Source organism: Harmonia axyridis, chromosome 1 (genome assembly GCF_914767665.1).
Source record: "Harmonia axyridis chromosome 1, icHarAxyr1.1, whole genome shotgun sequence".
In the NCBI taxonomy this organism is placed as follows: Eukaryota; Metazoa; Arthropoda; class Insecta; order Coleoptera; family Coccinellidae; genus Harmonia; species Harmonia axyridis.
This window is the reverse complement of record NC_059501.1, coordinates 26,046,829-26,107,776: the sequence shown is the minus strand read 5'-3', so window position 1 is coordinate 26,107,776 and position 60,948 is coordinate 26,046,829. Positions and strand designations below refer to the sequence as shown.

Here is a 60,948-nt window from a genome sequence, read left to right as displayed (position 1 = left end):
TATCTTGGCAGATTGAAGAAAGCTTTTTGATTATATACAGTAGTATTTTATTGGGAACTCCTACTACAATCGCAGAGATATGTTAGCGATACCTGAAACTTAGCAAATTTGTATGAACTTTACATTAAACATATGGAAGAAATGAAAGTGGATACACCTATAAGATTTTTGCCTTGACTGTTTTTAAGTAGTCTTTTTTCACAGCTTCATCCACCATAGGGGAGGTCATATGGCTATATTGAACTTATCAAAATTTCATTTCACTTTACAGGAAAAATAATTTACACCAGTCCAATTGCTAATGATGACAATGAATAGTCTTTCGTTACTACTCTTCAGTTCGGAGCTGTGAGTTTGCAAATAAACTACTCAAAAACAAGAATTTATTTCAGAAGATTCATTTGAATATTTCAATCGCTCAGTTCACAGAGCTTACAAAGAAGAACTGAATAAAGAAAACCCTCAGTTGTGCTAACAATCGCTCTATCTCATTTGAAAAATGAGCCATAAAAACATATTACTTCTGAAAAATGAAAATTATATACGTATAATTTCTTATACTATGTACATATATACGTTTTTGACCATTCTGTCAGACTATTTTTATAAACATCTTGGCTTCAACAGTAAAAAAAAGTAACAGTCGTATTCAGAATCAGAATAAATATTCAAAGATATAGGTAACCTGATATTATAACTGTCGCGACCGGTAGCGGGAACTGGTGAAATATTTCTCTTTTCTATGAACTATTTCAAATACCTGATTAATTTTTCGATTTGGCAACGTAGCTGCCAATTTCATGTAGCAGATTCGGGGGTCTATTCTCCATGTGTACCCAGAATAATATAAATATATGAGTATTCACAACAAAAGAGTTAAGACTGAATTAGAAGAAATGGGACAAGATGATGATAGGATATCATTTGACTATGAGTGAGTATTTATCTCTGTTTTATTATTTTATTTATTTTAAAGGTTTGTTGTACAAACCTTTAAAATATTTCGAGAGTTAGGTATTTGAATGAACCCGCATTCTTATTTTTTTTGTTACATATGTATAGCCATAGTAGTTATAGTTCTTCATACTATGATACAACATTGGCAAAATTAGGAGAACGGAAAAAAATGAAAAACGAAAAAAAAGATCAACAAAGTTTATAGTTCATTTTCTCTTGAACACTTCGGTCGATTTTCAGCAATTATTTGATTCCCCAGAAACATACTTGTTTGAAATCCTTAGCTACTTGTTTGTTGTTATACAGGCTGATTCACCGGGATGGCCTTAATTAGACGTTCATGGAAAGCTGATCATAATTTTCACTATTTTGAGCTGATAATTTGTATATTGGCGTTTGAGACAATCTTTCTTCCTAAAATATTTTCAGTTCTCTACAACTTCCGGTTATACCGGAAACAGATTACTACTTCCTACCCATAGATCAATTAATCGTCATCGTAATCGTTTTATAACTAAGTGACCCGAGAGGCCGTTTCCTTCTATTTCATGTTTCCCTTCTTGTTCTGTTTTTTTTTTGTCTTACAGTATTAAATTTTTTCATATGATTATTCAATGTAAATCATGTTATTGTGTTTTACTCTACTCGGGGGATTAAGTTGAATAGCATTGCTAGAGTTCGCCCCTGAGTAGAATGCATCTATCCAATAAAGTCGTTCATTATTATTATTATTAATTGCAAATGTCACATCCAATATATTATTTCATCATTAGATAGCATTTTTGATGACAATTTCGGCAATACGCCATATTTTAGGCAGAAACTCAACGAAAAAGCTTTTTTCGCAAAAATTTTTTTTTTCAATTCTGCAAGTACGTAGTATTATAAGACTGCTTGCGGTTTGGACAAAAATGTATAGGGTGTTTATAAGATCATGAACTTGTACAATTCAAAGTCATCAAAACTAATGATTTTCAAATTAGAAACTATATTTTTTATTATTTCTATCGATTATAGGAACAAAAAAATTAGAGGGTTACTGAAGCAAGTTACAACAAGTACAACGGATCGAATAATGAACATAACATTGTAATAATGAACATTTCATTGGTTAAATGGAAATTGTTTCTTGATTCAATGAGAACAATTCATTAATATGATGAATGAGTTTTCATTGTATAAATATCCCTGTTCATAGGTTTTCTTCTATACTTTTTTTTAATCATTAATATCAGACCTCAAAACAGTTTCAAAAAGATGAACTTGAAGAGCTTTGCCATTCAAAACATGAATTTCATGTTCAACAAAGGTACCATATGAAGTGTTGTAATTTCGCTCATATTTAATATATCGCTATAAAAAATAAAGAGAGAAAATGTTCAGAAAAGATGGACCAACATTTGAGTTTACTTCGAATAAAACTTCATTTTTACTTTTTTTTGTTCACCCCTGCATTTAACAAAAACGGATTAAATGAAGATGGCATCTGAATAGTTTATGTTCCTGAGGCAGTGGCGTACGCAAAGGGGAGATAAGGAGGATATATCCATTGGAAGTCACAACGCTTCATAATTTAATTGTGTGAAAATTCAATGAACGAATTAATCAACCAGCTGCTATAGCAAAAGGCTTGTTCTAATCTGACTGTCGTCGGCATAATGATTCTTTATTTACGAGCTAAGAATTCCAAATTATTGATAAAAATAAACAATCCGATAAAAAATAATGAGATTTCAAAGTACAGCTCCGAACTTCTCGCATTGAAAATCAATATCAGAAAGTATCTGTGAATTCAAAGCACATCGGCAACGATTTTTTTTGCTTTATCCCCCCCCCAGGCTTATGTCGGGGTACGCCACTGTCTTGAGGAATGAAGCTACAATTCAAGAAAATAATAGCTAAAATCGGCCAAAGGGTTCAAGGGAAAATGAAATACAAACTTCGTTGAGATTTTATCTTTGCCCCCATTTTGTCGATATGTACCGGGTTTTTCACTATAATTTGACTCCCCCTTTAATTTTGTTACTAAAAGAGGTAAAAAAAATGTTTTCTACAAAATTTTCTCGAAATCGACTAGTGTTTTTCAAAATGATTTCACAACACAAAATATATACAGAGTTGGCAACATATTGATTGCAACTTCATTTTTTCAAATGGAACATCCTGTATATTTTTTCGTAATTTGACTAGCTCTTTTTCCCCTGATTTCGAATATGTAGCATATGTTTGGTCTATCTCTTTCAGATAGATAGATATATTCTCTATTTCAAATTTACTCTATCGAACAAATAATTAATTTTACTCTAGGAAAAACATGAAATGAAACAGTGACCTTAAGTAATTCACAACTACATGAAATAATCCCCTAAATTATACGGTTCTAGATTTGTTAAAAATGTCTTGGTTTTTGATTTGAAAAGTCTGTAATTTTGTATTATTTTAAAATCATTTGGCAAACTGTTGAAGATTTTATTGCACATATAGGATGGATTTCTTTCTGTTAGAGACAACTTATGCTGTGGATAATTTATATTGGCCGTTCTCGTATTGTATGTTGTATGTGAAATTAGTATTATTTCTAAGAAATTCTGCTTTGTTTTTGTGTAGGTAGAGAAGGCACTCATGCAGATATAGACCATAGAATGTAAGTAGCCCCAATGACCTGAACTTGCCCCTGCAGGAATCCCGGTACCCCATATTCAAAAATATTCTAAGTATACTTTTCTGACTTATGAATACTGATTGTACAGATGTACTCACACCCCAAAGTATTATATCATATCTTAATAAAGATTCATAGTTGGCATAATATAAATTTTTTTTTACATTTTCATTTATATATTCTTGTACCACTCTGAAGGCAAAGATCATCCTATTAAATTTTTTAACGGATCATTAATATGTGTATTCCACTTTAGAAATTCGTGATTTATTATTCCTAAGAATTTAGTATTCTCAACAGTGTTATTGACTCGGTTGTTAAGACTTACTTCTGCAGGTTTTTCTTTTGAATTGCTCGCTCTGAATACAATGACATTAGTTTTACTTGTGTTTATAACCAGACCATTTTTTGAAAACCAATTATCTACACAACTATATAATGTCTGCAAAATTTATAATTTCTGAATCTTCTACTTCATTTGTTACATCACTCAGCTCATTTATGTATAATTAGAAGATGCTAAGATGCTACCCTGGAAACCTCCAAATTCATTACTTAGCCATTCAGAAAAGTGAGTTTCATTACATTTTGTTCTTTCAACGCACTGCCATCTGTTGGACAGATAGGAGGCAAACCAGCTCAGGGCACTTCCCACTATTCCATATTGTTCTAATTTTTTAACCATATAGTCTCTATTAATGCAATCGAATGCCTTTGAGAGCTCTATAAATAGACCGGCAACAAGTTTATTTTCTTCAAAAAATTTCAAAATATTGGTTGTTAACTGAAAAGTCGCAGTTTGAGCTGATCTACCCCTTAAGTATCCATGCAGAGTGGGACTGAAAAGGTCACAATCATTAAAATACTTGATAAGACGAGAGGCCCTAGCAATTTCAAAGATCTTAGAAGAACTATTTGAGAGATTAATTGGTCTATCATTTTCCAATTTTCCTGGATCTCCAGACTTGAAAACTGGCACTATCATGGACATTTTCAGTTAATCAGGAAATATTCCAAGTCTAAAAGAGTTATTAAAAATATAACATAAAACCTCTTTTACATAAACTATACTAAGTTTTACAATGTTTATATACTAAGTTCACTATATTTATTTTCCAACTTATTTGATAAATCTGAAATTTCCGAAGGAAGAAAGGGTTTCAAGTACATCGAAGTATCAGTCTTAACATCACAATGAAAGTTGGACTTATGACAATGTTTTAATAGGTTTGGAACTATGGTTATTGAAAATTCATTATATTTTGAAATAGACTCTGGGGAACCATGTATTCGACATTCTGTCCCATCAGATATTTTTCCTTGAATTTGTTTACAAATGTTCCACATGCTTTTATTCTTATTGTCAGATGCCAGTATTCTGTTATTATAATATTCTTTTCTTGATTGAATTAAGATATCATCATATTTTTCTTTTTTATCGTAGCATTCCACTTGAAAACTGATTACTTAGCTTGTCAAGTGGTTCTTAAAATTTGAAACTCTGTGGCACTCAGAATAAGAAAAATAGGCCAAACATATGTTATATATTCGAAATCAGGGTAAAAAAAAGAGGTAGTCAAATATAGAAAAATATACAGGGTGTTTTATTTGAAAAAAATGAAGTCGCAATCAATATGTTGCCCACTCTGTATATATTTCGTTTTGTGAAATCATTTTGAAAAACACTAGTTGATTTCGTGAAACATTTGTAGAAAATATTTTTTTGTATCTCTTTTAGTAATAAAGTTAAAGGGGGGGTCAAATTATGGTGAAAACCCGGTACATATATTTTCAAAAAATACTATTATTTTTGAATAGTGATTCATCATTTTTTTTCTCACAATGTATACTCATTCAAAATATTCAAAAAATACAGGTATTAGTCGCTAATCAAAAAACTCATTGCTTCGCACGATACAAATTAATCTGGTACGATATTCATACAATTTTATCGAATGGAAAGATGGCAAAAATAATCCTCTTAAAATTACCCAAACATAAAATGTGAAAGTTTGCAGGTTACATGAAACTGAAACAAAAAATGTTGAAATTGTGTTCTCTTTTAACATCCTAAAAATTTCCTATTAACTCCTTTGATTCTAGTGTCCAGCATACAATTGACGGGCAGTATACTGAAGATATAAAGACCGAAGACGTAAAGACTGAAGATATAGATATTGTTGACCAGTACATTGATGAGAATGGAATAAGATCGTCGATTGGATATGAAACAGAAATGAAGAGAGATTATAGTTTCAATGAGAGAATTACTTTTGAAATTAAGCCATTGAGTAGTGAACATGACTCATCTAATAAATATCAAACTAGGAATTATAAGGATGCTGTTCCTTCGAATGAACAAGAACAAGAATGTCTAGTATGTGAGTTTACAACAAATGACGAGAGAAATCTAAAACAGCATTTTGATGTTGTTCATTTGAAAGAACGAAAACATAATTGTGAGTTTTGTGAGTATTCTGCTAAACATAAGCAAAGACTTGAAATTCATATAAAGGCTGTTCATTTGGATAAACGAGAACATATATGTCACCTGTGCAATTATGCTTCAGCTTATAGACAGAACATCCGAAAGCATATAGAAGTAGTTCATCTGAACAAACGAGAATATAAATGTGGATTTTGTGAGTATGTAGCTCAGCAGAAAGAACAACTTGAAAATCATATAAAGGCTGTTCATTTGGATAAACGAGAACATAAATGTCACCTGTGCAACTTCGCTTCAGCTTATAAACGGAGCCTCAAAGAGCATATAGTTGCAGTTCATTTGAATAAACGAGACCATAAATGTGTGTTTTGTGAGTATGCAGCTAACAAGAAGGAAAATCTTGAAAATCATATAAAGGCTGTTCATTTGGATAAACGAGAACATAAATGTCACCTGTGCAACTATGCTTCAGCTCATAAATTCAACATCGTGAAGCATATAGTTGGAGTTCATTCGAATAAACGAGAACATAAATGTGTGTTTTGTGAGTATGCTGCTAAACATAAGCTAAACCTCGAAATTCATATAAAGGCTGTTCATTTGGATATACGAGAACATAGATGTCACATGTGCAACTTTGCTTCAGCTTATAAACATAGCATCAAAAAGCATAAAGTAGCAGTTCATTCGAATAAACGAAAACATAAATGTGAGTTTTGTGAGTATACAGCTAACAACAAGGAATATCTTGAAAATCATATAAAGGCTGTTCATTTGGATAAACGAGAACATAAATGTCACCTGTGCAACTATGCTTCAGCTTATAAACAGAACATCAAAAAGCATATAGTTGCAGTTCATTTGAATAAACGAGAATATAAATGTAAGTTTTGTGACTTTGCAGCTAACCAGAAAGGAAACCTTGAAAATCATATAAAGGCTGTTCATTTGGATAAACTAGAACATAGATGTCACCTGTGCAACTTTGCTTCAGCTTATAAACAGAGCATCAAAAGGCATATAGATGAAGTTCATTTGAAGTATGAACGAAAAGGGAGGAGTCGATAAAGATATGAATGTTATTCGCTTCAATAAACTAGAATGTGTTAACATTTTTAACTCATATTCATAATCACACACATACTCGCATACGAGTATGATTCAGTTATAAAAGAAACCTAAAAAAGCATATAAATACTATTCATTTGAATGGAAAAAACATAAATATCACCTATACAAGTTCACTGTGTTTGGTAACAAAATTGTCTTGTGGAAAATGAGTAACTACCTCTAGTACCTGATGATATTGACGATTCAGAATTGAATAATTTGATCGTGACGACAGATGTATCTGATGTACCTCTTGACAATCAGAGTGTGAGTATCAATGCTTGCAGAACAGAATTAATCAATATTTATTTTATCAAATTAATTAGTGATATTCTTAAATCAACCTATTTCAAATATTGATTATTTTTTTAATTAATTCATGAAAAACAATTTCTTCATAATTATTCATAAGCAGTAATCCATAAGCAGAAATATTATTAAATAAACCTTTTGTAAATATTGATTTTTATTTTAATTAATTTGTGAACAACAATTTCTTCATAAGTAATTCATAAGTAGTAATGTTCCTAAATAAACAATATATTTTGAATATTGATTTTGATTTTAATTAAGTTGATCAGGTGCCATCTGTGCCTCACCCAGTTCTGCAGTCACAAAGACAAATCCAGGGTGGGACACCTTGGATTTGACTCTGTGACTGCAAAACGGGTCTCACTACTCCACTTTAATTTTAATTATCTGTGCATTAATCATAACTTTCGCTTCTCTATTTTTTTTTGTAGAAGGAATTCCTTCATCACTTTTTCTTCCTTTTTTTATGAGATTCAATCTTTTATCAAGTTGTGTAATATTTCTCCACAAACTCTGTTCGAATGAGAGCCTTCGAAATTGTAGTCTCCTTCTTTTTTTCATTTCATATTCAAAGTACTATACCAAAATTCAGTTCGGCGCAGCAGTAATGCTATGAAGTATCATAATAAAGATAAATAATTTAATTGGTAAGTGTAATGATTCCTGGGGTCACGAAGCACCAAAATGTGACGCAAGGAAATGTAGTCGACTCGCCGTAACAACCATTTTGGAAATGTGGTCTCCTTCTTGATAATGGTGTATCCCCTAAAAAAATGAATGATATTGATAAACAATTGATACTTTGAAATATATTTTTCCTACAACTGCTATGAAAAGTAGCGTATTCTCCACAGCTTACTCAATTCCAAAACTATGTATTGCTCATACTGTGGGAAATATTATTCCCCACGGCACTTTGCCCACACCTCGCTTGGTAGACCAATGAAATTGGGCATTTGAGTCGTTTCTATAGAAACGCAATAAATTAGCACATACTGTCAACGAAGGCCATTTTGATTTGAATCAAGTCCATTACTTAAATTATTGAAATTTGTGCAGTTGTAGGAAAAGTATAGTGTGCAACATGTGGAGAAAGTCCTTTTCTCGCTCGTGTGTTTGCGGCACTCGCCTTCCAGGCTCGTGCCACAAACTTCCACACTCGCGAGAAAAGTTGGACTTTCCCCACTTGTTGCACAATATACTATTGTTACCATCAATTTTTTTTTAAATCTTGATTTCCATGTGGCGGAGGAGTCTCTTTCTCTAAAATTCATTCAGTCTGAGACCGTATTCTCCACATGTGATCTTTCAAAACGTATACGTTCTTTCAGTGCTCTGAACACTGAATGAACGTATACGTTTTGAAAGATCACTTGTCAAGAATACGGTCCCTGTGCAAGCCCCGAGACTCTCAAAAGCTGAGATACAGGTGTCAGCAACTCTGATGACACATATTTTTGAAAAGTTTCATTGTTCTGAACGAAAATATATTAGTGGTCTTAGTTAACTCAAATATTAAGAAAAGTAAATTGTTTTGATCATGAACGAAATGACTTAGGTATAGTATATCCAAAGTCACTCGAACTAGGCCATATAAAAACAAATTCACTCACAATAGTATTCACTTCATCTAATATATAAAATTCTTCTGTCACGGGGTGCGTAATCGAACTCCTCCGAAACGGCTCGACCGATTTTCGTGATCCTTAGCGAGGATATTAGTCGAGGGGGAGAATCGGACAACATCTATTTTTCATCCCCCTAAATGTTAAGGGTGGTCCACCCCTTAATTTTTTTTTTTATTTTTCAGACAAAATTTTTTGTTTTCATTTTGTTATGATGCATCATACAAAAATACATGCAACCTTAATTTTCATCCCTCTACGATCAACCCGTATTTTTTATTTGGTAATTAAAAAGTTTTATTTTTTTTGCAAGAATTTTTTTTTATTTTGTCATGACTTTTAATGAAAAATCTCATATGACTCTCAATTTTTCACCACTCTACGTTCAACCCTTATTTTTTATTTGTTAATTATAAGCTTTGATTTTTTGGCAAAATTTGTTTTTTATTCTATCATGACTTTAAATGAAAAATCTCATATTACTCTCAATTTTCACCCCTCTACGATCAACCCCTATTTTTTTTTGAATTATACACTTTAATTTTTTGGCAAGAATTTTTTTTTTATTCTGTCGACTTAAAAAAAAAATCTGATTATACTCTCAATTTTTCATCCCTCTACGATTAACCACTTTTTTTTTATTTGTTAATTATAAACTTCAATTTTTTGGTAAGAATTATTTTTAATTTGTCATGACAGAATAAAAAATTTCATATCTCTCTCAATTTTCACTCTTATACGATCAACCCCTATTTTTAAATCCCGATTTTTATCGTTTTTAATCTATCCACAGATCCGCAATAAGGTTGCAAGATGGCAATCAAATATTATAATTGTAGTACGATAAATTCTTATTCAGACTTTATAATTTCAAGTTCCTTTTTTTTATTTTCTGTTGAATTTTGTTTCTAAAGATGCCGGCAATTAGACGTACAAACTTAAGTCGCAGAACCCGTAATGCTGCAAGTCAAAGAAATACAAAAGCAAGTCAAACTGATGAGCAACGAGAAACGCGGAATGAAGTTGAACGGAATCGATGGAACCGGAACCAACAAAATAGAAGTGTTGCGTTTAACCCCTATAGGGCTGCATTTAATTATAACAAAGAAATTGACTACAGTACACTGCATATCGTTGCTATTGGACCAATGAACGTTATTTGTCAATATTGCAAGGCATTTAAGTTTAAAAATGAAGCCCCTGCATTGTGTTGCTCGAACATAATAAAGAAATTAACTTAATTCAGATGAAAAGGTAACAGACATTTCTTGATTATAGGGCGGTACGAAGTTTGCCGGGTCAGCTAGTAATAATAATATAAAATTTTCTTCATGGTGTTTCCATACTCCTCCTACCTTACATTGGAGGCCTTATTGTTCATCAGTGCTGAGAAAATGTCATTGCATTCATAGTTTTTTATATCAGTGCCTGCCAGATCCTGGTTTTTGAATTTTTCTCCTTTATTTGGCCGCAACTTGTCTCCCCTCCCTCTTTCAAATTTCTTGAAATCGTATTAATATTTCTTTGGACCGCAATATCCCAAAGCTGTTCGGGGCATTTACCTCTGCTGTAATTTTTTCTCTAACTGCGTTTTCTCAGGTGGTATTTTGGCGAGAAGTTAAAGATCGAAATTCACTTAGGACTTAGGTGCGCCCTCACCCTGAGGATTATACATGTTTCATCCCGAGATCGCTTTTGGATTCTTCAGTTAGGCAATCCAGCGATCTCTGCCTAAGACACCCACCCACACCATCGTGGAGAGGTGACTCTGCTGCAACGCGGTGACCCTCATAAACCTGCCGGGGCCGTAGTATAGTGGCTCAACGCCCATAACGCCACCTCTCGGGAAGACAGAGTCACAACAGAATTATATTTGGTCCTACTTTTCCTTTTGCTGAACATTTAGAATAGATATAATACCTGGAGACTTTCGAATGTCGTCCAATTTTCTTCTTGAAATTGGTAGCTACAATGCAAGATTGAAAATAGATATTTGTTTTACTAGGCAGCAGAGTAGTAGATTGACAGCCTAGATAGTTCCTACTATGGACTATCAGCCGCGGCAGTCAATCTACTTTGCTGCCGAGTTGAACATATAATTTTTTTTTCGATTGTTCTTAATGATATATTTAGGATATTGTATTTGCGAATCATTACAATTCCCATAATTTTTCTATATTTCCTGTAGCGGTATATTAAAACGTAATTTGATAGAAATCGCAATCGTTGGAATGGTTGGTTGCTATGGAAATGTATATGTATGTATGTCCATAATAATTATAGTTTGAAAACAAAATTATTGACAATTTTGTGGAAAAATATCGGACATATTTATATTATGGGCAGTGATAGCGACTTAGCAGCACTTTATAATCCAGAAATAAGGGAGGTGGCAACGAGGGCGTAGATTTTTTTTTGTTGGGGGGGTAATCGAGAAAAAATTTTTTTGATGATATTATTTATTCATATCAATAATGTGAGAAAAAGATGTTTGACAACGAAGTTTGAACCAAATTACTCGAAATATTTTTTTTTACCAATTCGATTGTTCTTATCTTAGCAGTAATTCTCAGCTGTTCAAGGGTCAGGAACAAATAAATAAATAAATGAAATAAATACTTGGTGTTCCTGAATTGGAGTTACGAAGGAAAATGAGAGATTCCTTGGATGGTTTTAAAAATAAAATCGCTCATTAACATGAGTCCCTAAACGCTTTGTTTTCGAGATACAGGGTGTTTCTTGTAGTCCTACTTTTTTGTGATGCTTAACCAGTTTATCGAATCTTAATTTATCTTCGCTACAGAGTTGGTAAATAAATACCAAGGCTTATAATTAATTAATTTTTCACAGCTACCTAACTGGATTATTATAATAATTTGGATTTTTCTGGGAATTACTAATAGAGAGCTGTTCGATTTTTTTTTCGAAATCGATTGCAGATACGACAAAACTACAACAAACCAAAAAGTGTAGTACTGAACCAGCATTCCTTTTTAAACTTTTCTGAACTACCAGTGGTTCACAAAAAAATAATTCTGGCGAAAAGAAGCGGGTAGGTACCCTTCCAGAAAAAATTCACCCTGTAGATTTGCATTCAAAATTAGGTATCACATGATGAAAACTTTAAATTGGAATATCTATGCCAATTCAAGTTGAATATCTTGTGAAGGGAAAAACTTGAACTTTAATACCTGTATCTCAAAAACAGCGTTTGCGGACTTATTTTCTTGAAATGATCCGAGAAATCTGCCGTTTTCATTTGTACCATCAATTCACGAACACCCTGTAGATATAGTCAATTCAAAACTGATAAGTCTTTGATAACTACAGAATTGAAATTATGTGACAAGAATGATACAAACAACTGGTAAGTGTATACAGATGACGAATGCAAAAATCACAGATGAGATGGCAAATAAGGGGCGATGCCGAGAAAGCGGATAGATAAAGGAAAATAATAAACCTCGAACAAAGTACTCATCTCGAAGGCGATAATAAACTCATAAACCGTAAACGGGTCCGATTTTTTGACGACGTGTCGATTTCAAAGGAATGTAAAATGATTATTATTGGTTCATTTTATAGAGAAATTTTTGTTCTTCGTCCTTGCGAGATTTCTGAAAATTTATATTTTGAAAATCTTGGGTTGGTAATCACCTCCAGAACTCCCCATTTCTACGCTCTTGAGTGGCAAAAAATTTTGATTGTAAAAAACTGTGGAATGTTTTATCCCCATATAAAATAATAATTTTGCTGCCAAGGCAGGAAAATCAATACTTTGCTTTTTTTTGATTATTCGTTATTATTAGGGGAGTCTTATGTCCCGCAGGCCGCAGTAGACGCAGATGGTAGGGTGATGATTATATATCACTTTCATACAATTCGGAGTTGTTAGTTTTAAATGAACTTCTTAAGAAGAAAATGAAATATTTATCAATTCAATTGTGGAAACCTGTGAGAGATAACACGTTTCGGTGGAGCTCCAAGATTAGTCGATTTATTCAGTGTTTTATCGTAAGATAATTTGATTTTCTGTTCTATGAGATTTATAAACCTCCACAATTTTTGATAGTACATAATTTGTATTGATTCCTTTAGGCATTATCTGTTGATATTGCTTTAATTTGAATAATATTGTTTATTTTGAATCCTCGTTACCTCGGTTTTTATTTGATTCAGGCCTGACGCTCTGCATATTTTGCTTGAGATAATCTCGAGCACATTCTAAAGGGAGCCATACCCGATCTGACTTATTGTTTATTTTCACCTGTGTTTTTGATCCTCTGTTTTCTTTTATCCTATTCTCATCCTAGGGCCACCTTGTACGTTTATTTAAGTCTCACCGATCGGCCTCGGCTGAGTGAAGCGTGTATCCCTTGTTTTTTATCCTTTTTTTCATTATTCGGAGTTCGATCTTCCTAATAATGTCCAGCCAGCAAAGCAATAATCTCCGTCCGCTTCGGAGTAAGACAGGTGTGGCGGAGTCCCAAATCACGGGTTCATCGAATCAGTTGGACATGGTTTTGTCCAGATTGTCTATCCTCGACAGTATAGCTAGAGATATTGCTGAAATTAAGCAGGCACAGAAAAAGCTTTCAGATAAACTGAGCAGCTGTGTAAGAAGGGTAGAGGCACATGGCAAAATGTTAAAGCAGCATGCAACATCATTGCAGCAATTCAGTGGTGAGTTCAGTGTCCTTAAAGCTTCCCATTCCGTTTTGAGGGAGTCTCGGGGTTGAAGATTCAATTGGGATCGGTTGATGTCGTGGCGTTGGAGAAAGCTAGCCTTATATTGAAAAGTGAAGTGTTGACCTTGAAGGATATCGCTAGTTCTTCCATCTCGGCAGCGGCAACTGGAGCCGATGGCTCTTTATTGTACGTTAATCCAGTCGAATTACTGGATTGTGTTAAGCGAGCTAACAATCTCATTGTCCGAAATGTTCCTGAGTCAGTAGATGTTACAACAGATAAAGCTTTAATCCTTGATATTATTTCGAAGATCAGGAACGGCTCACTCTGCGATGTGATCGCGACCAGAAGACTCGGTAATTTGCGACAGGGGGCGCCCAGAGTAGAGTTTTCGAACCCGGCGGTACCTGCAAATATCCTACGTCATAGACGGGTCCTTGTTGCCTTTGAGAACTACAGGAGGATTTCAATAGATGATGATAAGACGCCACTTCAAATTAAGCAGCTTCAGGACCTTCGCAAGGAGCTTGAAAGAAAACGTTCTTCTGGGGAGACTGACCTGACTATTAAATACAGAAAGGGAATCCCTTCGATAATCAAAATACCGTCCTCAAAAATTGAAGTCTAATTTGATTACATTGCCACTCATTTATACGAATCTTGCTTCTCTGATCTCCAAATTCGATGAGTCATCTGTCCTCGCTTGTGATCGTGTTGAAATCAACTAACGCATGATTTTGTTGGAGCTGCGTCAGTGAACGTGTTCAAGAATGGGTTCGACATCGGGTGGACAAGAGTTCTTGAATAAAGTCAAATATATTTTCAAATATCGGATGTTTCAGTATGTGTTGTTTTTCCTGAATTGTTTTGGTGTTATTTTTTCACATTAGGTTTTATTTTGTTAAGAGTTTTATAGTTTTATACTCAACTCTGTATCCAATGTAATAATAATAATAATAATAATAATTTTTGAAAATTCATTTGAATATTGTACTCGCTTAGTTCGCGAGCTTACGAAGGAAAGAACTAAGCAAAGAAAACCTTCACAATCTTCACAAGTGTTGAAAACCGCTTCAGTTATCCACAAAAAGATCCATAATTGCATTTTACTCAATGGCGTAGAAATGGGCATCCTTCACAAGATAATTAATTTGAATTGACTATAGATATTCCAATTTAAAGTTTTCATCATGTTATATGCTAATTTTGAATGCAAATCCTCAGGATGATATTTTTTCAGGAAGGTTGCCTGATTCTTTTTTTCAGACAGGGCTATCGCTAGTCAAACTGCCGCCCTAGGCGTAGGCCCATTTTGCCGCCCTAGCAGAAGCTTACTCTGCAGAATGTTAAAAATTAATATTGGATAATCAGGGTCCAGCGCCTGCTCAAGCGTTTCTACCGCCCCGGCAAAAATACAAATCGGAAACCTTTCAGGTTTGGGATTTTGTACTGAGTATTTTAGGAAGGAAAAACTGTATATTAAGTGCTATTATTTTTTATGGATTTTATGGATAAGTGGAATGCAATAAACAATAAACGTGGTCAACTGAATTCTAATGAATGAATGATAAAATATATGAATTTAATTGAGGTTTCAGATCCTTCTGCTGAGTTTTGACTACATGTGACGCTAAAACAATGTTTTTTTCTTTGATATGATTGAATTAAATAACCGGATGATGCGAATGAACATATTTATTTTAAATACGAATAAATGTTACAGATATTCATGATGCAAAGATGTTTAAGATTAGTAAATTTGATATAAGAATTATTAGTCAAATCAAAAATCATTCTTTCAAATAAAAAAAATATTTAATTCGTTGTTCCAGTTATCCAGATTTCCCAGATAAAGTAGATAATGCCGCCTATTACTTGCCGCCCCTCTCAAGGGGGCCCTGCAGTTTCAGATTACTAGCTAAGTTTAGATTTCAGGAGAAGCTTGGAATTTTGTTTTTTTTTGTTTGAGATTATCGAGTAAAACAATCAGATGATGCGGATGAACCATTACTTAATTCCAATGCGCCCAGGCCCAGCACTTAATAATTTGATATAAAAATGAAAGATATTATAAAATAAAGGAATGTTGTATGAAATAATAAAACTTCTTATATTTCTCAAGAAGGATCAGTTGGAAGTGATGAAATGGAATTGTTTTCTTACATTTTGCATTACATTCTGAGAAATCAACATTCTGATTAGAGAATTGAAAAGAAAATAATGGCAAGAAAATTCGGCAACGTGAAGCGAACGCCGACAAGCCTGATGAGTGCATGTGGTTTTTTTTTAGCGTCAATAACTCGTAAACAGCACTATGAGGGGATCACGCCACATCTGGATATTTATGAGTCTAATGCTAATGTATACCTTTGATGGTTTTTGATGTTAATTAAATTTGTCGGTATTCCTTCCTGTTGTTGCTGACTTATCGTTTGGTACTTTGAATTTCTACAAAATGTAATTTTTGTTTATCAAGCTTGAAATGCCGCCCTTGATTTTTGCCGCCCTAGGCGACCGCCTATACCCCTTGCGACGGCTCTGCTTTCAGAACAATTTTTTGGTGAACCGCTGGTAGTTTAGAAAAATGTAGAAAGAAACTCTGGTCCAGTACTACACTTTTTGGTTTGTTATAGTTTCATCGTATCTGGTATCGATTTGGAGGAAAAAATTTCAACAGCTTTCAAGCAATCCTCAGGAAAATACAAATTATTATGAATATCCAGCTAGTAAGCTGTAATGAATGAATTGATTATAAGTTTTGGTACTTATTAACCCACTCTGTAGCGAAGATTAATAAAGATTTGATAAACTAATAACGGGTGTTTTTTTTTCGAGATATATAACTTTAAGTTGTCATTACTGTTCAAGATGGCGAACGATTTTACAGCTGTCAAGTGATTTATTCTCAGTTTTGTTTGGCAATACATCATGAATAGACTCACGCCTAAACAACGCTTGCAAATAGTGCAATTTCATTTCGAAAATAATGCTTCTGTACGGAATACGTTTTGCGCACTGCGTCCATTTTATTTTGTTTAGCGATGAAGCGCACTTCTGGTTGAATGGCTACGTCAACAAACAAAACTGCCGCATTTGGAGTGAAGCTAATCCTCCAGTGTATATCGAAACACCGTTACATCCAGAAAAACTGACTGTTTGGTGCGCTTTATGGGCTGGTGGAATCATTGGTCCGTACTTCTACAAAAACGATGATGGCCCGAACGTTACAGTCAATGGTGAACGATATAGGGCCATGATTACTGACTTTTTCATTCCTGAATTGAACAACAATGATGTCTCGAAGCTGTGGTTCCAACAAGACGGCGCAACATGTCATACAGCTCGTGACACAATCGATGTATTGAAAGATACGTTTGGTGACCGCCTAATTTCAAGTTTTGGACCTGTGAATTGGCCTCCAAGATCTTGGGATGTAACACCGCTAGACTACTTTCTGTGGGGCTATGTAAAGCCATTTGTGTATGCGGATAAGCCACAAACCCTCGACCATTTGGAAGACAACATTCGCCGTGTTATTGCCGATATACGGCCACAAATGTTGGAAAAAGTCATCGAAAATTGGACGTCCAGATTGGACTACATCCGAGCCAGCCGTGGCGGTCATATGCCAGAAATCATATTTGAAATATAATGCCACAAGATTATCTTGCGGATAAATAAAATTCATGTCAATCGAATAATTCATCGTTGTTTTATTGCAATTTAAAGTTCTATAGCTCTGAAAAAAATACCCTTTATAAGCATCACTAAAAAGTACGACACATTAGAAACAACCTGTATCGAAAACAAAGCGTTTGCGGGCTCATATTCATGGGACTTTTTATTCTTAAAATTATCCAAGGAATCTCTTATTTTCCCTCCGCAACTCTGATCTAGGAACATCCAATATAAGATAAGAACAACCGATTCGATAAGAATCTCAATAATTACTTCAAAATTGAAGATTAAGGATTAGCCAAACATATTTTAGGTGTAAGAATTGAGCAGGAATCTGATCGAATAAGGTTAGATCAGGAAAGTTATATTAATCAAGTGTTAAAAAGATTTAGTATGACCGATTGCAAAGGAATCTCAACTCCCATTGAATGTAATTTAAATGTTGAATCAAGTTCGCAAGAACTTGAAAATATTTTCCGTGTCAGTAGTTAATAGGCAAGTTAATATACAGGGTGTCCCATAAGTGGCACGTCACTGTGACACCGGAGTTAGGTCAGCTAAAGAGGAACCTAACCAGCCTAACATGACCCTAGTAAAAGTTGCATGGTTTTCGAGTTATTACCAAATTACGTTTTTTAGTGAATTTTCACCTTTTTTAACATTGTCAGGGTCAGAATTCTGCTGGAAAGCTCTCGAAGCTTATTTTTTTTTGTTGTAATGGAATCTTAAATAGTTATTTAAGATGACATGAGTATGATTCTCTCAAAAAGTAATGTGGATTTCCGTAAATTAATGAATAAATCTTGATTTCAATTGCTAGCAAAACGAGAACTTCGACTTTGGACACCTGCTGTGAAAAAAAAATCCTTGAAACAAAACGAGCAAGTAACATCAAAAAATTGGGCATTTTAGACAGATTTAGAAATGGTACAATACACGAATCTTATGCCCATAAAACTAGGTATTTTCATCATTTTACCGATGCCCTACTTAACTAAGTTGAAACTAGGAACCCCGCTATCAGGTAATTTTGCCGCTTGCTATGACATTACATTTGATACCGGGCTTTGTTATTATTTGTTAAAGTCACAATAGGGAAAAAGATGGATTAGGGGAAGCGAAAAAGGAATATTATTGAAAAAAAAAGGTAAATTAATTAAAAACAGACTTAACTTTCGATTATTTATTTAATTCTTAAATCTAACTTACAGTAAATGTTCAAACTGTTTCCCTCGGACTCTAATGCATAAATGACACCGTTTTATAGAATTACGATTCAATTTTCTCAAACTAATTTCCGATATGGTCCGGGCTGCGTCGAATACGCGTTCACGCAATTCTTCCTCTCGCTTCTTATTGGTTTTGCATACACTTAGTTTACAATTAGTTCAAGAAAATTGAATCGTAATTTTATAAAACGGTGTCATTTATGCATTAGAGTCCGAGGGAAACAGTTTGAACATATACTGTAAGTTAGATTTAAGAATTAAATAAATAATCGAAAGTTAAGTCTGTTTTTAATTAATTTACCTTTTTTTTCAAAAATATTTCTTTTTCGCTTCCCCTAATCCATCTTTTTCCCTATTGTGACTTTAACAAATAATAACAAAGCCCGGTATCAAATGTAATGTCATAGCAAGCGGCAAAATTACCTGATAGCGGGGTTCCTAGTTTCAACTTAGTTAAGTAGGGCATCGGTCAAATGATGAAAATACCTAGTTTTATGGGCATAAGATTCGTGTATTGTACCATTTCTAAATCTGTCTAAAATGCCCAATTTTTTGATGTTACTTGCTCGTTTTGTTTCAAGGATTTTTTTTTCACAGCAGGTGTCCAAAGTCGAAGTTCTCGTTTTGCTAGCAATTGAAATCAAGATTTATCCATTAATTTACGGAAATCCACATAACTTTTTGAGAGAATCATACTCATGTCATCTCAAATAACTATTTAAGATTCCATTACAACAAAAAAAATAAGCTTCGAGAGCTCTCCAGCAGAATTCTGACCCTGACAATGTTAAAAAAGGTGAAAATTCACTAAAAAACGTAATTTGGTAATAACTCGAAAACCATGCAACTTTTACTGGGGTCATGTTAGGCTGGTTAGGTCCCTCTTTAGCTGACCTACCTCCGGTGTCACTGTGACGTGCCACTTATGGGACACCCTGTATATCAGTGTTTTAACAAGACCTAATATTTCTTAAGCTATGAGTTTTTCAAGCCAGTTTAATAATTGTTATACGGAAGCTCATTGGAAATATGCAAAGACAATGCTTACGTATTTACAAGGCAAAAAGAACAATGCCTTACTTTTACAGAAATAACTGTAACCTAGAAGGCTATTCAGAAGCAGATTGGTGATCCAATAAACTGGATCGGAAACCTTTTATGGGCTTTGAACTAGCGGGTAGAGCCACATCCTGGAAAAGTTTCAAACAAAAGAGCACTGCACTCAGCAGCACTGAAGCCGAATATATGGCGATAAGTGCAGAAGCTGCCAAAGAAGACATATATTAGAGGAATTTGTATGAGGAATTGAATAGAGGTCTGGATTCATTCAAATTATAATTCAATCAAAATGCTCTAAAATTAGAATTGAATTCTGTGTTTCATTCACGCTCCAAACATATAGATGTTAGGTAGGTACCATTTTATTCGGGAAACGGTGGCAAGTGAACTTATCAAATTAGAATACTTGGCGGCATCTGATATGACGGTAGACATTTCAACGAAAAGTCTAACCACTGTCAAATATAAAATGTTTGTGGAAAAATTAGGTTTAGTTCAGTTGTATAATTCGTGTTTTTTCTTTCAATTTTGATCACTGTAAAAATTATATTCAATAAGTGGGATTGTGAAATATATTGAATATTATTTTGGGTACATGTAATGCCATCTCTTCATGTTCATGTTGAACACGTTAGATAAACTCTACTGAGGACACTTTTTCTTCCTCTTTTTTCTCTTTCTTTTGATCTGTCATTGTACGCAGAATGTATTATCTATGATTTGTATCAATGACCTTTTTTGAAATTCTCTCTTCTTTCTTGTAACTCGTATCTAATGTAAGTGTGTTCATTCAAATATAGACTTTATAAAATGATGAGCTTGATGAACTGATTCGAATGATTCTACCCAGTTTTATTCATCCTAATTAAACTAATTACAATAATATTTGTGATTTGATTGAAATTTTCCAGAGGAATATTACAATTAAATTATTTCATTGACTTTGTAGTTACTTGGTGCTAATGTGTATTTAATTGCATTTAACAGATATCAAAGATATCAAATACTAGTTTACTAGTTATTCCACACTATTATATACAGGACGTAAAGTGAATAAGAATGACAAACTGGATCAGGTGTACCTACAGCATGAAAAAATAGATCGCTTGTAATTTATCTTTTTTTTTTGTAAATGTTTCGTATTCCGAAATGCAGGGTAAAGCTTTTCTTAATAACTGACTATTTATTTATTGCTCTGAAACTGTTCCAAATATTCAAATGACATTTTATGGTTTTCAAGAGGTATTTATTGGCGTTTTTCATACCTCCTACAGATTTCTTCTAAGTATGTATATGAACCAGCACGCAACTTGCTGGAATGCATACTCGAAATAATATATTTCATTTCAGAACTTCGGAATAGTAATATTGTATCAAGGTGTTCATACGATTTACTACAATTTTCTCATTAATATTTCATATACATGTGAAATGAATATTGTTGTATAAATTTGATTATAGATTCCATTACTATTTTGTGATATAATTCGTTAGAACTCCGCTAGATGGCAGTGAAAGTATTGAAATCAACCCATAGACCTAAAATAACATGGACTAGCGCTCACGTGGCTTCTACTCGCTTTGCTCTGCGGACTATCGAAGAGAGAGAGGTGTTGTGAAGGATGGAAGTAGAAAGGCAGAAAATGCGAATTTACTAAGGGGTTGTCCATTAATCACGTGATCTTTTTTTAGCATTTTTTAAACCCCCCTCCCCCATTGGTGATACGTAGTGAGGTTTAAGACCACCCCCCCTCCCCCTTCTCAACATCACGTGTATTTTTTAGTACCTACAACAAATCTTAAAATTTTCTGAATATTAACTCAATTTGAATACAGGTATAAACTATAATCTTTCTTCTGAAATTAAGGACCATAATAAAAATGTCTTCACCAGGTTGCAAGTTTTTTTTTGATTGCCACAACAATAATAATAAACGAAAAGTGTAATCATAGGAAAAACATGTATTGTACTAGTACATGAATATATTTAATGTAGTCAAGGTCACTACACGCCGCGCCGTGCCGCTTAATATTTGTTTAAAAATCGCGCGTTTGACGAAAAAATGAATACACGTGATATCTTACTACACCCCCCCTCCCCCTTGTGATATTTTCGTGATTTTTATCGAACCCCTCCCCCCCCCTTTTCAAGCCTCACGTGATTAATGGACAACCCCTAAGGGAATAGCGCGTTTTTAATTTTTTTTCGGAGAAATATTGAGTTTTTCGCATTAGTTGATTATTGAAATAGCGAAATGGCTATGGGAATAAAGCGTTTCAAATTTTTTTAATGAGAAATATTGAGTTATTCGGATGGAAATAGAATGAAATAGCTTGATATGGCTATGGGAAAAACGCGCTTTTAATTTTTTTTTACAAAAAAATATTGAGTTATTCGGATGAGAATTGTATTGCAATAGTTAAATTAATCACATTTGAGAATTGTAAGGTACAGATTTTTATGTTATCTAAAATTTCTTTCAGAAAAAGGTGAATTTTATTGAGTGCTACCTGAAAGAAAATTTTTTTTAATTTCTATTCCAGAGTTTTTAGATAGTTCAGTATATCAATAATATTATAGATAATTAAATTTATATTCGATATAATGTAGCTTCAAGTGTAACAGAGCTTTAGGAAATTCAAAATTTGTGATAAGTAAAAACACAACAGAAAATTTATGAAATTTTTAAAATTTTATATATTTTTTCTTCTGAAAAAATAGCCCAAATATTTTTAGAAATAGGCAGAGGAAATAAAATAGTGAGTGTAATTGGGAATGAAAGTGACATATTTTTCCTATCAAATGACAAATTCAGCCTTACGTTCCAAAAGTATACATCTTCCTCTACTCTAACGGTTCAAAAAAGTACTGCAAATTTTATACATGGGTTTATTATATATGCAAGCACATATGGAAAAAAAAACATATAATAAATATCAATATAAAAAAAATTATGATTAACATCCGACAAAGAGATTCGAATCAGGGCTTCGAAACTGGAATAAAATGGTCAAAAATTCATAACCCCGTATCTATGAAGGGCAGGAATTTGCTGTATAGTATTCATTATTATTTTAGTAACACATGTTCTCAATATCAAAATTGTATTGTATTGCTCTTTCCTTCAAAAATTTGGTTCCATATAGAGATTGACATAATAGTCCTCGGTTGTGGCAGAAGGTTTTTTGTCTTTACTCCATATTTCCATCACCCATTCAATTTAACCTGTGAAAATATTCAATCAAATGAACGATAAATCCCTTCTTGTTTTCTTACCTATGAAATGTCACGTCCAACCCTTTTTTGGATATAACAACACAATTATAAGCTACACACGAAGCAGAGAAATTTAACATTGTTTATTAGTACTAAAATAAGCACTAGAACACCAACAAAACCTAAGTAAATCGTTTAAAAATCTGTAATCACCACAAGAAAACACATACAATCAGTTCAGAAAACCAATGTTATGCCTTTAAACTTTCATTCTTGTCACAATACACCGATATCAATAGTCTCTCTCTAACGTCCAGTCCATGTTATTATAGGTCTATGAATCAACCATAGTCATGAACTGTCCGTCCAGTGACAAAAAAAAAACGAAAAATAAAATTTTTTTATTTCTATTCCAACATTTTTAGAAAGTTCTGCATATGAACAATATTATAGATAATTAACTTTATGAATATTCGATATCATGTAGCTGCAAGCTCAACTGAACTTCTGCGATTTCACCACATGTGATCCCATAATGTTTAATCTTGTGATTCTAAATATTTACAGATCACGAGAATGTCACGTGGTGGTGTATCCTGTTGGACAAAATCCGACTGATAGTTAAAATATGGCTTTTCGAATTTTGTGTTTCTATTAATTTCGAAACTATATGTTCCATCTAGATGAACATTTGCATTTAAATGTACATAGGCGTACAACTTTGCTTCCGCCGTTTTTTCCGAAATTCGAAGCTTTAGTGTAAAAAAAACTGGTTAAACTGGTATTGTCCATCGCTACTACTTTCTCCCATATTTCGGGCAGCGTACGAATCTCGCGTTGAAAAAACTGGTCATCTTTTAAAGCGATCCACGAATCCATCAAATTTTTTACTTCTTAACCACGCCGTTTGCCATTGATCGAAACGAGTGATAGTCCGAGGGAGCAACATCTGGAGAATACGGCGGGTTGGGTAGAACTTCTCATTTCAACGTTTCCAAGTTTATCTTGACCACTTTTTCGACCATTGTCATGCTGTAAAATCACTTTATCACGTCTCTCGTTGTATTGCGGCCGTTTGTCTTTCAATGCTCAAGGCTCGCTCCTTCGTCGCTCGTTTTCGAATTTCGCATTCGTGTTGGAACAGGAGCCCATTCTGAAAATTGTTTTATAATACACTATTACAGAACAGATAGAGGAAATCTAAAACATCAACCAATACCATTCTCCCAGCTTACCACAAGGGGGACCACAAGGTTCCATATTAGGACCCCTATTATTCATAATCTTTATGAATGATTTCTCCTACTTCATGGCTATGTATGAACACCTACTGTGGGCTGACGACTCTGGAATTACAGTGGGACATCGAGAACTGCATGGGGTTGAACAGCTTGCGAGAGCGGCAGAGCTGAGAGCTAAGGAATGGTTTGTATCAAACATGCTAGTTTGCAATGCAGAAAAGACAGAAACCATGTTTTTCAATTTTTTTTTCAAATCATACTACCAGTGAATCGGTAAGGTTTCTTGGAGTTTATCTAGATCAAAGTCTCACCTGAATTTCCCATGCCAATGAAACAGCATCCAAAATAATAAAAATACCTTCCTGCTCCGTAACTTGACCAACATTGTGTCAAAGGATGTTATTAAGATTGCCTATCATAGTCTGGTCGAGCCACATCTGAGATACTGTGTACTGATCTGGGGTAACATTGATAAGAAATGCTCTATACCATTTCGAAGTTATTACTTTATTGAGTAATGCCTTTATATTTCGACAATGATACTCTGTATCATTTAGGAATTGTATAACTTTATTAAGTTATTTCTACTATTTTTATATTTTGACAATTATGAGAAATGCTCTATACCATTTCATAGTTATTACTTTATTGAGTAATGACTTTATATTTTGAGAATGATACTCTGTATCATTTAAGAATTGTATAACTTTATGGAGTTATTTCTACTATTTTTATATTCTGACATTGATGAGAAATGCTCTATACCATTTCGAAGTTATTACTTTATTGAGTAATGCCCTTATATTTTGACAATGATACTCTGTATCATTTAAGAATTGTATAACTTTATTGAGTTATTTCTACTATTTTTATATTCTGACATTGATGAGAAATGCTCTATACCATTTCGAAGTTATTACTTTATTGAGTAATGCCCTTATATTTTGACAATGATACTCTGTATCATTTAAGAATTGTATAACTTTATTGAGTTATTTCTACTATTTTTATATTCTGACATTGATGAGAAATGCTCTATACCATTTCGAAGTTATTACTTTATTGAGTAATGCCTTTGTATTTTGACAATGATACTCTGTATCATTTAAGAATTGTATAAATTTATTGAGTTATTTCTACTATTTTTATATTCTGACATTGATGAGAAATGCTCTATACCATTTCGAAGTTATTAGCATCAATAAATTATCTATCTATCTTAAAGAGGCTAAGTACTTTAATGCCCTGTCGATAAACTGCATAAGCACCTGAAGAAATCATAACAAACTTATCCGGCGACAGGGGAGTTCATGCTAGATGACCAGATAGTCGAAAATTAATTAAAACCGAAGTGGCCGTACATTTGCAGACATCAATGGAAGTTTCGGCACCTTTGTGGCCCGCCGAAGTTGGCAGCAACTACAGCAGATAGATGAAAGACGGAGTGTCCCTTCGGGCGTCATCCTTGTCATGATTCAATTAATGGCCCATCTTATGCCAGACGGTGGACTCCTTGCTATCCTCTCCTATAGGGTAAATTGATTAGGCAGAAGGTACAGTTAGGGGTCTATGACGAAGAACTTGGCGAAAGACGTTCGGTACGATTCTTATTTAATTCTGTGTTATTTCGAATTTCTATGGTTTTTGTGACATGTGATACCATTTTTGATAGCATCGAAAATGTTGTCATAGATTTTTGACTTTTTATGTCAAGAATCAGTTGACTCAAACTTCGGCAGGGTAGAATAGTTATTTGTTTTACTAGAAAGTATTGACTGCCGCAGCTGATAGTTCATAGCCGAGCTTAGCGAGCTATTTGCTGTCAATCAAAGAAAATAGTTATTTATAATACAAGCGTAGAAAACTTTGATATTCTTACACAATTTTAAAATTCGAAAACAAGCCAGGAAGTGGCGAGTTTTTGAATGAACGAGTGTTAGGATATGTCTCAAAAACGAGTAAATACATTATTTTCTCTAATTAACTGAATTTTTATTGAAAGCAATGAAATATCTCCATAACTCTGATAAAAGCTTGAAATTATTATGCATTGATGAAGATATTTAAAATCTCAGACCGATCAGATCATTTATCACGTAAATATTTGGTATATTAAATATTATTATTCTTCTTCCTTCTCTTAAATTTTATTTGGTTCTGCTGATGTGATCAGCTTGAAAGTTTGCATGGAGTTTGAAATTTTTATTTCTTATCACTTTTCATAATTTCAATTCCGTTAGTTTTGTGCTCACGAATATGTTGGGTAATTTTTTTCGATATTTTTCCACAATTTTCTGCAGTTCTAGTTATTCCCAATGCAAATTTTCATTTCCATTGAATATATTGTCACTAGTAATACCACTAAAGGTCAAATTATTTCCGGAAATTTTTTCGAGCTCATAAATATTTCGAAAATTATGAATTTGAAGCATTTCTAACAATATTCATGAGCGAGAAAAAAATTCCGGATTTAATTTGACCTCGTGTGGTATTCGATAAAAAAATTCCACATCAAATGTGTTTATTTCCAATAATATCAATTCTTGTCTTCATCAAGTACTCTAGATCAAGAACAAGACACTTCCAATAAACCTGCCATAGTATATAATAATTGCGTTTTTAATATAAACATTATAATGGTCCGAAGAATTTAGAAAACATCTGAGCTTGTAGTTGAAATGCATCAAAATCATCATGTGAACAATTAAAAGTTAGATTGTCGAAAAAAATATTCTGTCATTCACGGGCGTAGCCAGGTTTCAGTTTCGAGGGGGGGGGGTTCACATATTATAAAAAAAATCTTATGTTTTTCTTTTTAAATGTATCAACTTTAAAAGAGCCAACCCCTATTTTCACTAGTTTTATTTTTCAAGTATGTTTTGAGAAAAAAAGCATTTTCAAAATCACTTTTTGAAATTTAGTTTATTTCTTTACATCGATTCCTATAAATATATTTAGGAAAAAAATACCGTCGTTGTATTTACACAACAGAGTACTCAAATTCAAATTTATGAGTAGAAAGTTTATATGTAAAAAACCGGTAAAAATTGATAGTTTTCACCTTATTTGCATTTTTTTCAATGTTTTATCATGAAATTTTGGTGGCAAACTTCAGATTCGAATTCTGTACCCCAGAAACAGAGATAATAAATCGAAGAAATTAAAACTACCCCATCAACTGAGTTTTAGGAGAGATAGATATAATACGCCAATTTTGAACTATCGTTTGAGCCAGGTTTTTCGGACAAAAAACTTTATGGAAGAAAACGTCAGAAGATTAAATTTTTTTTGTATTTTTTTTAATGTTCCGTCACAGAATTTTGGTGCCAAACCTCAAATTCGGATTCAGAACCCAAAAAAATAAAGGGTGTTTTTTTTAGAGCTATAGAACTTTAAATTGCAATGAAACAACGATAGATTGATATGAATTTTATTTATCCGCAAGATAATCTTGTGGCATTACATTTTGAATATGATTTCTGGCATATGACCAACAAGGCTGGCTCGGATGTAGTCCAATCTGGACGTCCAATTTTTGATGACTTTTCCAACATTTGTGGCCGTATATCGGCAATAACACGGCGAATGTTGTCTTCCAAATGGTCAAGGGTTTGTGGCTTATCCGCATAGACCAATGACTTTACATAGCCCCACAGAAAGTAGTCTAGCGGTGTTAAATCACAAGATCTTGGAGGCCAATTGGTCCAAAACGTGAAATTAGGCGGTCACCAAACGTGGCTTCCAATAAATCGATTGTGGCACGAGCTGTGTGACATGTTGCGCCATCTTATTGGAACCACAGCTCCTGGACATCATGGTTGTTCAATTCAGGAATGAAAAAGTTAGTAATAATGGCTCTATACCGATCACCATTGACTGTAACGTTCTGGCCATCATCGTTTTTGAAGAAGTACGGACCAATGATTCCACCAGCCTATAAAGCGCACCAAACAGTCAGTTTTTCTGTATGTAACGGTGTTTCGACATACACTTGAGGATTAGCTTCACTCCAAATGCGGCAGTTTTGTTTGTTGACGTAGCCATTCAACCAGAAGTGCGCTTCATCGCTGAACAAAATAAAATGGACGTAATGCGCGATACGTATTCCGCACAGAACCATTATTTTCGAAATGAAATTGCACTATTTTCAAGCGTCGTTTAGGCGTGATTCTATTCATGATGAATCTACATACGATCGAAAAAATCAAACTAACCCATAACTTTCCTTTGAGGGGCACATGTGAGCACAAATTGATTGGATTACGTAGAGGTAATTCAATTCAAATTTCACATTACAAATTAATTGAACTGAGAGTGATAATTTCATTCACTTTTTACAAATTCCATTCAAAAATATTTTCGAGATTTTGAAAAAAAAAAGTTTTTTTGACATCTCTAACATTTCGGGGGGGGTTTGAACCCCCAAAACCCCCCCTGGCTACGCCCGTGGTGTCATTATAAACGTCAAAAAAAATTCAAGTATAATTCGCTGTTGGGTACCCACAAGGAAAAAATTTCCACTAAAATTCATCCGTTGCAATGGTGATCTGTCAGAAATACACGTTCTGATTGATTAAAAAATTTTTTGAAAATAAAAGCAAAAATAGTAGAATTTTACCCATCAACGAATTCAATAGCGGTATTTAATATCCAACCTTTCTTGTGAATTTCAATTTTCTAGCTTCTTCCATTCAAAAGTTATCCAGTACACCGGGTGTCCCAAGTTATAGTATATAAGCAATATCTAGCTTATTAGACAAGATAATAAAAAAATTGGAAAATTGCTTTGAATAACATCAAAGTACCCCTTCAATGATGTATAAAAAAGGTTTTCACATTTGACAGCGCTGTGGCAGCTACCCTTTCTATTTTCAAATGGCACCCACTGTATATTATCAGTGAAAATTGCGTGTCATTCTATTTGGAATACTATGATAGCACATACTTGGTATTTTTCTATTAATAACATAATAACAATAAAAACAACATTTTCGAAGTATGAATTGCAACTAGAATACCTACTTTGCAATTCAAAAACCAAAGAAACATTCAAAGCAATTGTTCGAAATTATTTATTATTTCTCGGTTTTTTTAAATAAAAAATTCTACTTCTCTTATGTGAAGTTTGTACAAACATGTGGAGGCATTTAATCTTCAAAAAGGTAATTAAATAATGTAAGAGAAGTCACAAAATATTATTGTTTTTGTTGTTATTACTAAAAAAATACCAAGTATGTCCTATCGTTGAATTCCAAATTGAATAACAAGCGCAATTTTTACTGACAATATACAGGGATTGCCAGGTGCCATTTGAAATTAAAAATGAGAAGTAGCTACCACAGGGCTGTCAAATGTAAAAACCTTTTTTTAGATATCATTTGGTAGAAATTTGACGTCATTCAAAGCATTTTTTTTATTATCTCGTCAAATTAGCGAGATATACATATATATTTTTTTTTGATAAAGAGCAATACAAATTATTAATTTCAAACAATGAAGCATATGTGTCGATGAATCTCAGTATTAGCAGAGGAAATGTATCGGGGCATCATACATTTCAACGTATGATACAAGAGAACAGATGAAAACCTCAGCAAAAACTCTGTCTCCCCGTATCGGTGTAGTGACTGGTTTGTGTAAACGTTTACAGAATAAACTGACATAATTTATATTGAAGGACTTCCCCTTCAACAAAAACAAAATATTCTTCATCCTCTCTTTTCATCAACGGTTGACGACTCTATAATTGCCAATTGGATTCTAAAACAAAAACAAAAAAGAAGCAGAAGGGGGTTGTCCATTAATCACGTGAGGCTTGAAAGGGGGGGGGAGGGGTTTGATAAGGGGTGTAGTAAGATATCACGTGTATTTATTTTTTCGTCAAACGCGCGATTTTTAAACAAATATTAAGCGGCACGGCGCGGCGAGTAGTGACCTTGACTACATTAAATATATTCATGTACTAGTACAATACATGTTTTTCCTATGATTACACTCTTCGTTTATTATTATTGTTATGGCAATCAAAAAAAACTTGCAACCTGGTGTAGACATTTTTATTATGGTCCTTAATTTCAGAATAAAATAAGATTATAGTTTATACCTGTATTTGAATTAAGATAATATTCAGAAAATTTCAAGATTCGTTGTAGGTACTAAAAATACACGTGATGTTGAGAAGGGGGAGGGAGGGTGGTCTTAAACCTCACTACGTATCACCCAAAGGAGTACTAAATATAAGTTTTCATTATATCGATTTGAAGTTAGCGACCCATTCTAAAAAAGAATCTGAAACTGAATGGATAGCTTGGAAACCACCATGAAATTTATAAATCGGACAATTATTCACCAAGTGGTCAATGGTTTGAGACACCTGTCGTACGGACGCATATAATTAAATTTGAGGTTGGATTCGCCATCATCGAACTTTATCGTTTAAGACCATACCCGGTTCAAAATTCGAAAATTATAGATATTGTGACGATATGATAGAGTTATCTTTTTGGAGACAAGCTCTCAGAAAAATCAATATTTTTGAGACACCAGATCCGACTACAACTAAATTTTTCTTTATTAGATGGATCTTTATTCCTGCTGTTATTTTCGCAGATTTTCTATCATCTACATCAACAGAAATTTCCATTCTATACGAGATTATAATGATTATATTACGAGTGATCAATTAGTTCATTCACAACATTGATTAAACTTGATAGCAACTACGTGTATCCGTAATACAATATTAATATGGTCAATAAATAATGTATAATGCTCAAGGCAAATTTCCTTCTCCAATAAGGAACAAGTATTACCAAGAAAACTTCGTAACCTGTAGGGTTTGTGTGTGCTTTATGCAGAAATTAGCGAGAGAAATTAGTTACTAAACTCTTAGCTTAGGAAAGCTTAGATAAGTTGCAAAGTCAGTGAGTCTCGTAGTGAGCAAGTTGAAGCTTCGGCAAAACTGTCAAACTCTTAGACTGGAACGGACTGGCTGTGCCCCCAGGTCTTCTTGGTTTACTGGAAGGTAATACATACATTACGCTTGTCGAACTAATTAAACTTACCCCACTTGCATCTTCCCTGATATCGGCTTACGCGAATTGGGAAAATTGGAGAATGGACGGGGTTGATCCTAGATTCTCTGATGGTGTCGAACACAGACGATTTTCGATTTTTCTTGTTCTTGTTAGTATAGACTTTGTGTACATAATTTCATGCAATATTGGTGAATGATTTATATTCTTTTGAAATAATTGTTTCGGAAGGGATTTGTATGGAGTATAACGAATAGTTGGTTGATGAAATATCAGAAAAAAAATTTATTCGATCCTAACTTGGAAATTTAAATACAATGAAACAAAATATATTTTTGGAAATTTTATTCATTATATATATATATATATATATATATATATATATATATATATATATATATATATATATATTCTTTTGAGAAAGAGCAATACAAAATATTAATTTCAAACAATCAAGCATATGTGTCGATGAATCTCAGTATTAGCAGAGGAAATGTAACGGGGCATCATACATTTCAACATATGATACAAGAGAACAGATAAAAACCTCAGCAAAAACTCTGTCTCCCCGTATCGGTGTAGTGACTGGTTTGTGTAAACGTTTACAGAATAAGCTGACAATTTATATTGAAGGACTTCCTCTTCAACCAAAACAAAATTTTCTTTATCCTCTTTTTTCGGTTGACGACTCTATAATTTCCAATTGGATCCTAAAACAAACAAAAAAGAAGCAGAAAGGAGTACTAAATATTAGTTTTCATTATATCGATTTGAAGTTAACTACCCATTCTAAAAAATAATCTGAAACTGAATGGATAGCTTAGAAACCATCATGAAATTTATAAATCGGACAATCAATCACCAAGTGGTCAATGGTCTCTTCTACACCACACTCACATAGTGGGCTATCAATAGAATGCCATTTGAAGAGGGTACTATTACAACGACCATGACCAGTTCTAAGTCGATTTAAAATACACCAAATTTTTCTAGGAAGATTGAAACCTAGAACTTTTTCTGAGGGATCAACAATAAGAATTTTGTTGAAAACGCTAGAAGAAGTCCATCCCGAACGCCAAATTTCCTTGTCGCTTTCATTGGATTCAAGGAAGGTGTTAGTCCATAAAGGTTTGCGTGATTTCAATCTAGCAGTTCTAGAATCTGGGAAATAGGATAAAATTGGAAATGAGTTCGGATAGAAATGAAATTTATCCCAAGATTTCTTGACTGCAACCTGTCTACGAATATGAGGCGGAACTATATGTGATAGCCCCGTTAACCGATCTAAAGGAGTAGATCTAATAGTCCCACTAATAATTCTCATAGAAACGTTAAGCTGTGCATCAATTTTATGAACATGAGCACTATTAAACCAAACAGAACAACAGTATTCATTAAAAAAGTCTTAGGGAGAATATTTTAATAGATATAATATCGACAAATGATTAGGGGTTAATCTAACTTTTATTTGATTTATTCGGTCTTTATCTGATGGAAATTTATTTATACAGGGACCAACTTCAGCAATAGATTAACTATGCAATTTTGAATTTTTAGGTTTACTTTTCGGGATATGCAGTGTGGTCAAATTTTGAGAAAAATTATTTAGTTATTCACAATTTGATATCTAGTAATTAATGATAATAAAAGTTCAAGTGTTAACTATCAATTTCAATATATTCTCGAGAATGTATTGAAGTACCTTCTTCTTGGTACTAAATATACAGGTTGATTCACCGCGATGGCATATTAGACGTTTATGAAAAACTAATCATATTTATGAAACGTCCGTATGAATATGCAAATTGATGGATTTTCCACTACGGAATATTTCGATTATATATTTTGTTTTCGTTCGAAAAGAACACACCGGATATATTTTTTGGAATGTGATGTAAAGTAGGATTCATGAACTTTTTTTGATTGTAGATCGCTGAGGCAAGTCATTTTCGAATAATTAAACTCTAACAATTGTAAATAGCTGGACACACAAATTTGACAACATCAAGGAATAATACTTTTCTCTATTTCAGTATCGTAATGAGTACATTACAGTACTGTAATGAACTCATTACAGCATTGTTTTCAGTTATATTTTTCATTTTGGGGTTGTTTACACTGACCCTTGTCTACATTCCTATCAAATTTCAACACACGGCAATTGTCATTGTCAATATAATATTATTTGATTATACAGGGTGTTTCCTAAACATGCGGCAAAAATTCAGGGGGTTGTTCCTTGGACTATTCTAAGAATATTTTGTCCTTTGATGATTTTTGAAAAACCTATTTGTTTCGAAGATATAGGGGAAACAAAATTTCAGATAATAACATTTTATTATGAAAAATTACATGAAAATTCAACTCAACCTACAAAAACTGTTGGAAATGACCACCTCTAGCCAGCATACAAGCATCCAATCTTCTCCTCATTGACTGCCGAACCCTTTCAAAAACACCAGGATCATTTCTTATTAAGTTACACCCAGCAATGATCCGATTTCGCAAGTCTTCCACATTTTCTACTGGACTTATCAATTTTTAGTCAAAAAACTGGCCGTTTTTAGTAATTGGAATGTTGTTAAACAAATTTAAAAATAAATTGTACCTACTTAGTAAACACAGTGCGGTACGCATTTTTATTTAAACTATTATTAATTTTAAAAATATGAAAAATGTTGTTCGCCCTGTATCTTCGAAACAAAGAGGTTTTTCGAAAATCATCCAAGGACAAAACATGCTTAAAATAGTCCAAGGAACAACCCCTTGAATTTTTGCCGCATGTTTAGGAAACACCCTGTATAGTGAAATGATGCAGAATTATTCGCCATTTCTCTTTATTCTGGTGGTGGTAAATCGATTTCGTCAGACATAATTCACGAATTTAATTGCGAATATTAAATTATTTCAAGATTCGAATAGTACGATTCCAACTCAAATTCCGTAATCTGTCAATTTTCGTAATATACAGGGTGTCCCGGGAAGAATACGACAAACGAATACCATGAATTAAAGTCATCAAGGAGGACCCGTATCAAGAGGTTTCAATCTCGGTTTCAATCGCCTGAGTGCCTTCGTTTGGGATATACAGGGTGATGTTCATCTTATGAGTGAAATTACACTGTTGAATAACTATTTAACTAATCGACCGAATAATTTCAAATTTTGAAGTTTTGTCACCCTTTCCTATCGCCTTCCTTCAATATTTCTGAATTCGAGTAAATCAGATCCGGAGTAAGAAAATTTCAGACTTTTCCTATTTTCGTGAATATTGGATCACCCTGTACGTGAACGAATGAGAGTTTTCAGGGGCTTCTAGCGTCAAAACTAGCCTATACAAAAACTTCTGTCTTTGAATTTATTTTTTGGAGTTACAGAGACTATAACATCATCAAAAATTCCGCCAATTTACAGGAGGCCACTAAAAAGTGCGGTATCCTTTCAGTGCTTAAACGTGACAGAGCGTTGCGTCAATGTGTAACACACTGTATAAAAAAATGAAAAGTGTAACAATATGACGTCAGTTTGTTCTACAATGCTCTCTTCGTTTCTTCGATGTGGATCTTCACTCGACAATTCCAGAACCAGCCTGTACATCCGGAAGGTCCAAACTCGATTATGAAGTATTCATTTCCATCGAACTCCATTCCCTTAAGGTATTCCAAGGAATCTTATGTTGATTAATTCCATACCTAGCGGTTGTCTCAATATTCATAACACTGGCCTCAGTAATTGTGGAAGTTGGGCCCGTACAACTTGTAACATCTCAGAATTGGGATCCTTCCGATGTAAGGGTCGCTCCTCTCTGCCTCCGCTGTACCCCCCTCGTCCTATCCGCCATTTTTATCCGATACCATTGGGTACCCTATCGATGATTCAGAGAATGGCCTTTATAGCCGCTGTGGGGTTTGGCTGAGGGCATCCCGAAATTATCGAATTGTTGGCATATTGAAGATGCGGTCGTTATGGTGGATGGCTGCTGGATTATCGCAATTTCTTTGGGATGGTTTGCCTGGAAGAAATTGTTAGGTATTAGTTCTTGAATTGTAATTTATCAAGAAGCTTTTTCATTTGCAGAATTATCGTTTTTTTTTAATATTTATGCGGCAATTAACTTCATGAATCATCTAAGGTGAGGAATTCAAAAAATGTACGCTTTCTTTTTCATATTTTTCATGCGCTCGTTACCCGAATGCAGCTACAATTTTGCATTTATTTGTTGAGCGTTTCCCAATAAGAAGTTTCATTCTGTTTAAAACTGTACAGGGTGGGCAAATTTCGATGTTTTAGCATTACAACTTTTAAACCAGAGGAGATAGACAAAATCTGATACCCACTTCTCGGTCTCTTTTTTTGAGAAACTAACAAGGGTAGTATTCATTTTTGGCGTTATAAGCGAAAATTGGAAAAATGGCGATATCGAAAAACATCTATATCTCCGCTAATACTGATGATAGAGTTCTGAAATTAAAACATTATACAGGCACTTTTTTACGTGGAATTTAGTGGCGTGCTCGTCTTTTCAAAAGGGTTTTTAATTGCGAAGCTATGACCCAAAGTTAGGTTTTTTCAAATGGGAACACTAGATTTCTGTGCTATTTTTTGAAAGCTCAATTTTTCCTGATTTCAAAAATATATAACATCATATGGTTCGTATCGATATAAATAATAGAAAATGGTCAAAAACCTTTTTTTTACCTAAGATTCTCATTATTTCTATGGTATCAACTGTTGACGAGCACAGAAAAATTGAGCTTCCTACAACAACCTCATTTCTATGCTTTTTACTAATTCAAACAAAATTCGAATATAGGTATATTTTATAAATTTTTTATCTAAAAATAGATTCGGAAATAACGAAAAGATCCACAGGATCGATTGTTTCAATCGAAAGAGTTGTGATGAGATGGATGCATCAGAAGATTATTTTCATAGGTCTCCAGAATGAATACGCACAAGTATAGTTCATTCAAAGTCATTTGAACTATTCCATAAAAACTCTTGGCCATAGATGTCCCTTTGAAGTGGATACCGCGATCTGCAAAAAACCGGGGTTTATCTAAAAGTACTGTTAGGCAATAAATTCACTGGGCCCAAAGGAATTTCTGGAAACTTGGACAAACCTTGTATAATTGAAATATTCATCTTCCTCCAAGTGACTTTGGATATACTATACCAATCCATTTCAAATAGCACATGAAACAATGCATATATGATTGAACAAGTTAATTACGAAGGCTGTAGCCCCAAAAATCCCACACGCTAGTGCGTGAGAAAACACCTATTAAATATAAAATATTTGTAGTACCAATCCATTTTCACAATGGATTTTGTGTTAAGTTTAGGTAATAAAGTTTGGACTTATCACACAAAACTTCTAGGAATTTCAGTAACAAGAGCGGTGGACAGTGAGTTGCTTGAGAATCTTGAGATTATGTTTTTCAGGAAAGTTGTTCACAACCTTCCATTATCTATGTTGGGCCTAAATACTATAACAGAATCCCACTGAATGTAAGAAGAATTAAGAATAGAAATAGGTTAAGTATGAAACTTTAGTTCGAGAACAGATTCACCTACGATTTGTAAATTTGATATTTATTAAATTTTATTTTATTTTCTTTGCATTTCTAAAGCTATTGCTTTTTATCGTGAAGTACAGAGTTTTGGTATTCTTTGGGTTTTTTTTGTTTGTTTTACTTGATAAGTTTGTGCTCAAAGTCCTCAGAAAGTCCGAACAACATGAACAAGCATTACCACTAAGTAAACAACTATGTTGTTTCGTCTTGATGATGAGGATAACATTGAAATTGTTGCACATGCACATGTATTTTGTACAATATTTGAGCACCATGTAATTGTGGTTGGAATCTCAAATAAATTGAAATTGAATTGAAATTTACATTTTAGTCAAAACAAAACGGCGTAAAATATGAATTAAATCTCCGTGTGTCATAAAGTAGTTGTAGTTGAACCTTGAGTGCTTCTATCGAACATAAATGTTATGCTATTAAACTATTGTATAAGATGAATGTTACCATCGGGTGAGAAACCGACACACTTGGGTAAAAAACCCGAAATGTTTTGAATCTGCTGGAAAATAACTCTTTTATGTGTAACACATAAATAGGTTATGAAATTTTTACACCAATTATAGGTTCACGCCTAATTAGATCGAAATATATAGATAGTTTTCTGAGATCGTACCAATAGAATTTTTTTTCGTTCATTAGAGCAAAATATTAAATATTTTCTATTTTCTACTGACGTGTACGGTCTAATTACTACTAACTGTTGAGTTTCAATTCGTATGAATTTTCGAATGAATCTTCTGAAAAATTGAGGCGGTTATACTCATTAATTTATTTGATCTCCTATTAATCCTAAGAATTTAGAATCTCAATTTTTTTTTATAGTAACCCTAATACCTAGATTTCAGATTTCAGGCAAATTACATAAGTGTCTTGACCAAATAATAGCCGCCTGATAACTAATATACCACTTATTGGTTTACAAGTTTTTCCAGTTGAATCCTATCGATTTTAATTTGTGTGGTATCAATATTTTCATACTAGTAACCCAACAGTATTGAAAAGTTGTAGAATATAATTTCAGATGTAAAAAATTGAAATGGTAATTAAGAATTTCAACAGTTTGATTGGACTGTCTGTTATCACTTTGGATATTGAATATTTAGTTATTATTATTATTACTTCTGGTTGATTTTTTGTTCCTAGAATATTGCTGAATATTCAGCAGGGCAAGAAAAAGTTGAGTTTCTTTTCTTTCGGATATAAATATTTTGATATCAAATAATTCATTAATTAAATATTACTTATTACAACTGTTGCGCTTTTGGGAATACAGCTATTCAATTTGAATTGAATTCGTATTCCAGATGATGTAGAACTTCATCCAGAGTATCATTCCACATTTTTATTGAGTTAAATAAAAAGTGTGATGAAATATAACTTTGTATTTAGTGAAGTATGAGAAGCTACCTGAATATTACCAGTTATTTCTAAATTGTACATGAAGTATGATAAGGTTTATGGCCTTATATATTCTGATTATAATAGCGACACTAATTCTGTGTTTTATTGGACATCATAGACTCATATCAGATCGGGAGAAGTCCCAAAGCTGAAGATGATAGGACAAATAATATGATCGTAATATTCTGCTATATGAAACAGAGTCGAATTCAACACAAAGCTTCAGACCACTTTAATATTTGAATATTCAATCTATCATTTCCTCCATTTCTTCGTATATGACGTGCAGAATGAATTTCATACATATTCTATGAATTTCGAAGTCTAATATTAATTCTTCAAGAAAAAACTACAAATTTTATAGTTGGTATAATAACTAATATCTTATAGAATTTTTCGTAATTATAAAGGGTAAAAAATATTGAATGAAGTATTTGATTCAATACACGTTTTTGATTTTAAGATTGAAGTTTTTGAGAGATTCATAATCACAGACTCGGATCTCAAATCAAATCTAATTATTAGATTTTTCTGATGAATTGGTGCCGGTATTTTGCGAGAAAAATAATAGTACCTATAGTTCTGAGGTCTGTTTAGGCCGATTAAATTCGTTTATGGGCGAAATTTATTCAATGAATTCGAACGGGACTCAGAGCTGACTGTAGGTAACAATAGTAATTTACGTAACAAGTCCGGAAAATAGGGTTTTTTTGGACGAATAGACAAAATTCCAGGACAAGCGTAAGCGAGTCCTGGAAGTCTGTGAGTCCAAAAAAAACCATTTTCGGGCGTGTTGCGTACAATATTTTTTCGGCAACCATGTAGAATAACACTATCGCTGCTGCTTTCCATATTTAATTGCGATTGCGATCAAAAAACATGCAAAATTTGACAACTAATTTCATATGAACTGTCAGCATTTATCTCGGTTGCTATGGATTCTGATTCTATGATTCTTTTCCGGCCTAGTCCAGGAAGTACGTACTTTCCGGACTAGGCCGGGAAATGCTACTTTCTCAGAGAAAAAGCGTCCGGGAAGTGCTCACTTCCCGGACTGTTGCCGAAAAAAGTATTTTCCAATCCTTTAACACATAAAGCAAAAAATTCAAATATCATCGAAATTTTTTGCCAGGTATCGACAGAATGAGATATTCAAAAAAAAGAAAAAGTTATACATGTTCTAATTGCAAAACTGTACAGGGTTTTCCATTTTCGATTGACTGAAAGCATCTCGAAAACTATAAGAGAATTAAGGAGAAGAAATCTTCAAGGAACCTCAGACTTTTTTGTTAAATAATAAGATATCAAAAAGCTTATCATAGATATCTCGATTCGTTCTTGAGTTACAGGGCATTTCTGAAAAATGACTGCTCCAAATATTTTGGTAGAATCTCATTCATTTTCAGATATTTTGTGGGATATCAAGATCAATTGATGTTAATTGATGTAGAATTAGGGTGAAAACGATGAATAACTGTACGATTTTTTTGTTCATTATGCTGATAATGTTGACCGTGCTCTATGAACTTCGCAAACAGATTTAGTTTTTTTTAAACTTAATCCATAATTTGAAAACTTTGTTCTGACGTTGAAAGGTTCATGATGAATTGCCTAATCTTACTGAACAGAAATGTCAACACATTGTTACATTCTCAACTGTCAAACCATAGATAACAACCATTGAAACTTCTCATGCAGCTGAAAAAACCCCCGTTTTATTATGGAACTTATACTTTTATGTTCCAAAGAGATCATAACATCTCAAAATTTGTTCGCGGAAAAGTTCGAATATGTACAGAAGGCAAGAAATGGACTAGTTTTCATTTTTTTGTTAAGGATTAATTCTAAAAATTTAAGTAAAATGAAACAAAAATGTGGAAAAATCATTGGAATATCTCTAGAAATGAAAAAGTTATGGGACTTTGAAGTTGCGCTTGAAAGAATAATTTCATAGTACGTGTAAGTGTCGTGACGTCACACACTAGACGACTGGTATTCGCAGAGTGCTTACGAATTCATTGGTGTACAATCACTTGTGCCGTTCGTGTCGTGTTTTGTTCGTTACACGATGGCTGAAATAACTTACTAATACATACATATAAATTACTTTTTTCTCTTTTTACTTTTACTCACATAAATATGTTTTGCCATTGATAGACTTCAACAACCAGTACTCAACTACAAACTGTTTATGAAACGTTTTTTAAATAAATCATCGTTATAAGTTGAACCATGATGAAGCTAACTCAAAAGTAGATACTTACTTGAAAAGTTTATTTCAGCACTGACATAAGATGGATTTGAAGAAAAAAACTCCATCACTGCAAATATATCTATTTTAGGCAAATTGTCACTTTGTCCTTTCACGAAGCCTTCTTCCATTATGGTGACATAAAAACAAAACTCGAGTTAAAACTACACTGTACAACCACAAACGGCGCGAGAGCCTTGGCGCGGCTAAGTATTTAAACGTAATTTATGGTGTAGCGATCACAGGCCAGTGCCGTGACGTCACAGACGTGTCGGAGACCAAAGCAATCCGCGCTAAAATACGTACATAATCTATTTCTCAGTCATTTATTGATGGATTTTCAAAATTTTTCACTGATTTATCAGTTTTGCTCTATATTTTAATTCTATCGTGTCAAATATAGTATTATCAACATCACTAAACTAGTCCATTCTCGAATCATGTAAGAGCTATCTTTTAGTTTTCTTCTTTAAGAACGAGAGAAAAATGCTATGTTCCGATTCCGTTGGGTTTTGAGGGTTCGTCCCTGTCTGGGCGATTAGATCCGTGGCTCGTATCTCGACCCCCGGAGTAACAAGAGCATCCTGGAACAGTTGGATCTAGGAGGCGAGGGCAATTACTGGAGATAGCGTAAGACGCAATCGGAAAGTGTTCCCCAAGGATCCGACAAGACCCACAATGATTAGACGCTCTTGAAATGGCCACGGCTTGATAAGCTACAACTAAGAACTTCCGAACTTTGGGTATAACAGGATTGGGCGGCCATAAAATGTGGAAAAACTATTAGGTAGTCTGCGTTTACCAGAATCGTAAATTCTGGTTTGTAGGATAATTGTGTCACTCAGTAAGTCTTTGGTCTGTCTGATTTAGAAAAACAAGTAATCGATTAATTCGTTTTCTGGAGGATATTAATTTTTATTTTCATACCTCGTTTCGTCTAATAACAGCGGCTTCACATTTTGCTGATTCTGGATCTAGTAAAATGTTTTGAATTTGACAAGGACGAGAAAAATGACATAGTTAAAGATTGATAACCCAAAAATATCACTTTATACAGCTTTCCTTAATATCTGGCCATTGAAAAATTTGGAAATATACAGTTTGCTATATTTCAACTTTTGTTGGCAAATGCTTGGTGTTCCGAAATACGAAGTGTTAAAAACTGACTTTTTAATTGATTGTCAATTTTTAAAACAAAAAAAAGTGAAACGCAAATCTTTTATGCTTTTTTTCGAATGGACGATGATTTTATGCAAAAAAATATCATAACAGAATTAAATCATCATTAATTATCTATCTATAATAAATATCCAATAGATATATTAAAGAAATGAATCATATGCCTCAAGCTGCTTCATTTCTTTTTGCATAAAAACGGCGCCCAATACGAAAAAGGGCTTGAGAGATATTAGGTCACAAATTGAATTAGGAATTAAAAAATGATTTACTGTTTGAAATATATCAGTGGCGTAATAAAAAAAACACTCGTGAGATTTTTAGTCTTCTTGATGTAACCGACCGAATTTGAACGGTTTCGGAGCACTAAATAAATAGTAATTTTTCAGGAAAAGTTTTGATACTCAATATCTTGAAAAACGAAGCATTTGTGAACAGAAATTTTTAGGCAAACTATAATTATTTTTTCATGCAGAATCATTCCCCCGAAGTTCGTCGCACTAACTCTCCTGTATAATTCATCTATAAAATTTGTCATTTTCAAACGAAAAAATACATCAAAATATGAGGAATAAGGCTTGTGAGGCTACAACTGCAATGCAAATTGTTCTAGAATTATTGGTCAATGATTCACCATCATTTTAGCCGATAAAAAATAGTGCCAATAGTGGTGGGCATTCAAATAATTTTTTTTCGATAATCATTCTCGACAGATCAACAGGTCTTCAGAAGTGCGACCCTTTGTTTTTATTTATCTTCTTCAGAATTAACCAAGCAAAAAGGAGAAAATTCGGTACGATCCTTCTCACTTAGAGGCTCAAACTACTATCCTAACATACTATGAAAATTTTCATTAGCTGATGTATTTCAAACTGAACGCTCCAAAAGTAAATTTCACTTTCTCGTACCTAAATATTTTCTGATTTTATTGAATATATTCGATCGAAAGAAAAGAAGAGGTTTTTCAGTACAGAACATTGGAAAATATGTATATTCCAGTAGAGGTTTGGATGCCCCATTGGTTTCTCTAAAAAAATACCGTTTTGTTTTAAATCATGATTAAACTTCTTATTTATTTATTATTAGTAAATTTCACTTTCTCGTATACTTTCTGATTTTCAAATACATTCAATCTTGCAAAAAAAGGCAAGGTATGATTTTTGATACAAAATATTGGAAAATATTTATGTTTTCTTACAGCTGTGAAGGCCCTCCATTGATTTATCTGAAATATATTTTTTTTTCAACATTAAAATCAAACTACTTATATTGGACAGAGTGGAAAGTTTGTTACCTCTTATAGTCAAAGTCACAATTGAAATCCAAATTGAAAAAAAAACGAGAAAATCTCTGACGTGACGCATCTCCTGACTTCACGGCTTCATTTTTTATCAACGTGTCAATAGTCCAGTGAATAATTGTGCTTATAGCTCATTATTATAACACTATAAATCGCAATTTCTCGTTTATTAACTTTTCCTAAAAATTTCTTTCATTAAGGTTTATTGTCCGATAAACCATTCTGGCTCAAACGATAGTTCAAAATTGGTGTATTTTATCATTAATGTCTCCCACTCAATAATTACTTCTTTCAATGCAATCCAGATGGATTCAAACTATAAAGCCATCATTAATTTTGAAAAAAGCATTTTCAAAATCACCTTTTCAGATTTATTTTATTACTTTAGGTATATTGATTCCAATGAATATACTGGGGAAATAATTCCTTCATATTATTTATACGAATTCAAATTTTTGTATTGGAAGGTTATTCACGAAAAATTCATATTTTCCGAGTCATATCCAAAAAACCGCCAAAAAAGGGAATTTGTATCACCTATTTTTGCATTTTTTTCAATGTTCCATTGGTGCCATTGGTGGTGAATATCAGATTCGGATTTGGCACGCCAAAAAAACATATAATATCGATGAAATCAAAACTACTCCAAAACAATCCCGTGAGAAGTCCTTGTGATCACAATTAATCTGTATGACAAAGGCACCTTAATATGTTTTCGATTCTTTCAGTAATTATGAATGCCAAAGGCTCTGCGTATTATTAAGACATAATGACATCCAAGTAACAATGTCACCAACGTACAGTAAGGAAATAATAAATCCCCGACTTCTAACTTTCACCATTTTCGCATTCAAAGCTTCCCAGCGCACACTAAAAAATTCAAAGGGTCTAGTCTCGCCGCCGTCGTCTTCCTCAATTGTATACCCACTTATCAACACCATCTCCAAACACTCTCATCCCCAAGGAGCCATACCCCCAACCCAAGACGGGAAGCCGCCACCCCTCCCCTCCTAATTTATTCATAGCCTTCCTCTACACGACTGTTTGAACCGTTTCGTAAGAGATTTCAACTTGGATTAGGCTCACTCATAATCGCGCAGCATTCTCCGGTTATTCCTCTCGGCCGTTTTGGCCGATTCCACGGGTTTGGAGATTGTCGTTACGCCCTCCTAGCCCAAGTTTTACTGCCATTATATTCATGCTTGATTGCAGTAGTTCGCTGGTTAGATTGGATTGCAGGCCCTCGTAAGAATGAAGGCAGAACGGTGTCTACAGGGTGTTTATATGTGCGAACTTCCTGATGATAGGTTGTTTGTATCGTTGGGGAGTGTAGTTTGCAAACTGGCAGTTTATGAAGCTGTATTCGATTTGGTATTATACGTTGTCGTTTTGAAGTTCAAGAATGTTATCGACTTCGACTGGAATACAAAAATGGGCGAATTGATGTAGAGGACTGGTTGGAGCAGAGTTAGGTTATCCAATTTTTGTTCCCGAAAGTAAACATACCTAAATAAAACACAGTTTCATTGAGAATCCACCCATCTAACGGCTTTCTCTAGTTGAGGTTTGCGATCAATATGGCACAACCTTCTCTAACTTGAGCTGTATGAGTTAGCTCATTTTCACGTGTATGAGTCCTCAGCCAAGATTTCTTCTTTCTTCCAATACCACGTCGCCCGTCATTTTTTCCTTGCAGTATTACTTGATATTGTTTAAATTCTTCATGGTGGTGGTGGGGTCTGGACCAGTTTTCATCTTACCCAAAACTCTTTCGTTCGTTGACCTACCTATCCAGCTCATTCTTAGCATTCTCCTGTACAACCACATTTCAAAAGCATTCAATTCCTTGATATCTTAGCTTCAGTATCTATATTTCGCACCCATAAAGGAGTAACGGCCATGTATAGCTACTTCAACATTTGTAGTCTTGTTGTTATGGACAGTTGTGGGTTGCAAAAGAAACATTTTGGTAAAACCAGATGTAGCGATTTCTATTCGATGTCCTATCTCTCTTGAATGGTCTGTATGTTCGTTTATTTCTGTACCTAGGTTTATGTAACTCCTCACGTTTTCAACCTTCTCTCCATTTATAAAGATTGAGGGATTCTGCGGAGTCTCTCTACGGCTGAAAACGAAAGTTTTCATTCACTTCATAGGGAATCTAAATTTCTTCGAAAATATTCTAAATTGAATTCCAAACGAAAATCCTATTAACGGAAGAATTCGGTGTACAAACTTAGAATTATCAAAACTTCACCCTAAGGGAACTGTAGAAAGGCTTTGCTAACGGTCGAATTGAAAACGGCCTGAATGTCCATAAAAATTGGCATTTCAGGGCGAAGAATTGAATCGAATTCAGTCCGGTCTCCGAGAATCTACAACATATGTGCAACACTTGCACCGCAATACCTCCGACAACGAGAAGAGCAAAGATTCCCACCTCTGTTCCCAAGACTGACGATAAAGTACCTGCAACCGAGCCGCAACGACCCAAGTAACCAGCGACCCTTAAAATCGAAAAGACAAAATTATCATCTTCTTCATACATTCTTAGTGGGTTGAAATAAATTGAATAAGTGTTATTCCTTTCTTTTATTTCCCTCATTTCTTCTTGGTCGTGAACTACTTGTTAGTAACAGTACAAGGACCTCAACCCACAACTTGTAGTCCAGCTTTGCTACTTTCTTCTGTTAGGACATTCACCAAGGCTTGTAGTTATAGCACAGTATCGTCCGCGTATCTTATGTTATTGATTATTATCCCGTTGATCTTAGCACCTTCCATTCTGTTTTGAATAATCTCACTATATATTCAGCATACACATTAAAGAGCAAGGGAGGAGGCAACCTTGGCGTAGCCCAATATCGTATGGCGTATATCAATATATTTGGTATTGCTGTTTTCTGTTCGGATGCAGCCTTTGTGATTCCAGTAGATATTCCTTATAATCGCTCTACCCTGCCTATCCAGACATATCTGTTGTAGAATCTCTAATAACCTCTGATGTTCTATGCGGTCAAAAGTTTTTTGAAGCCCACAAAATACACATGTAGGTTTCTTTGAACTTATAGATACTTCTCGGCTATCAGAGATAGTCCCAATATAGCCCCCCTTGGGCCAGTTGCCCTCCTGAAAACATATTGCGAACGACTCAAATAATCTTCACATTTCATCTGGATGCGCTTAAAAATAATCCTCTTCAAGATTTAAATGCCATTGATCATCAAACATATTGTTCGATGCTCGTGACATCTTCGAGCTTTATTTTTCTTTGGCAGTGTTGTTCTCAGCCAGTCGAGCGGTATTTTTTCGCATTCGAAGACTCGGTTGAATACTCAGTTTTTTCGCTAGGATATTCGAAGTGATCAGCAGTAATAGGTTTTCTACAGGTGCTTCATTGCCCTTCGTTTCCTTGCTTTCCCTAGTGACTTCTGAAGAGAGAATATGTACGTTCTCGTCTTGAATATTGATCAACCTGTGTAAGTTTAGAATATCGATCAAATTTCTATTTCAATATAATGCTTGGACATTAGAATTATGTGAGGAAGACAACAACTTTCAGGATTTCAGATGTCCTCTGCGTGATATCTTACAGGATATACAGGGTGTTCCTAAATTTAACGTACAAACGAAAAGGGGAGATTCCTTAAGTGAGTTTAAGAAAAAAAAGTCCCATAAACATGGGGTCGCAAACGTTTCGTTTTCGTGATACAGAGTGTTGAAGTTTGATTTTTTTTCAAGTTTTTTTCTCTTAGTATCTACACTTCACAAGATATTCGACTGAAATTTGGCATATATATTACATTTGAGAGTTTTCACCACGTGACATGGCAATTTCGATAGAAGATCTACAGGGTGATATTTTTTCTGGAACACTGCCACCTGTTCTTCTGCAGAACTTTTTTTTGGTGAGCAACTGTTAATTTGAAAAAATGTAAAAAGAAGCTTTGTTCTCATACTAAACTTTTCGGTCTCTTGTAGTTTTGTCGTATCTACCAACGATTTCGAGAAAAAAAAATTTTGAACGATTCTCTCGAAATTCTACTAACTATGATAGGAAGGCCAGTTTGTAATCTGTGGTGAATGAATTCAGTGCCAGTATTGACACATCAAATTATTGAACGTTTGTTTTCACCTGTTTTCATAATTTTCGTCCAAATACTCCCTTGCCAAAACTGAAAAATGAGCAGGAGCACCGTCATGCATGAACCACATTTCTCGTCGTAGTATAAGAGGTATATCTTCCAATAACAAGGGCAAATCGTTTTCTAAAAAATGTCTGTATAATTGACCTGTTAGTCGACCTGGCAAAAAGAAAGGATCAATCAAATTATCACCAATATTACCACCCCACACATTTAGTGAAAATTGCTCTTGAAAATAGGTTTCTACATATCCATGCGGATTCTCCTCAGCCCATACGTGTTCATTATGAAAATTGATAATTGAAGTCCTTGAGAAGCAGGCTTCATCAGTGAATAGAACTTGGCAATCAAAATAAGGATTCATCAATAGTCTACTGAGGTACCACTGACAAAAACTAACCCTCGGATGAAAATCTCGAGGCAGAAGAGCTTGCACCCTCTGAATGTGATAAGGATATAGCAGAGAATCCCGCAAGATCCGCCAAACAACTTGATGACTTGCATTCAAAAGTACACTAATTCTTCTTGTACTGGTTCTTGGATGTTGTTCTATTTCGTTCATAACTGCCTCTTCGAGTCGTGATGTTCTCACACTGCGTGGTCTCCCAGCATTAATTCTTTTCGTGGAAAAAGATCCAGCTTCTGAAAGACGCCTATGAATATCAGAGAACATTCGATGATTTGGTATCACTCTATTGGGATAGCGTTCCATGTAAAGACGCCTTGAATTTCCATTTGCAAGACCATACATGAAATGCATATCAGTCATTTCGGAATTCGTGAACTTCGGCATGTTTTGATATTGAAATGTGTAGAGGTTCTAATTTCTGATCAAATACTATTGTTGTGACAGTCATAAAAATCGTAAAGAAAAATGTAGTCTAAATACATTCAAAAAAATAAATAGCCACAAATGCAACCACCTTCACTTTTTAAAAAAACAAACGTTCAATAATTTGATGTGTCAAAACTGGCACTGAATTCATTCACCACAGATTACAAACTGGCCTTCCTATCATAGTTACGAGAATTTCGAGAGAATCGTTCAAAATTTTTTTTCTCGAAATCGTTGGTAGATACGACAAAACTACAAGAGACCGAAAAGTTTAGTATAAAAACAAAGCTTTTTTTTTACATTTTTTCAAATTAACAGTTGCTCACCAAAAAAAAGTTCTGCAGAAGAACAGGTGGCAGTGTTCCTGAAAAAATATCACCCTGTAGATCTTCTATCGAAATTGCCATGTCACGTGGTGAGAACTCTCAAATGTAATATATATGCCAAATTTCAGTCGAATATCTTGTGAAGTGTTGAAAAAAATTCAAACTTCAACACTCTGTATCACGAAAACGAAACGTTTGCGACCCCATGTTTATGGGACTTTTTTTTCTTAAACTCACTTAAGGAATCTCCCCTTTTCGTTTGTACGTTCAATTTAGGAACACCCTGTATAGAATGTGCAAAATATTTTGCGGTAAGTATAACCATAACTTACTTGACCACCAAAGGAATTGAGATTTTGATTGTTTATTTGAATAACAATTGTAAGCCTATTGTAGAATTCCAAGCAAACCACAACATCCAAGCCATAAAAAATTCAAGAAGAAATACTGAATATTTTCGTGTGTACAGATCCGATCGGGTTGAGATTTTGTGTGCATATATAAAATAACTGTACGAAGCTGTCAGAAAAATTTCGTGTGGATAGCTAATTGGTAACTAGAACCATAGCAAATTCAACAGCGATATCGAAAAACAAAAATAAGATATTTCGGTTACAACATATCCGACCGATTTAAAATTTTGCTTGCATATACATACATAGAGAAAGTCAATTTCAATGTTAATAGCTGCTTCAGAGAAAATTCAAGAAGAACAAAAAAAGCACTTTCGTGAAATAAGAAGGTTTTGGACTATCGATAATTCCTTGATTACGTCCTCAGAGACCACTTATTTACCTGAAAACCGTTGTGTTCTCCAAGGAGGCAATTGGCAAATGAATGACCAATGCTTAAAAGCTCCTGACTTCACTTCACCACTCTTGGTTTGTCTCCTTTCATTCATCCATACTTATGTAACTTTACATCTTCGTTTTTTTATTTTTTTCGAGAATATCTTTTGTCTTTATTGCCTTTTCTTTTAACTTGTTAAAATTCAATTGCTGATCATTCTGAATATTGTGTCAAAGAGTATTCTTGTTTCCGAAAAATTCTGATATCAACATTAATCATAACTATGAAACGACTGTTGCTTTTCTCGTTCTTAAAACTTTTTTTTGGGGTTTAGCAGGAATATCAAATAGCTCCTGTCTTCTCGAGAGAGTTCTTCTCATTTTTGATTTTAATTTCCACAGTTCATTAGTTTCTCCGACTATCAGAGATTTGCTTATTTCTTTCATTATTCTGCGTTCCGATATCTGATTTGAATTACTTTTGTGTAACGTTTCGAAGATTTTGGAATCGAAATCACATAAAATATAAGTTGTTGTTTCGTTATGATATTATGATCTACGATGTAACGATTTTCAATCTGGTAATACTTTACGAAGTGGATTGCCCAAAACCCCTGTGGCTCTGTAAACCAAGCCTTATGCATTATCGAAATTGTGGTGAGCCCACATAATCGAAATTCCTCATTGCCAAATTAATATGAAATCAGGGTGAACTAATAACTTCTTAGACTGTAAAACTGCCTTAGGGGAGAGAACGGAGCAGAGGGGGTTGTTCTTCCATCCACCCCTAGCACCCTTCGAGAGGCTGCGCCAAAGAAAGGGGTTTATGTATTGGAAATATTACCCTCTATAAAGAACGCGACGCTCCATAAAGTATCCTTTATGCTGGTGATATTAAGGCCCATATTGGTGTATAAGTTTGAGAGTTTCTCAAGTAGAATGGTTATGTGTCAAGAATGTAGCGGGGCTTCCCGGCTTTTTATTACGTTTATCATTTTTATTGCTGTTTTCCGAGTTCATTTTGTAACATTGTACTGTCGAGAAAGACGTTATGTATGTTTATGTGTTCTAGTTGGTCTTGACTATTTGTTTTCAATGGCTTTTGATTTATTTCGATAGATATTGTTGACTGGAGGATTTTCACCACAGCATACCAGTGAATTGAAATAATTTTTGTTCTTTGGATTATCAAAATACTTCCAACCTGGGAGATTTCACATGAAAATTAGGAAAAATAAGAATGAGAATGATAACGATCTGAAGGAATTTTGATCTACCATTATTTCGATGTTTGAAATATTAACGCTCTTCGAAATATTGTTTGTAGACATTTGTTGTGCTAGTTGTTTGAATATATTCGAAGAAGCTACACTGTAGCGAAATACGTGGTTTCAAACCCTAATGAATAGGAAAAAAGTTTTCTATATGTGTAAGTAGGTAGATACTATTGAAATAGCGTAGAATGGATTAAATGATCCAGATAAAATTTCTGAAAATGTTTAATTCACCATCATATTTTGTGATCAATGAAAGAGCGGCTTTCCAGTAATCAGGAAATGTTATTTTGTTCTTTCTTTTTTAGTAAGGGAGAAAGTGTGAGTAAGGCCTGTCGCACAAGAGATAGGTGCTGAAAAATAAATATTTTTGGGGATAGATAAAAAAATTCACTAAACAAAAATAAATATTTCCGAAGAGTTTTGTATGATTTGTATAAACTAGGGAGATTCCAGACTTTGGATTATCACTGAAATAACTTGCTAAGCTCGGAATAATCTTGTAAGTATTTTTCCGTTTTCTGAGTACGTCCCAAACCAAAAGATAATCCAAATAACAAAACAAAAAAAATTCGTAAATACCTTGCTTCCCTCGATGGTAAATCCTCGAAACTTATGGTAAAATCTTTCGCTATTTCATGGAACTAAACGGAGGGAATTCTTTCCCACAACACTATAGCGAACATATCCCAAACTTAACGAAATTAAAAACGAAACAATCCTTTCCTAGCCAATCACTTCAATCTTTAAATTTTTGGATTAAACCTTCAGTTCATTACAGATCAAAAAATAGAACAGTACCTAAACTTTAGGATTAATCTCTAAAAAGCGGATTTATCAAAACTCTCGTTGTAATGGTGATTGTAATAATAGAATCAATCAGTGTGTATTAAATTTCAGTCCTTTTTTTGAGCCACTATATATTTTAAAGTACAATTATTGATTCGATTGGTTGATGACAGTTCCATGAAAACTGCCTTAAGTCTTTTCTTTTCAAAATCTTGAAAGGAAAAAACAATTGTCAAATTTGAAGAGAATTGGAGGTTGATAAACATTTTACAATGTTCATAAATATAATTGAAAAAGCTTAAAAATTATGTGTCATTCAAACTCTATTACCATTTAAGATTCTCGAGGATGTACGATCGTTCTTTCTAATGAAGGGTGGTTATCATACACCTACGAAATTACAATCACAAAATGTCCCCTTCTGAATTAAAATTGACATTCGTCGATGTTTTCCTGATTATATAACTCATGTTTTGATGAACCAATAGAATCCGTAAATTTCCCATAATGTGGCGTATTGATAAGTGGATATACCCTTGACTACGTGCAGGTATAATCGTTTGGGTGTTTCGCCTCCTGTCATATTGGGATCATTTCCATAGTAACAATCTTTGATGTTTATCAAAAAAAAAAAAAAGTCAAGCTCAGTGGAATGTCATTGAATTATCAAAATGTATTGCTTTGGTTATGGTTATTGAAATTATTCGTTATATAATCGTAACGAAACCAACTCGAGCATAGACAATATATTTCGATCATACGAACCTCTTCACTCGACGTAGTTCACGAAACACCACTCGAGCTGCGCTCTCGTGCATGATGTTTCGCGAACTACGTCTCGTGAATGGGTGTATAATCGAATATTGTCTATGCTCTTGTGATATTATAGCTGAAAATTTTATGTGAGGCACGAATAGACTCTGATTGTAGCTTTTCAATTATTGACATTCATTAACGGTGAATCAATATTAATTATTTGTATAACTATAACATCCATAGATTTGATACAAATATAATCGATTTATTTTGAATCAAAACTGTCTACATATATCATATTGAATTCGAATACTCTGTATATAAATAATCAATCTCATTACTTTCTGGTGGGTACATGAGAATATTTCGAACCTAAAAACTTCAATATCCGATGCTGCAGAAATTGATTGCTAAGCGACTGATGCGAAAATAAATATCGGTATCCTAGCAACCAAAAAAATAAGTCTGGACGTATTTTCTCCCACAGAACTCCCATCTGTCTGTCCTTATGAATTGAACTAGAAAATCCTTCAATTACTGATTATCATCTGCAGGCACCCTGCAGGAGTCCTCCTACTGTTCCAAGACTGCGATTGTGAAATACTGAGCTTGGCAGCTCAAGGAAATAAGATACGTCCGCTGTAGATGTCGTCACGCTAACGTTTCACTTTAGGGAGAAGAAATTTCATTATGGAGACAGGATGTTATTGCCAAGCTGCGCTCCCTTCAGATCCTCACGACGACTGTTTATGAATATGAAATTTTCTTTAGGGTGATGCATTCGAATTGAAAATAATTCTCGTATAGGGAAGGACATTTTTAGTTTACTGAAGATTACTTGAAAAAGGCAGCAGAAAAGTAGGTATTGACAAGAATGGACAAGTTTCACTCGTACCTATATGGGCCTACTTCTGTCGAATTTTCTCAATGAATATAAACGACTTGACTCTCTATTGTAACAGCTAAAAAATAACAATTGATTCATCGAATTCATCTAGAGAAGTTGAATTTTCGGATTACTCTTTTTATCGATTACTGGCCGAGAAAATAGTTATTTGTTTTAATAGGCAGCAAAGATTGATTGCTGCGGTTAATAGTTCATAGCCGAGCTATAGGAATTCAGCCAAGGTAGTCAGTCTATTTTGCTGCCAAGTTAAACATATAATTTTTTTTGTTTATAATGATAAGTGTAGGATATTGCATTTGCGAATTATTACAATGCTCAAAATCTTTTTATTTTTCCTGTAGTGATAAATTTAAACGAAATTTGATTATAGAAATCGCAATTGTTGGAATGGTTGGTTGATAGGGAAATGCATATGTCCATGACAAATTATGAAATATCTGACAGCTTTTTGCAAAAATATCTGATAAATTCACATTGAGGACAGTGATAGCGACTTAGAAATACTTACTCCTCCAGAAATAAGAAAGGTGGCAAAAAATATTGATTGTCAGTTAATGTCGAATATGAGAATAATTACTTTGCTGCCTAGGTAGGAAAGAAGTCACTTTGCTGTCTAGGCAGGAGAAGTATAATAATACTAATAATAATAATACAATCAGCAAAGTATTGCTGATTGATATGTGTCTGCAAAATCAATATTTGCTAGTGATTCATGGATTGGCTTGATATTCAAGCTTCTTGGCTCAAGCTCAAGCTCAAGTAGCTTGAGCTTGACTTGAAAACAACTCAAGTTTAAGTCAAGTAGTAGTTTTTCAATGTCAAGTCATGTATTTATTCATTAAGTGATTGACATTGAAAAACTTTTACTAGACTTGAACTTGAGTTGATTTAAAACCAAGCTCAAACTACTTGAGCTTGAGCTCAGGGATTCATCAATCCAAGTAGCTTTACATTTTAACCAACTACTTGACTTGAATAACAAGCTCGTGAAAAATTACATACTAGAGCTTGACTCGACTTGATTTTAGATATTTATTGCTTGTCTTGATGTCAAGCTACTTGATATTACTTGAGCTTGATATGCTTGCGTTGAACGGCATATATTTCTGCAATCTCGTGCGCGCTTTAACTTAATGAGGGGATTTCTCGAGCCCCGAGAGACTGAAGCATTCGCCAGTGGGATTTAATTAGTAGTTTTCTCACACTTCTATTGAAGCTATTCGTAGATTTTGGTAGTTTCTGAAGTCTAACAGCTGGAGCCACATTAAAAATGAAGGTTTAAAAAATCATTGAGATTAATTGATATTTTCATTCGATATGAAAAAGACCCGGAAAAAGAGAATTTTAGAAACAAAAAAAATATATAGGATTTATTCAAAAAATATTAGACACTCACATATATGTATTTATATGAAAAATCAAAAATAATGGAATTTTTTCTCAGGAAAAAACAAAACGAATCTCGCCGAAGCGAAAATAAAATTATGGTTCATCCGCATCATCCGATTGTTTTACTCAATCATCTTAAAAAAAAACGAAATGTTCAAGCGTTTTATAAAATCGAAACTCAGCAGAAGAACTTGAAGCCTCAAGGCCCGCTTTGGAGGGGCGGCAAATATTGGAGTGTGGCATTTTTTCCTTTTTCCAAGAAATCGGAATTCCAAGAAGAATTGATTGGACAAATGGCTATACGTTTCGCATATATGATTTATAGTGATTTAATTAATGTTTCTATTTCTAAAAAGTTGACATTTTCGGTTTTTTTATACAATAAGCTTAATAAATGAAATGTATCAATTAATTGCTCTCCCTAAGTGAACGAGGTTAGATTGGAATCGATGATACTTCGAATGATAGAAGGTCTTAATCAAATCTGCTTTCAGTTCAATTAAATAGCTTTTTCTATTCGAATGTATATAAAAAACAACTCATTTCTATCTTCATGTATGTGTGCCTGCATATCCATAAAAATTTGTTGCTTTACTTCCACCATCTCCTTTCCGTTTCGTTAAATAATGATGAAATGAATGAGATGTCTCCTAAAAATTAAATAATTGGATGAATCTAGGAAAATGGTTATTCAAAATAGCCTGATATGCATTTTGCCAGCGAAAGTTTTGAAATTGGAAACCAAAAATGTTTTCATTAATTTCGATAGACTCGAAAGCAATATCTGATAATTTCAGTAAAATGCAAGCTGTAGCAATGAGCAATAAGTAAGCTACCTATTGATGTACTGAAGTCGTTGAAGAAGTCGCCGAGTAATTTAGTACATTAGTTATAATTTTTTTTTTTTGATAAATCTTTAAATACATCTTTTTTGAGCACCGAATATGTGGTCATAATACTCGAAGAACATAAGACATGAATTTGCAATAATTTTCATTGCATTATCTACATAATAAAATCAACACTCATTTTGGCAATTATTTGTATGCTAAAAAGAGATTACGTGGAGATTTTCATTTTATTTCCGAATATTCAAATCGGAATCCACTCGACTAGATTACAAAACAAATTCATCGAAATGAACATTGATTCCGAAGATACGGTTCACCCTCTATACAAGCTACCATTTCATCCTATTCAAATCCAAGAAATTCCAACTCATTCCAGCGATAAGCACAGTTAACAGCTCAAGCAAATATGAAAACCCCCTTGATTCCAAATATGAGCCGCGGCGTTATGATGTTGTACGCAACGTCCATACAGTTCTGCCAACTGTAATCACATCTTCGGTTAGCATCTTATCTTCCCTCTGCGCCCTCCCTTAGAACATAATTGCTAGGGGTTCTCGCCCCTCTTCATCTTAACACACAAAGATCCTCCTTACGCAGTCCCTTAACCATATGATTCATCTCTTAATAACCCAAAGGATAGGGTGAGTTCCATCTCTGCAAAACATCTGAACTTGGTCCAGATTCTCAATGCTAATAATATGACCACTTTGTTTGATGCTCACCACGTTGAATCGTGAACAATTAAGCCTACTAGCCATTCCAAGTTACTGGATGACTAAGCACTTAGAGGGTTGTTATGAAGATTTGAGGAAAAATATATGCTTTGATTTTTTTATAGATGATTAATATACAGGATCGTCCAGCTGGATATTTTATGAGTTTTTCTGGAAAACGCTGAGATGGGTTAATTTTTATTTTTCTTGTGGCTATACGATTCAAAAGGGGTGGTCAGATTCTTAAGAATATTAAATGCCAATCGGCGACTATTAACAATTAATTCCGAAGGTTTTGCAATTTTTTTACAACTATGGTGTAAAACTAATTGAAAGTAATGGGTGAAGAATATTTCTAAGAGGTCGCGTCTCTGAACGTATATTTGGCATTGATGCGTTGAATTTGTTTCCAGACAGTAATTTAAACTTCTTATTCAATTAACGAACACTTTGCAGCATACATGTATAGGATCAAATAAGGATCGACAATAACAACAAACTTATCAACTGCAACTGAAGTGTTTTTCAAAATTTTGCATATACAGGGTGTTCCCAAATTAGACGTGAACGTTGGAGGGCGTGTTGGTATAACTAATTTGCTGTCGTTTAAGCCATATTGAGTGATAACCAAAAATCAACAGTTTACGAGATATTTGAGTTCTTGTGATTTTTAAAAGATTTCTCATCTTACTGCATTTTCTACGTTGACCAAATTTGTATATAATTTTGGATTATTTTCGCAGCCTGAGGATCTAACACCGTTAGAAACGATAAATCAGCGAGAATATTGAGAGTAAATTTCAGGCGGAAAGTAACAAGAAAGAAAGAGGGTACGTGCTTGTATGAAGGATAGTGAAAGTCATTTCAAACATAATTTAAGAACACATTTTAACTGAAATTTTGAGTTCAATTGCAATAAAGAATATTTAATCCATTTTATTTTTCTTTCTTCGTTTCTTTCCCCTTTCAAATCAAAATCTGCTGAAACAAATTTAGTGCCTGCATTCTAACGAAAACTTTTTTTAAAAAAGGAATTTGGCAAGTTTTCGAAATAATTTTGTCGTATTACATATAAATTGTGGACTTCGAAAGTTATATATTTTATATTAGAAATTTACTATTCTTTTTTCATATATCAACTATCAAATCATGCTAATTCTTATTCAACATCTAATACAGCATATTTTTGCTTTTTCCATATATAACAAATTCTTTTCTTTTTTAATCCAAAATTAAAATCCAGAAAAAACTAACGATAAATGAAGTTAGGTGAAATTTCTGAAAAACACAAGAACTCAAATATCTCGGAAACTGTTGGTTTTGGTATTATATGTATAAATATGGCTCAATCGACAGCAAATGAGTGATGCTAAAAGCTTCTTTGAGGTTCACGTTCAATATGGAAACACCCTGTATATGCATGAAAAAAATTACACAACCTTCAAATTCATGTGGAAATTTACCCCTGTTGATATTTAAAACATTTGAGGGGATTTTCAAAAAATTTCCTTTTGGCGTTTTACGGAAAGACTAAATTAACAATATTATCAAAAATACTTATTGTCTAGCGGTTATTGGTTTGAATGTAACACCCTGTAGTTTGTTACATTTTTAGATTAATGAGAATGACCTGTTTCCAAACATGTTTGGTACTTGTGGTCTAGCAGATAAGAATATGAAAGAAATTATTTCTTATCAATTTAAAAAAATATAGTCGTCTAGTTTTTTGTGAAATGTCATTATTCGTTTATTGCTGCTAGGCAATAAGTATTTTTGATAATACTGTTAATTTCACTAATAAAGAATGTTACGCGTGACTTCATGAGCACACACAAAACTATTGTATTTGTATGTGATGTGATTTATGTGATACATTTTTGGAATCAGCTCAACAATAGTAATCGAAAAACTGAGACAAAATAGGTGTTCCATTTAAAAAAAATGACGGTGACGTCATTACTCGAAAGTAATTCACCCTGTATATATTAGATTATTATTTTAAAATACGGTAAATTTAAATAAAAAATCGACGTGTTTCAGGATTATTTCTTAAAATGGTCTGTTTAGCTGAAAATGAATTTGATCCATACTTTACGGACAAAGTGTATATGACCGAAATTGAATTTTGAGATTCTTATTGTTTATTTTCCCTCTTCAAATGTTTAAATCTTCAATGAATCCAGGGTTAGATAGAACAACGCATTCGGTCTGGGTGTACTGAATCTTGCCCATTCTGCGAGAGAATATGTATTTTGTTTGCAGAATAAAAGCCTTTATTATTATCATTATTTCGTAACATTCATAATGAAATATTTTCAATTTTTCTCTTATTTGTTATGAATAACTAATGTTTCGATCACAAAAGTAAAATATATCATAAAAATTTTTATAATTATCAAACGCAAGCAATCGATAGTATCTTTTGATCCCCATCTTCTTCCATTCCACTTCGACGTCAGCCGAGATGGAGCGGCTTTCATAGTAGCGTCTGGACGCCACAGCTCTCGGATTTCGGTGGCGTCGCTTCGGCGCCCGAAATAAGAAAGGGGGATTTATGGGCGTTGCAGGAAATAAAGCAACATCGATGATTTATAAGGAAGCTTTATGTAGGCCTAATTCGTTACAACGATGTTTTTTGGGGGATAAATCTTGATTCGAACGTGTTCCCGTATGATTTAATGCCATGATTCTGAATTATTTCTATATAATAATCATAATGATGGCGGCGTCTGGAGCTACAAGAAATGTTATTCATCCTGTTGTGGTAATAGAATTTTAGTAGGAGAGATTTGCGATCATCTTGAAATGTTCTTTATCTGAATGTCTTCTACTAAATAATTGAGCATAAATTTAATTTTTTTGAATTGGAGAGTATTAATAATATTATGTGAGTTTCAATTATATTCAGTTATGTCATATCTTATAATATCTACATATTTAGTTATAAGTTCAATACGTAATCAGGTGTTATACTTTTGTCTGAATAGTGCTTCCTTTGATAATTTAAAAACCGCTCGGAAAGTTAGTCGAGAGACCTACCTATAAGTATTTAGTTATCGCGGTGTTTGAACGTTATTTCATTTTGTTCTTTCATCTAATGTATGTTTCAGCTTTCACAATGGATGAATTCCCTTGAAAACTAATATGTTAATTGACGACATCAAAGCTGAAGTTTTTTATCTAGTATCGTTTGTTTGGGTTAAATTGTTAAAAATATATATAGATTAAGTTGAAATATTGAAAACAATAGTTGCGGAAAATAGGTTCAAATATGCAATTATAGAGAATTCAACAAAATGAACAGAAAACATCACAAATATTCATAAATCGAAGATACCCCATCATAAAAACCGAATGAATCAAAACATTTTTTTTTCGTATTTCGGTGATGAAAAGGTTGTCCAATTTGAACCTGAATATTGTCTTCAAACAAAATGAAATATCTTCCTTATTATCCAATGCAAAAAATCAAAATCCAAAGACAAGTAAATCGGGAGTTTATGAGTTAACATCTTCAACAAGCAATATAAAATATATATAGGACAAATTGGACGTCCATTCAAAACTTAATTAACGAACATCGAATGAACCGATACTCCATCTTTGCATCACATTGAATAGATAATGATTACCCTTTTCCCACAATCGACAAAATGAAAATAATAGATTCTTTTAGAATTGATGTAGGAGACTCAACTTTTCAGAATTCATATGGACTATGATAATTCAGTGAACAAAAAAAGTTCCGAAATTATGATTGAACAGACAGAATTGTGTTATTCCATAATGTTGCATAACGATCAAAAATAATTCTCTTACTTAACCATATTTTATAGCATTTTTTGGTTTTCTTATCATCTTTTTTGTACCTTATTCCCTATAATCTTTATACAATATATTTCCTAATTTGATAATTTCCAATTTTTGGTAGTAAAAACATAGAAATTAGTAATGGCTAACACAGTTCAATTGTTTAAAATTGAAGGGGAATTAGCCGTTTTCAAAAAAGCTCTTTTGATGTTACATTCGATTAGAATATCGGACACAGAAATGCATTTTGTATGTTGCATCACAAATAGAATTTCCGTGTATTGAATCTATGAAAATGTTGGATAATTCTTGAGAAAGACGAAACTCATGAAACTCATTGATTTCGAAACACGATATTCAATCCAACAACTTCTCTACATGGCAGGCTATCTAATTTAATAATGAATTGAATAATATTCAAGTATTTTAAATGAGACTAGTTCCAATGAATCCTCAGTTGGATATATGAAAGTAAAAAATAATGTTTTATGGATTACTCATTTCCGTAATCAAATTTGGAAATTTAGTAGGATAAAAATAATTAGTTGAATACATGATTTTCGATCTATTTTCAAAATCCTATGAATATTTTTATGAGATTCAATGAAATTAAATTTATCACGAAATTCAGAGTGAAAACAAAATAATTTCATAATTCAAAATCGATCAATCCATCAATTCAAAATCAACAAATGATGATACTTCACAGTTGACACCTATTCTCTGAATTTCTTTCTACATTTCAAATTGAAATCACCTAATATTCGCAATAACGAAAATCACAGTTTTGTTCATTAAAGATTTGCTCAGTAGATACTTTCGATCACAAAATTTCGTCAGCAATCTAATTGCAATTAATGAATTATATAATAATTTTTTCTGAGAATAAACTATATTATTATTATTATTATTAGTATTATACCCCATCAAAGTGTGTACGCATTTACGCTTGATATAAAATTTGTGAACCATATTTTTGTAAATCAAAAAATTTTTTCTTTATATTTTTCAAAAATATTGAAATATATCGTCTACTCGTATAGTATTTCAATGTGATCTAAATTTCCCATAAGAAAATATGAATTCCTATAAACTGAACCTTCCATTCGATATGCAGTTAATTAAATGTAATTGGATAACAACACGTGTGTTCAACCTGTTGATTTCAATTCCACCCAATCGATTGAAACGTATGATTGACCTATTCATCGCAATTATTCCATAATTTTATAAAATTGTCACTGGGGGTGGAATTTCGTTATTTTGAATAATATATAAGAGCGAATGATGTTTAACCGCTCTTCGCTTTATTCATTCATTAATATGGACATCAAGAATGTGGACAGGGTCGTTGAAAAAGTAGGATTTCAATTTTTCAAATGATGAA

At 33.5% G+C, this 60,948-nt stretch overlaps 1 protein-coding gene across 1 annotated transcript; it reads left to right on the top strand.

Annotated features, from left to right (window-relative positions):
* Positions 1-322: 322 nt before the first annotated feature.
* Positions 323-7,702, top strand: LOC123671021 (zinc finger protein 64-like). Its single transcript, XM_045604666.1, has 2 exons — positions 323-934; positions 5,723-7,702. Exons 1-2 carry the CDS (start codon positions 855-857, stop codon positions 7,131-7,133), a joined length of 1,491 nt encoding a protein of 496 aa, XP_045460622.1. The 5' UTR covers positions 323-854; the 3' UTR covers positions 7,134-7,702.
* The last annotated feature ends 53,246 nt before the right edge of the window (positions 7,703-60,948 follow it).

Bases quoted from the DNA above. Each gene is read 5' to 3' on its own strand.
- LOC123671021 (XM_045604666.1), top strand. From the start codon at position 855: ATGAGTATTCACAACAAAAGAGTTAAGACTGAATTAGAAGAAATGGGA. The intron at 935-5,722 runs GTGAGTATTTAT...CTTTGATTCTAG, and splicing joins AGGATATCATTTGACTATGA to TGTCCAGCATACAATTGACG.